Source organism: Nicotiana sylvestris, chromosome 10 (genome assembly GCF_000393655.2).
Source record: "Nicotiana sylvestris chromosome 10, ASM39365v2, whole genome shotgun sequence".
In the NCBI taxonomy this organism is placed as follows: Eukaryota; Viridiplantae; Streptophyta; class Magnoliopsida; order Solanales; family Solanaceae; genus Nicotiana; species Nicotiana sylvestris.
Window position 1 is genome coordinate 26,936,079 of NC_091066.1, and position 72,089 is coordinate 27,008,167.

At 38.7% G+C, this 72,089-nt stretch overlaps 1 protein-coding gene and 1 long non-coding RNA gene across 5 annotated transcripts; one reads left to right on the forward strand and one right to left on the reverse strand.

Moving 5' to 3' along the window:
• The first annotated feature begins 26,154 nt into the window (after positions 1-26,154).
• On the forward strand, positions 26,155-34,531 carry LOC104221684 (homeobox-leucine zipper protein ATHB-15-like). The gene is made up of 18 exons (XM_009772796.2): positions 26,155-27,337; positions 27,681-27,840; positions 27,956-28,056; positions 28,154-28,244; positions 28,732-28,827; positions 28,900-29,013; positions 29,105-29,188; positions 29,471-29,626; positions 29,717-29,791; positions 29,888-29,994; positions 30,074-30,266; positions 30,988-31,173; positions 31,303-31,383; positions 31,833-31,967; positions 32,065-32,390; positions 32,896-33,001; positions 33,256-33,405; positions 34,215-34,531. Exons 1-18 carry the CDS (start codon positions 27,132-27,134, stop codon positions 34,359-34,361), a joined length of 2,514 nt encoding a protein of 837 aa, XP_009771098.1. The 5' UTR covers positions 26,155-27,131; the 3' UTR covers positions 34,362-34,531.
• Positions 34,532-42,697: 8,166 nt separating this feature from the next.
• Positions 42,698-46,948, reverse strand: LOC104221683 (uncharacterized). Of its 4 annotated transcripts, none has more exons than XR_709788.2 (4): positions 46,188-46,948; positions 44,659-45,103; positions 44,226-44,315; positions 42,698-42,931 (listed from the first exon to the last, which is right to left on the reverse strand). It is a non-coding gene; the product is annotated as an uncharacterized lncRNA (long non-coding RNA). The 4 variants fall into 4 exon arrangements; XR_011403100.1 differs by having other exon boundaries at positions 44,226-44,440; positions 46,188-46,946; XR_709786.2 differs by having other exon boundaries at positions 44,659-45,071; positions 46,188-46,945.
• Positions 46,949-72,089: the final 25,141 nt, after the last annotated feature.

The window sequence follows — 72,089 nt, forward strand, 5'->3', positions numbered from 1 at the left end:
GGATGTATTGGTTCGATTGTATTAAGCTTATCAGTTTTCTGGGGTGATCTATGAGTTACTTTTCCATGTTGTGAGGCGTTATAAGTTGTTGGTTATAGGCACATATGGTGCGGTTCTATCGGGGTCTCATATTGGAATTCGAGCGGGAAGAGTAATGGGTATTGCTCGGTGGATGGCGTATCGGTTGTGTCCTTTCGTATTTGTGTGGTGTTATGTCATTGCTTCGCCGTGGTTGTGATGATTTGCTCTTGGTACTAGACTGATTGCGCGTGGTTGTGGATTTTGAGCATAGTGACTTGAGATTTTTCATGTGGACCAGTGTCTGGATAGGGTGAGGTGTGACCCTTCGGGTTAGATTCGTGTATTTTGTTTCTCTTATATTGTGTGTGGTAGTATTGGTGAGCTTGCGGTACAACTCTCACATTTGAGTCATTTTTTTCATGATTTGAGTACGTTCGGATTGTTGCTTATTGGTGCGCGGATTGCACGAGTTGTGGCTTTAGATTGCATTGAGGTGTCGTGTTAGTAGAGTAGTCGTGTTGGATGAGATGAGGTCATTGGACCTAGGGTGAATACTATCGAATTCGATTTCAACATGTTGGAAGGATAGTATCGGGTTTCGGCTTAGAAATTTACTATGGTCCTTGCCGGAGGAGAGGGAACTCCATAACTGGTTGATCTGAGGAATGGTTATGATTTCTATGTGTTTCATTTATCATTGGCAGTATACAGTAGTGCTGGAATGAGGCTTTATTTGATAAGAGGTTTATTATCGGTATTCGGTTATTTTGGGCAATTGCTGTGATTAAAAGTATTCGCTACGAGTGTCTAAGTTATGTGGTATATCATGTAATTACATCTTGGGTACGGATATGGCTGATACAGCTTGTTCGGACTTATTCATAGTATAGATGTGAGGTTCTGACCTTATAGATGATTTCGGAAGTGGAAATTTGGTTCTAAGGTTTATGGGTTAGGTTGGATTGTAAAATTTCAAGTTACATTGTGTTATCGGACCTATATGAGATAGGGTGTCGTGGGATTCAGCCCCGGGTATGTTCATGGTAAGGTTACACAGCGATTTGATGATTTTTGGAACAACTCTAGGCACGTTCGAGGACAAACGTATGTTTAAGTGGAGGAGGATGTAATGACCCGACCGGTCATTTTGAGCTGTTGCATTTCGCTCGATAGTTATCGGGCATGACTAGCCCCATGTGATGTATTATAACTTATGTAAATCGTCGGTTTTGGTTTTCACGGTAATCGGAATGGATTTGGAAGAACAGTTTTCAGTTTGAAGCTTTAAATTTGAAAGGTTTGACCAAGTTTTGACTTTTTAGTATTCGTTCTCGAAATTGGATTTTTATGATTTGGTTAGCTCCGTTAGGTGATTTTGGACTTTGGAGCGCGTCCGAAATGTATTTTGGAGGTCCGTGGTAGATTTAGGCTTGCATTGGCGAAATCGGAAATTTAGCATTTTTTGGTCGAAAGTGAAAATTTTGATATCGGGGTCGGAATGGAATTTCGGAAATTGGAGTAGGTCCGTTATGTCATTTGTGACGTGTGTGCAAAATTTCAGGTCATTTGGACAAGGTTTGATAGACTTTTTATCGAAATCGGAATTCGAAAGTTTTTGGAGTTCTTAGGCTTGAATCTGTGGTTGATTTGATGTTTTGATATTTTTTTGAGTGTTCCGATGGTTGGAACAAGTTTTATGATGATATGGGATATGTTGGCATGTTTGGTTGAGGTCTTGAGGGCTTCGGGTGAGTTTCGGGTGGTTAAGCGGATCAAATCCTTGTTTTGAAAGCTGCACATTTTCTTCAGTTCTGTTGGAGGCATTTTTGTTCTTCGCGATCGCGTAGGCTTAGTCGAGGAGGGGTGAGATTTATTCTACGCGATCGCAAAGGTAAGGGCGCGATCGCGATTTGCTGTGAAGTTGTTATTCGCGAACGCGGGGTCAGGCTCGTATTCGCATAATAGGAAAGGAGCTGGTGAGGAGTAGGCAGGTTGTTCTATGAGATCGCGTGGGAGAGGCCGCGATCGCGTGAGTTTGCGAAGCCAGTGCTTCGCGATCGCATAGAGGTGTTCGCAATCGTGTAGGGTTAAATGGGGTCAGTCATCATTTGTGCTTCGCAATCGCGAGGCTATTTTCGCGATCGCGGTTAAGGAATTAAATCGCTGGGCGGAATGCTTAAATAGTCATTTTTGCGATTTTTGGCCATAGTTCACCATTTTTGAGTCGGTTTTGGAATTTCTTGGGGGAGGCTGAAGAGGGAATTCAAGAGAACTTCTTTGAGGTAAGATTATTGAACCTAAAACTCGATCCTATGTGGATTCTTACTTGTTTAAACATGAAATTAGTGGGATTTAAAGCCTAAAATTGGGCCCGGGGGTCGGGTTTGGCCAATTTCGGGATTTTTGGTGAAAATTGGTTATTTTCGAGTGGGCTTTGTTCCCTTAGCATATTTTGATGGTATGAATCTGTTTTTGGTTAGATTCGGGGCATTCGGAGGCCGAGTCGAGAGGCAAAGGCATCCCGGGCTAGAGTTTGGACCGGATTGAGATAAGTAATGATTGTAAAGGTTGTCATGAGGGTATGAAACCCCGGATTTCACATAGTTATGCTACTTTGAGGTGACTCACACGCTAGATGACGAGCGTAGGGTCGTGCACCGTTGGGGTTTGTGACTTGGTCCGTCCCGTACGACTGTTAAGTCGCGTATTTGATTAAAACATGTTTGATATCATTGTGTTTTGGAAATTATTATTATGTTTTGGGTTGAATGCCATATTTAGGCCTCGTGCCAACTGTTTTGGACCCTTAGGGGCTTTTTACTACTATTCCTCATTGTTTTGACTTAATACATGTACTCAGTTATGTTGTATTCTACTGTTTTCATAACCCAGTCGTATTTACTCCGTTTTTGATATTTTAAATGATATTTTGAGCTGAGCAACATGTTTTACTATTGCTCGCTGACTGAGTGAGGCCGAGGGCCTGTGTTGTGAGGATATTATGGGATCGGGTTGCACGCCGCAGCGGGTTATTACTGATTCATGATATTGTGAGGCCGAGGGCCTGATTGATTTATGCCACGAGGTGGCTTGTTGTTATGAGGCTGAGGGCCTGATTTATTATACCACGAGATGGCTTGTTATAGCGCTTGGGCTGTAGGAGCCCCTCCGGAGTCTGAACACCCCTAGTGAGCACGGGTACCCAGTGTGAGTGATGTGATGTAGCCATACGGGCTGTTATTTTTTCATATTGTTGCCAGAGGGGCTGTTCATGATCCATGTTTTGCCCGAGGGGCAGTTCTTGATTCATGTTATGCTCGAGGGGCTGATTACGAGTGATTGTGAGGTAGCCCGAGGGACTGGTTCTGTTGATATTATGCCCCAGGGGCGGTTTATGGTACACGTTTTTTCTCGAGAGGTTGTTTACATTTTTATCATTTTTACTCACTGTTTTATCACTCGTTTGAAACTATTGGAAGATGTTTTGAAAAGGAAAGGGTTTTTACTGAAACTGAGTTTGATTTACGAAATAAATGATTTCTACATTGTTTTGGGAATGTACCGTATTAGTTGTAGCGTCATGACGTGGCTTACATGTTTTCTTACTGCTCAGCTTTCATTTATTTTTATTACTTACTGAGTTGGGTACTCACATTACTCCCTGCACCTTGTGTGTAGATTCAGGTATTTCTAAACCCAGTAGTGGGTGTTGATTGCTCAGTGGCAGAGTCATCGGAGTCAGCAAGGTAGCTGCCCGACGTTCGCAGCCCTGCTCTCTCCCTCTTATCTTCCTTAGCATGTTATAGTTTATTCTCAAACTCTTCATTGTATTCAGACCTTAGTAGATGCTCGTGACTTATGACACCCCGATGTCGGGCTTGTGTATTTGTTCTACACTGTTCATTTAGACTTACATTATGATATTATTGATTAATTAACGGCTTAAAAATGATTTTTATTTAATACTGGTTGAATTCGAAAATTGTGTCGGCTGGCCTAGTTTCACGATAGGCGCCATCACGACCGGGTCGATTTTAGGGTCGTGACAATATCTTAGGTTCTTGTGTATTTAATAAAAAGAATAATTTATTGCAAAAGGAGATATTATGTATCCTAGAAATAGGAAGAACATAATATATGCCTTGAGCTCATAGTATAATTATAAAGAGAATGGAAAGCAATATCATATTTACTTTAATTCATGAAACTGCTTAAAATGATTATTCTCCGAGTTTGGTTACATGATGGTGGTCATGAATTTGACGAACTCCGATTGACATGAAATTTGGTATCATCGAAAATAATCTAGTAAGAGAAACTCAATAATATGCAGTGAATCGTGCAGTTTTTCGGCATTTTGAGGTCGTTTAGATGGTTTTCAAGCAGTTTATTAAATTGAATTTGTTATAAATATGAAAAAATTATTCTTTATATATCGGCTATATTTGTGTTAAATCTGAAACATGATGATTTAACTTGATATTATATATAGCAAGAATGCAAATCACATGGATTTAATCCTAAATACGCCAAAAATAATTTATTCGAATTAGGTCAAGTTTTTGGCGATCGTGAATTTCACGATCTCCGAATGACCTGAAATTCAATAGGATCATCGGATACGATCAGTTAAGAATAACTCACTGCTATACAGTGAATCACATCGTATTTTGACGATTCGGTATCGTTTAGATGAGGTTTTTGGAGGTTTGGCGGATTAAATGTGATTTACATACGAAAAGTTATTCTTTCTATCATTTTATTTATGTCTAATCTGGAACATGATAACACGTGTTGATTTGACATGAATTTGTATATGATAAGAATGTAGGTCATATTTTACATTCTTAAAAAATGCTTAAAATGGTAATTTTTCAAATTTGGTCGCAATTTTTGGAGATTGTGATTTTGACGATCTCTGATTGATTTGAAATTTGGTAGGTTTATTAGAAATAGCCCTGTGAACAATACTCACTGTTGTGCAGTGAAAAACGTTAATTTTAGTGTTTTAAGACTATTTGAATGGTGTATTGAGCATTTTTTTAATTATGGAACTTAATCCTCGGAGAAAAGTTCGTGGTTGTGATAAAGTGGTGATAGGAATTAATCCCTATGGTCTCCATTTTTTTGATTTATAGTGAGATAATAAATTTATGCATTGACATTGGGTCTTTCTCCATATCGGATAAATTTATTATGAACTCACTGGATATAGCTACTAGTTATTGGTAACCTGTATTAACTCTCTATCTGAGTTTAAAGGGTTGAATCAATTTTGTAACTAAAATACAATCATGATTAAGTGGTGATAGAAATATATTTCTATGGTCTTCCACTATTAATTTCAAGTGAGTAATAAATTTACGCATTGACTTTAGGTCTTCCTCCATATCGGATAAATTTATTGTAAGGCACTAGGTGAAATACTAGTAATTGATATCGTGTACTTACAATCCATCTGAGTGTGACGACCCGGCCAGTCGTCTCATGAGATACCGCTCTGTTTCCCCCATTTCTACTTCTTATTGCTTTGTTTATCGGTTCTATGGCTGCTCGAGTTGGTTGGCTCGGGTTTGGAAAGGATTTGGTAATGTTTGAGACACTTAGTCTCTTTTGAGGAAGCTAAAGTTGGAAAAATCAACCGGATGTTGACTTATGTGTTAGAGGGCTTGGATGTGAATTCTGATGGTTCGGATAGCTTCGGGAGGTGATTTGCGACTTAGGAGCGTGATCGGAATGTGTTTTTGAGGTCCGGAGTAGATTAGGCTTGAATTGGTGAAATTGGACTTTTGGCGTTTTCCGGTTGATAGGTAATATTTTGATATAGGGGTCGGAATGGAATTCTGAGAGTTGTAGTAGTTCCATTGTGTCATTTGGGATGTGTGTGCAAAATTTCAGGTCATTTAGACGTGGTTTGGTTGGGTTTTTTATCAAAAGCGTAATTTAGAAGATTTTGGAATTCTTAGGCTTGAATCCAATGTGAATTTGGTATTTTGATGTTGTTTTGAGCGTTCCAAAGATTGGAAAAAGTTTGAATGATGTTATGAGATATGTTGACATGTTTGGTTGAGGTCCCGGGGGCCTCGGGTGAGTTTCGGGTGGTCAATCGGATCATTTCTAGATGTTGAGAGTTGCAAAAAATTGATGTTCAATGTTGCAGAGAAATGGCCTTCGCGTTCGCGAAGGGTTAGTTGAGGAGACTGAGGATTTAGCCTACGCGTTCGCGAGGAAGGCTCCGCATTCGCGAAAGGCTGGAATGACGTGCATCGCGTTCGCGAGGTGGAGCCGTGTTCGCGTAGAGGAAGTTGGGTTCAAGTGGAATTTATTCATCGCGTTCACGAGAGAGGGAGCACGTTCGCGAAGTATTGGGCTGAGGAACCATTGCGTTCGCGAGGGACTGGACGGGTTCGCGATGAAGGATTTTTGGTCAAAGTTAATTTGAGCTTCGCGAACGGGAGGTGTTGACCGTGTTCGCGAAGAAGGAATTGAGGCCTGGGCAAAATGTTTAAATAGTCATCTTGTCCGCGATTTTGGGGTTAACTTCCACCATTTTTGAGCTATTTGGAGCTTTTTGAAGAGGATTGAAGAGGGATTCAAGGGGAAACACTTGAAGGTAAGATTTATGGACTTAATACTCGATTCTAATGTGAATTCCACCTAATTAATCATGGAAATTAAGCCTAAAATTGAAGAACTAGGGCTTGTAATTGGAGACCTAGAATTTGGGATTTGAGGGGTCATTTGTGGTTGGATTTTGATGATTTTGGTATGAATGAACTCGGGGAGTGATAAGGAGTCCATTGATGCGATTTTTATTGGAATCCGAGATGTGGGCCTGGGGTCGGGTTTGGCCAATTTCGGGATTTGTGTTGTAATTTGATTTCTTTCGAGTGGGCTTTGTTCCCTTAGCATATTTTGATGGTTTTACACTAATTTTGGTTAGATTTGGAGCATCCGGAGGCCGATTCGAGGGGCAAAGGCATCGCGAGCTAGAGATTTGGATCGGGTAGAGGTGAGTAATGATTTTAAATGTTGTCATGAATGAAACCCCGGATTGCACATCGTGGTGCTATATTGAGGTGACGCACACGCTAGATGACGAGCGTGGGGTCGTGCACTATTTGGGATTGTGACTTAGTCCGTCTCGAATAACTACTTTATCGTGTATTTGACTGAAAACTATTTGTTATCATCATGTTTTGGGTTGAATGCCATATTTGGGCCTCGTGCCAACTATTTAAACACTTAGGGTATTTTTACTGATATTTCCTCACTGTTTTGACTTTATACTAGAACTCAGTCATGCCATATTCTACTGTCTTTCATAACTCAACCATGTTTACTCCGCTTTAACACTTAAATGATATTTTGGGTTGAGCACCATGTTTTACTGCTGCTCGAGTGGCTTGTGAAAATTTTGACTAAGTAAGGCCGAGGGCCTATGTTGTGAGGAAACACCTGATTATGGTTATGAGGCCGAGGGCCTGAGATTTGTACGCCATGAGGTGGCTTGTTGATATGAGGCCGAGAGCCTATGTGATTATGCCACGAGATAGCTTGATATTACGCTTGGGCCGTAAGGGGCCCCTCCAAGAGTCTGCACAGCCCCATTGAGCGCGGGTACCCATTGTGATGTGAGATATAGCCCGAGGGGCTTGTTATTGTTACATGTGTTGCCCGAGGGGCTAATTTTGTTGGTATTGTACCTGAGGGGCGTTTCTTTATGTGTTTACCTTTTCTAGTTGCCTGTCTTTTACTTGCTTAACTGTTTAAAAGGGGATTTTAAGAAGCTTAAACTGAACTAAAGTGACTTTGCATAATTTCACTGTTTCATCACTTTTTACTAGCTTTTACTGCTTCCTTATAGCCTGTGATGTGCCTTACATGATTTCTTATTTTTCAGTCTTTATTTATGATTATTATTCACTAAGTTGGAGTATTCACTTTACTCCCTGCACCCCGTGTGCAGATTCAGGCGTTGTTGATCCTGCTTGCGAGGGTTGAGAGCTCCCGGCAGATTTCGGAGTTCACGAGGTAGCTGCTCGGCGTTCGCAGCCCCGTGCTTCTCCCCTTTTATCTCATTTCCTTTCTCTTGTTAGTGATTCTATAATAAGCTTTGTAGACTCTTCAGACTTGTAGTATATTAATAGATGCTCATGACTGGTGACACCCCGGTATTGGGCTGTGTTGGTTTTAATTTCGCAAATTATACTGTCACTGCTTATTTTGGGATTTTACCATGTTTAAGACTTAATTGTATTATCTTAACTGCTTAAAAGGGAATTGAAAATGTGTCGGCTGGCCTTGTCTTCACGAGAGGCGCTATCACGACCAGGTCCAGCTTTAGGGTCATGAAAAGTTGGTATCAAAGCCTAGGTTACATAGGTCTCACGAGTCATGAATAGGTTTAGTAGAGTCTCGCGGATCGGTAAGGAGACGTTTGTATTTATCCTCGAGAGGCTGCAGAACCTTTAGGAAAAACTTCATATTCTTGAAATCCTTGTCGTGCTAATTTATTGATCCGAGTACTAAACTTTTGTTATTCTATTCTCTCATAGATGATGAGGACACGCGCTACCGGTCAGGATGGACAACCACCAGTACCACCAGATGTGGCCACTAGAGGCCGAGGATGCAGTCGTGGTCGCGGTAGGGGTAGGGGTGTGGCCCGCACAGCAGTTAGGGCAGCACCTGCAGATCCACCAGCCGCCCTAGTTCAGGATCAGGTCCCAGTTGTGAACGCTCCAGCAACACCAGCTCAGGCACCAGTTGTGCCCATTGTGATTCCGGGTCTTTAGGAGGCCTTGGCTCATATCCGAAGTTTGCACTGGCCTAGCTCAGGCGGTTTCAGTCACTACAGCTGCAGCTACTTCTCAGTCCAGGGGAGGCACTCAGACTCACGCCGCCCGCACACTTGAGCAGGTCGTGCAGGGACTTCAGACACCGGGGGCGCATCCAGCCCAGCCGGTTACAACTGCTTAGGACTATGTAGTTCCTGCCATGCCAGAGGACGAGCAGCATAGGTTGGAGAGGTTTGGTAGGCTTCAGCCTCCGACCTTCAGTGGTGCAGAGGGGGAGGATACCTAGGGTTTCTTGGATAAGTGTTAGAGGATACTTCGTACAGGGGTATTTTGGAGACCAGCGGGGTCGCTTTCACTACTTATTAGTTTTCTAGAGCTGCCTTCACTTGGTGGGAGGCTTTTGAGAGGCGTAGGCCTGTTGGTGCAGCACCCCTTACCTAGCAGCAGTTCTCCGTTCTCTTGTTGGAGAAGTATGTGCCGCAGTCTCGTAGAGAGGAGCTGCGAAGGCAGTTTGAGTGGTTGCGTTAAGGAGAGATGACTGTGATGCAGTATGAGATGAGGTTCTCCAAGTTAGCTCGTCCTGCCATTTAGTTGGTTCTGACATATAGAGAGAGGATTAGGAGGTTTGTAGATGGCCTCACTTATCAGCTTCGTATTCTCATGACCAGGGAGAGGGTGACTGGTGCTACTTTTGAGGAGGTTGTAGACATTGCACGTGAGATTGAGTTTGTTCGTCGCCAGGAGCGAGAAGAGAGGGAGGCCAAGAGGCCTCGAGGATCTGGTAGTTATAGTGGTGCTCCTTCGAGAGGTCAGTTTCAGCACGGCAGAGGCCATCCATTCAAGTGTGCCCAGCCAGGTCACCCAGGTTATCGTGGGGCACCGTCGGGTCATGGTTCTCACAGTTCTCACCAGGGCCAGTCATCACTTAATGCCCTTCCAGCTCAGAGTTCGTCCCGTGCTCTATCGGTTCAGGGCTCTTCTATGCCAAGTGCATCTTCTAGTCATTTCGGTGCTAGAGGTTCCCTTCAGTCCCCTTCTCCAGCACCCGGGAGTTGCTATGAGTGTGGAGAGATGGGTCATATGTGAAGGCAGTGTCCTCGTCATCTTACGGGTTCATCTCAGCAGAGTAGTCAGCCATCGGCTTCAGCGCCAGCTACTTCATCACCACCCACCCAGCCAGCTAAGGGTGGAGGTCAGTCAGCTAGGGGTCGCCCTAGAGGGGAGGTCGATCAGCTAGCGGTCAGGCTCGTTTCTATGCACTTCCAGCTAGACCCAATGTTATTGCTTTTGATGCTGTCATTACAGGTATTGTCTCAGTTTGCCACAGAGATGCCTCTGTATTATTTGATCCTGGTTCCACCTTTTCTTATGTGTCATCATACTTTGCTCGTTATTTGGATACGCCCCGGGAGTCTCTTGTTTCACCTGTTCATGTATCTATCCCGGTGGGCGATATTATTATTATGGATCGTGTGTACCAGTCATGTATGGTGACTATTGGGGGTCTGGAGACCTGAGTGGATCTTTTATTATTGTGTATGGTGGATTTCGATGTTATTTTGGGCATGGATTAGTTATCTCTGTATCATGCTATTCTGGACTGTCATGCTAAGACAGTTACATTGGCTATACCGGGTGTGCCACGGATTGGGTGGCGAGGTTTGACTGATTATGTTCTCAGTAAAGTAATCTCATTCTTGAAGGCTCAGCGTATGGTTGGGAAGGGTTGTCTTTCGTATCTAGCCTTTGTGAGAGATGTCGGTACAGAGACTCCTAGTATTGATTCTGTTCCAGTTGTGAGGGATTTTCCCGATGTGTTTCCTGCAGACCTGTCGGGCATGCCACCGAATAGGGATATTGATTTTGGTATTGACCTGGTGCCGGGCATTCAGCCCATTTCTATTTCGCCGTATCGTATGGCACCGGCGGAGTTGAAGGAGTTAAAGGATCAGCTTCAGGAACTCCTTGATAGGGGTTCATTCGGCCTAGTGTGTCACCTTGGGGTGCGTCGGTTCTATTTGTGAAGAAGAAGGATGGCACTATGAGAATGTACATTGATTATAGGCAATTGAACAAAGTAACAGTTAAGAACAAGTATCTTTTGCCTCGCATTGATGATTTATTCGACTAGCTTCAGGGAGCGAGAGTGTTCTCCAAGATTGATCTCCGTTCAGGTTATCACCAGTTGAAGATCAGGGAATCGAATATTCTTAAGACAGCTTTCAGGACCCGATAGGGTCATTATGAGTTCTTGGTGATGTCTTTTAGGCTGATCAATGCCCCAGCAGCGTTCATGCATTTGATGAACAGCGTGTTCCGACCTTATCTCGACTCATTTGTCATAGTCTTCATTGATGATATTCTGGTCTATTCGCGTAGTCAAGAGGAGCACGCGAGCATTTGAGAGTTGTGTTGCAGAGATTGAGGGAGGAGAAACTCTATGCAAAATTCTCCAAGTGTGAGTTTTGGCTCAATTCAGTGGCTTTCTTGGGGCACGTGGTATCCAGTGAGGGTATTCGGGTTGATCCGAAGAAGATAGAGGCAGTTCAGAGTTTGCCTAGATCGTTCTCAGCCACAGAGATTCGCAACTTTCTTGGTTTGGCAGGTTATTATCGCCGGTTTGTTCAGGGATTCTCATTTATTACATCGCCCTTGACCAAGTTGACTCAGAAGGGTGCTTCATTTGTATGGTCGGATGAGTGTGAGGAGAGCCTTCAGAAGACAGCCTTTGACCACGTATTGTAATGCTTCGAGAGTTAGAATTGGGTGTGTATTGATGCAGAAGGGTAGAGTCATTGCTTATGCTTCTCGTCAGTTGAAGCCCCATGAGAAGAACTACCTTGTTCATGATTTGGAGTTGGCTGCCATAGTTCACACATTGAAGATTTGGAGGCATTATTTGTATGGTATGTCTTGTGAGGTGTTTACTGATCATCGTAGCCTCCAGCACTTGTTCAAGCAGAAGGATCTTAATTTGAGGCAACAGAGGTGGTTGGAGTTGCTAAAGGATTATGATATTACTATATTGTACCATCCGGGGAAGGCTAATATGGTGGCCAATGCTTTGAGCCGAAGGGCGGTGAGGATGGGGAGTTTGGCATATATTCCAATTGGGGAGAGACCTCTTGCAGTTGATGTTTAGGCCTTGGCCAATCGGTTCGTGAGGTTGGATATTTCGGAGCCCAGTCGGGTATTGGCTTGTGTGGTTTCTTGATCTTCCTTATATGATCGCATCAGATAGCTCCAGTATGATGATCCGCATTTGCTTGTCCTTAAGGATAGAGTTCAGCATAATGATGCCAGAGATGTTACCATTGGTGATGATAGGGTGTTCAGGAATTCATGGCCGGATATGTGTGCCCAATGTAGATGGGCTTCGGGAGTTGATTCTGGAGGAGGCCCATAGCTCGCGGTATTCCATTCATTCGAGTGCAGCGAAGATGTATCAGGATCCGAGACAACATTATTGGTGGAGGAAAATGAAGAAAGACATTGTAGGATTTGTAGCTCGGTGCCTCAATTGTCAGCAAGTGAAATATGAGCATCAGAGACCGGATGGCTTGCTTCAGCGGATGGATATTCCAGAGTGGAAGTGGGAGCGGATCACCATAGACTTTGAAGTTGGGCTCCCACAGACTTTGAGGAAGTTCGATGCTATTTGGGTGATTGTGGATCGGTTGACCAAGTCCGCGCACTTCATTCTTGTGTGTACTACTTACTCTTCAGAGCGGTTGGCAGAGATCTATATCCATGAGATCATTCGTTTGCATGGTGTCCCAGTTTCCATCATTTCAGATAGGGGCACTCAGTTTACTTCGCAGTTTTGGAGGTCTGTGCAGCAAGAGTTGGGTACTCAGGTTGAGTTGAGCACAGTTTTTCACCCTCAGATGGATGGGCAGTCTGAGTGCACTATTCAAATATTGGAGAACATGTTGCGTGCTTGTGTCATTGATTTCGGAGGGTCATGGGATCAGTTTCTACTGCTTGCAGAGTTTGGTTATAACAACAGCTACCAGTCGAGTATTCAGATGGCTCCATATGAGGTTTTGTATGGGAGGCGGTGTAGATCTCCAATTGGTTGGTTCGAGCCGGGTGAGGCTAGGCTATTGGGGACAGACTTGGTGCAGGATGCTTTAGAAAAGGTGAAGGTAATTCAGGAGAGGCTTCGTACAGCGCAATCGAGGCAAAAGAATTATTCTGACAAGAAGGTTCGGTATGTGTCCTACATGGTTAGTGAGAAGGTTTTGTTGAAGGTTTCGCCCGTGAAGGGTGTTATGAGATTTGGGAAGAAAGGTAAGTTGAGTCCTCGGTTCATTGAGCCTTTTAAGGTGCTTCGGAGGATTGGGGAGGTGGCTTATGAGCTTGCTTTGCCACCCAGCTTATCGAGTGTGCATCGGTATTTCATGTCTCTATGCTCCGGAAGTATATTGGGGATCCGTCTCATGTTCTGGATTTCAGCACAATTCAGTTGGATGGTGATTTGACTTATGATGTGGAGCCAGCAGCTATTTTGGAGCATCAGGTTCGAAAGTTGAGATCAAAAGATATAGCTTCAGTGAAAGTGTAGTGGAGAGGTCGGCCCATGGAGGAGGCTACCTGGGAGACCGAGCGGGAGATGCGGAGCAGATATCCTCACTTGTTTGAGGCTTCAGGTATATTTCTTGACTCGTTCGAGGACGAACATTTGTTTAAGAGGGGGAGGATGACACGACCCAACCAGTCGTCTCATGAGGTACCACTCCATTTCGCCCATTTCTACTTCTTATTGCTTTATTTATCGGTTCTATGAGTGCTCGGCTTGGTTGGCTTGGGTTCGGAAAGGATTTGGTAAGGTTTGAGACACTTAGTCTCTTTTGAGGAAGCTAAAGTTAGAAAAGTCAACCGAATGTTGACTTATGTGTTAGAGAGCTCGGATGTGAATTTCGATGGTTTGGATAGCTTCGGGAGGTGATTTGGGACTTAAAAGCGTGATCAGAATATGTTTTGGAGGTCCGGAGTAGATTTAGGCTTGAATTGGCGAAATTGAACTTTTGGCGTTTTCCGATTGATAGGTGAGATTTTGATATAGGGGTCGGAATGGAATTTTGAAGTTGTAGTAGTTCTGTTGTGTCATTTTGGATGTGTGTGCAAAATTTTAGGTCATTCGGACGTGGTTTGGTTGGGTTTTGATCAAAAGCGTAATTTAAAAGATTTTGGAATTCTTAGGCTTGAATCCAATGCGAATTTGGTGTTTTAATGTTGTTTTGAGCGTTCTGAAGATTGGAACAAGTTTGAATGATGTTATGGGATATGTTGGCATGTTTAGTTGAGATCCCGGGGGCCTCAGGTGAGTTTCGGGTGGTCAATCGGATCATTTTTAGATGTTGAGAGTTGCAGAAAAATGGCCTTCGCGTTCGCGAAGGGTTAGTTGAGGAGGCTGAGGATTTAGCTTTCGCGTTCGCGAGGAAGGCTCCACGTTCGTGAAGGGCTGGAATGATGTGCATCGCATTCGCGAGGTGGAGCCGCGTTCGCGTAGAGGAAGTTGGGCAGTTGGGTTCAGGTGAAATTTATTCATCGCGTTCGCGAGAGAGGGAGCGCGTTCGCGAAGTATTGGGCTGAGGAACCATCGCGTTCGCGAGGGACTGGACCCGTTCGCGATGAAGGATTTTTGGTCAAAGTTAATTTGTGCTTCGTGAACGCAAGGCGCGTTCGCGAGGGACTGGACGCGTTCGTGATGAAGGATTTTTGGTCAAAGTTAATTTGTGCTTCGCGAATGCGAGGCGTTGACTGCGTTCGCGAAGAAGGAATTGAGGCCTGGGCAGAATGTTTAAATAGTCATCTTGTCCGCGATTTTGGGGTTAACTTCTACCATTTTTGAACGATTTTGGAGCTTTTTGAAGAGGATTGAAGAGGGATTCAAGGGGAAACACTTGGAGGTAAGATTTTATGGACTTAATACTCGATTCTAATGTGAATTCTACCTAATTAATCGTGAAGATTAAGCCTAAAATTGAAGAACTAGGGCTTGTAATTGGAGACTTAGAATTTGGGATTTGCGGGGTCATTTGTGGTTGAATTTTGATGCTTTTGTTATGAATGAAATTGGGGAGTGATAAGGAGTCCATTGATGCAATTTTTATAGGAATCCGAGACGTGGGCCCGAGGGTCGGGTTTGGCCAATTTTGGGATTTGTGTTGTAATTTGATTTTTTCGAGTAGGCTTTATTCCCTTAGTATATTTTGATGGTTTTGCACTGATTTTAGTTAGATTTGGAGCATCCGAAGGCCGATTCGAGGGGCAAAGGCATCGCGAGCTAGAGATTTGGACCGGGTAGAGGTGAGTAATGATTTTAAATGTTGTCCTGAGGGTATGAAACCCCAGATTGCCCATCGTGGTGCTATATTGAGGTGACACACACGCTAGATGACGAGCGTGGGGTCGTGCACTGTTGGGAATTGTGATTTAGTCCGTCCCGAATGACTACTTTACCGTGTATTTAATTGAAAACTATTTGCTATCATCATGTTTTGGGCTGAATGCCATATTTGGGCCTCGTGCCAATTATTTGAACCCTTAGGGGATTTTTACTGATATTTTCTCACTGTTTTGATTTTATACTTGAACTCAGTCATGCTATATTCTACTGTTTTTCATAACTCAGCCATGTTTACTCCGCTTTAACACTTAAATGATATTTTAAATGATATTTTGGGCTGAGCACCATGTTTTACTGTTGCCCTAGGGCTTGTGAGAATTTTGACTAAGTAAGGCCGAGGGCCTATGTTGTGAGGAAATACCTGATTATGGTTATGAGGCCGAGGGCTTGAGATTTGTACGCCACGAGGTGGCTTGTTGATATGAGGCCGAGAGTCTATGTGATTATGCCACAAAATGGCTTGATATTGTGCTTGGGCCGTAAGGGGCCCCTCCAGGAGTCTGCACGCCCCCAGTGAGCGCGGGTACTCATTGTGATATGAGATATAGCCCAAGGGGCTGGTTATTGCTCCATGTGTTGCCCGAGGGGCTGATTCTGTTGGTATTGTGCCTGAGGGGCGTTTCTTTATGTGTTTACCTTTTCTAGTTGCATGTCTTTTACTTGCTTAACTGTTTAAAAGGGGATTTTAAGAAGCCTAAACTGAACTAAAGTGACTTTGCATAATTTCATTGTTTCATGACTTTTTACTGGCTTTTACTGCTTCCTTATAGCTTGTGATGTACCTTACGTGATTTCTTATTTCTCAATCTTTATTTATGATTATTACTCACTGTGTTGGAGTACTCACTTTACTCCCTGCACCCCGTGTGCAGATTTAGGCGTTGTTGATCCTACTTGTGAGGGTTGAGAGCTCCCTGCAGATTTTAGAGTTCACGAGGTAGCTGCTCGGCGTTCGCAGCCCCGTGCTTCTCTCCCTTTATCTCATTTCCTTTCTCTTGTTAGTGATTCTGTAATAGCTTTGTTGACTCTTTAGACTTGTAGTATATTGATAGATGCTCATGACTGGTGACACCCCGGTATCGAGCCGTGTTGGTTTTAATTCCGCAAATTATACTGTCACTATTTATTCCGCAAATTAAGTTTAAGACTTAATTGTATTATCTTAACTGATTAAAAGGGAATTGGGAATATGTCGGTTGGCCTTGTCTTCACGAGAGGCACCATCATGACCGGGTCCGGGTTTAGGGTCGTGACACTGAGTATACATATTGGATCAATGGAACTAGAGCTATTAATTATGATGTTCACTTGACTTAAATTAACTGTATACTCTCCATCTGAGTTGGTTCTATTTATTTTTGGATTGTATAATTCTTGCATTATATAATATACTTTGCATGAAAGATTCTTTTCCCACCGAAATTTATTATTCGAGATGCATGTATGTATATAAATATTGAATGCAGTCTGAATTTTACTATTTAGTGTTTTGACTTATTATGATCTATTTATTATTTTTATCTCAACTCCACAATGGCTTTATGCAATTTGTCGTATTACTTGTTAATATTTTCTTTTAGTGATAAGCCATTAATTTAAAGGATGCAATATATATACTTTTTGTTAGAAGGAGTTTAATTCCGTTTTCTGGGCAAAATAAGAGATGGATATTTATTTTATTTTTCAAATAACTCTTGAGTTATTGAGCTTGATAAAGATTTTATCTCTTGTGGTATATGAATGCATGACTTTGTTATTGTATATTAATGTCTCTCCTGAACAGAACAATATTAGTCTACCTCACAAGAGAATATGTTCTTCAAAATTGAGTAAAACTTATCTGTGCACTTTTGTCTAAGTCATATTTAATCTGGATAGAATTTCAAGTTGGTCAAGGATGGACCTTAAGGTTCATTGAAAGTAGAGGCACTACCAACTTGTAGATCCTATTTTGAAGGAAATTTGACTAAAGGTTATTTCCCTTCAAAGGGAAATAAAGCTAGTGATAAGTTAGAATGAATCCCTTCTGATTTTTATGGTTAAATGAACATACTGGTAAGAGATAGTTATATTTTTGTGACGTTCATAAATAATTACTCAAAATATTAATATATTTATTTGATGCATCGTAAGTTTTACTGAATTAAGTAATTCAAGGTTTTGAAGACTTGAAACGGAGAAGCACCAAGGAAATATATTAAGTTACTGCAATTTGATTGTATTGGCGAGCACCTCTCTAAAGAGTTCTTTTGTTACTTATCAGAATAAGGGATTACATCTCAATTGACTACACCATAAACTGCATAATAGAGTGGTGTAGTAAAAAGAAGAATAAGTCTCTTTTGGACATGGATAGATTAATAACGTATTATTCAAATTTGCCTTATTTGTTTTTGGAATATTTCCTAGAAACTGCAAATTACATTCTGAATTTAGTTCCTTCTAAGTTAGTACCTGAGACATCTATAAAACTATGGACTGAATGTAAGCTCAGTCTGTGGCATGTTCAGATATATGATTGTCCCGCATATGTGTTGAAAGGAAAAGCGGATATGTAAGTTGGAACTAAGAATGGATAGGTGCATGTTTATCGAATATCTAAGAAAACGAATGGAGTTTTATTTTATTGTCCTAAAGAAAATAAGGCAATTGTTAAGACAAATGCATTTTTCTAGATAAGGACTGTTTAATAAAACATGTTCCTAGAAGTACACTATTTTACAGGAACTGGGCAAAGAAATAACTAGATGTTCAAGAACATCAAAACCCACATGTCGGAATTGACATTTCATTGCATTTAAGTAGTGGGAGAACGTTAATAGATATGATATGCCTTTATCGAGTGGGAGTGATGTTTGAACAGTGAACACTATAGTAAGAAGTCATTAATATTTCAATGACGTAAGGTAATGAAGGTAATATTAGTAGTACTTCGTCGTAGTGGGAGAATGCTAAAGAAAATCATAGTTCGGTGTACACTCTTGGGATAGTTTCGGTAACAGGACCCCTGAAGAGTTTAATACCAAACTAGATAGCAACGACAAAGCACTACTGAACAAATATTGCATCAGATATAACTTGGCAAGATTCTTTAACAAAATCTTATTTGGTGAAGACTTTTAATAGTCATGTAAAAGAATGCCTGAGAAAGTTGTAGATGTATGGTTATGAGTCTAAGTTGGAGATTGTTGAGATATATACTATTAACCATGCATTTGGATATAGTATATACTAATAATTGTCATGGTTAAAAGTCTAAGTGGGAGATTTGTTGGGATATATACTATTAACCATGGGTTTGGTTTAGATATAGTATTTATTATGGAATAATTATTTATTTAATTTTAATAAAGTTTTAAATAGATCATATAATAGTCTGTGTCATTTACTTATATAGTAGATGATTTAGTGTATAGAGTTTAGCTTATACACGAAAGATTAAATCATCGGTTCTTATAAGTATTGTGATGACCCAAACGGTCATCACAATTGTGATGACCCAAACATGTGATGACCCAAACGGTCATCACTTGTTTTAAAAACAAATTATGTGTTTTAAGGCCTTAAAAACCTCTTTCTGTCTCACCTCGATTTGCGTGCGCAGTCCGGGCACGTGGCCGGAAAACCATTATGTGAAAATCTATGAAAAATGATGAATTTTGCCTTTAAAATAAGTTTAAGTTGACTTCGGTCAATATTTTGGGTAAACGGACCCAGAGAAAATATGGGACTTGGGCGTATGCCCAAAATCGAATTCCGAGGTCCCAAGCCCGAGAAATGAATTTTTAAAGAAAATTATTTTCTGGAAAATTTATGAGTTTTTAGAAATGAAAAATATTTGGAAGTTGTTGGTATCGGGCCCGTATTTTGGTTCCGGAGCCCGGTACATGTCTTATATGTGGTTTAAGTCGAGCCTGTGAAATTTGGTAAGAAACGGAAGTCGTTTGATGTGATTCGGACCCGTAGTTGTAAAAATTGATACTTTGGAAGTTTTCAGTTTTTTCTTAAAATTCTATGCTAAATTCGTCGTTAAAGATGTTATTTTGGTGATGTGATCACACGGATAAGTTCATATGATGTTTTTGAGTTAGTTTGCATTTTTGGTTTGGAGCCTCGAAGGCTCGGGTGAGTTTCGGATAGGTTTCAGAAGGTTTTAAACTTAGAAAAAGTTGTAGGTTTTCAGTTTCTGGTGTTCTGGTGTGTTGTTTTTCCGTTCGCGGAAGGACTCTCGCGAAAGCGAAGGGTAAGTCAAGCTGAAGGAATTTTCTTTCTACGCGAACGCGAGACACAGGACGCGAACGCGAAGCTTTGGGAGTGTTTCCTTTCGCGAACGCGGACCTGCTATCGCGAACGCAAAGGTCTTTGGGCCTGGGCAGGGGAGAGGGGTTTTAGTCTACGCGAACGCGGCCTCCGGACCGCGAACGCGAAGGCTCTAGAGGATGAAGCTCCACGAATACGAGCCTGTTATCGCGAACGGGATGGCCAATTGGGCCTGACCCATCGCGAACGCGATGAAGGTCTGCCCAGTGATTTTAAAACAGAAGCAAAAACGGGCAGAACCCATTTACTTCATATTTTCGAATTTTGGGAGCATTGAGGCGATTTTCAAAGAGCAATCTCTTCCCCAAAATATTGGTAAATGATTCTAAACCTTTTTCTTTTGATTTCCCATTGCATTTCATAATTTTTCATCCTAAAATCTAGGGTTTTTATGGTAGAAATTAGGAATTTGGGTAGAGTTGGGGCTTTTTGATTAATTGAGACTTAGACCTCGTTTTGGGGTCGGATTTCGAAACTAATTGTATATTTGGGCTCGTGGGTGAATGGATGATCGGGTTTTGGTCCGAACCTCGTGTTTTAACCAAGCGGGCCCGGGATCGATTTTTGACTTTTTGGGAAAAATGATAGAAAACCTATAATTGAGCATTGGGTATGAATTCTTTAGCATTTATTGATGTTATTAAATCAATTTGGACTAGATACGAGTTGTTTAGAGGCGAATTCTAAAGGAAAAGCGGTGTTTGAGACTTGAATTGGCCGTGGAAGTTCGAGGTAAGTGTTTGGTCTAACCTTAGCATGAGGGATTAGGAGTTGTGTCCTATTTGCTACGTGTTACTTGTTGAGTATGACGTATAGGTGATAACAACTAGGTCGGGAATCCAAATTAGAGTAAGAATTTGAGAAGTAAATGCGGAAACAATAACAACAAGGAATTGAACAACTAGAATTAAAGAGATGAAAATAAAGGATATGGGACGAATTCAAGGAAAGAATTCCAAGAACTTCCAAGAACGTAAGTTCTATAGCCTTGACAAGATCAAAGTAACAACGTCTTGATTTATGGAAGAAATCAAACGCCTTTACTTAAAAAGCAAATCAAAACAATAGATTCGGATCTTGACCACTTTACGAGTAACTTGAGACAACAATTAATAACTAGTATTAATCGCCTTCTAAGAATACCACAAAGGAATCAAAGATATCATAAAAGAGAAGTAATCTTACTACCTTGAACTAAGAACTAGTAAAGGTTGAAAGATAAATCTCAAAGCACAAGTAACAAAGGTTCAAAAGAACTCTCAAAGTATGATATACTTAATCAATAAATGTTGTATCTTATGAATGAGAAGAACTCCTTATTTATAGGAGTTAAAAGCACTTAAAATCCTTAAAATTAGGTGAGGGCGGCCAAGACCCTTTGGGGCAGATTTGGGCCTTAAAACAACTAGTTTGGGCCATTGGTTTGGACTCCAATTGGGCTCCTTTTGAAACACCCCCTTTTGGACCTCTTTTAAACTTATTTTGAGCCCTTTTTGATGGACTTCAAGGGCTAATTTGGTGACCCAATCTTCCTCCTCTTGGACTTCAATTTGGACCACCATATAATTGTAAAATTTGGACAATTTATTTCCTTTGGTCTTGAGCTCTTCCTCTACAATTGAAAGCTTCTTTATTTGCCATTGAAGTCTAGCAACCTTAGTTTGCAACTCTTTAGCTTGAGATCTTGTATATGGCCTTGGAGCTTCCAAAACTCTATCCTTGTCCTTGATGCTATCACCTAGCCAATTCACATCCTTTATCCTTGAGCTCTTCCTCCCAATTAATAACTTCTTCATTTGCACTTGAAGTCTAATGATCTTGTTTTGTAATTCTTTAGCTTGAACTCTTATTAAAGGCCATCTTTGAGATTCAAAAGCTTCATCCATGTCCTTGAATAGAGTTGAGCTTCCTAGGATGCTATCAATAGGCATGGTGACGAGTATCTATACATTGGTGTCAAGCATGATCGTGAGTCTTAAATTGAAATTGTTGTGTTCTTAATAAGTACTACGAATGCCTAAGTTATTGATTCTCTGTGTTGAGCAAGGATTATGATTGTTCTCGTGGAAATTGCTTATGGTTGGGTATTGGTGCTAGTTGAGGTTTCTTTTGTGAAGTTAGATGTTGGAACAAGTTTGGTTATAGCTGATTTTCCCTTGCCGTGACGTATTTACTTATATCGTCGATTTTCTTGCCGGGATAGTGTTGTTTTCTTTATTGTTCCCTTGTCGGGACTCTCTTTGTGATTGGTGTTGAACCGTATATGTGTATCGGGTTGCACGCCGCAACCATATTATATATAGATCGGGTTGCACGCCGCAACAATATTATGTTTGGATCTGGTTGCATGCTGCAACAGTGATAAATGATATGGATCGGGTTGCACGCCGCAACAGTATTTTATGATTTGGATCGGGTTGCGCGCCGCAACAATAGATAATAAAAATGTTTATTGGTTGATAACGATTTCCTTATTCGTTGTTGTGAATTTTAAATTATTCTTAATGCTTTTCTCTTAAATTACTGTTGGTAAATGATATTTCCCGCAGCATATCCCCCTCATATCTTTAATTGTCTATTTCTGTTTATTTTCCGTTGTATATGATATAACTGTACAGGTTTATTTGGTAGTCTGGTCCTAGCGTTATCACTACTTCGTCGGGTTAGGCCAGACACTTACCAACACATGGGGTCGGTTGTACTGATACTACATTCTGCACTGTGTGTAGATCCCGGAGCGGCAGCTTTTGGACCGTAGCTTTGGGTGGCTGCCTTCAGTCCAGTCGGAGATTCCGAGGTAGTCCTGTAGGTGTCCGCAGGCCCCGGCGTCCTCCTCTATCTTTATTTTCTGTTTTCATTTACTTCAGAGATAGATTATATCTTTCTTTCCAGATAATTGTTTGTAGTATTCGTAGATGGTCCGTGATATTGTGACACCGGTTCTAGATAGAGATGTACTTGGCATTGTCGTACTTGTTTTTGGCTAAGTTATCAGATTACGTCTTCCGCATGTCTTTATTTATTGTTAATATTTCACTGTTGATCGTACGTTGCCTTAAACTGTTAAAAAGGGCTAAATAAAAGAGTTAGTGAATCTATAATACTCGGCTTGCCTAGCTTCCATGAGTATGCGCCATCACAACTCCCGAGGGTGGGAAATCTGGGTCGTGACAAGTATAAAGTTTGAGTTCACAATCTAATGATGGAATTGGATAAACCATCATGGATGATTGTAGCACAAGATTAAATATAATTTATCTTGATTATGTGAATGATTTAATTCCAACTTCTTGTGTTAGTACATTTTGTATGTATTGAACGGACCAAGTAGAGATAAGTATTTTACACTGACTTAATAAAATAAACTCCCTAGCCATTAAATGTATTTATACTCTTAATCTTGATATAATTATTATTAGCTGAGTACATTATTATTGTTTTGATTTATTAAAATGCGAGATTCTTTTGGGGGCCAATATGCCTGGTAAATTGGATAATAGTAATGTACATTGGCGAAGTAATAGTTAGTTGATGGAATCTATGTCTCGATTTAGAGATTGACGACACACCTTTATGAAAGCTTATAAGTTTTCATGTGTAAATCCGGCTGGTGGATTTTGTATCCAACACATGAAATAAGTTAAGCGAAAGTCTAAAGGAAATAATCAATAAATTAAATCGTCGGTAATTTAATTTAATTGATTAGTATCTAAATCTTAACATGGGAAGTTATAATGGATGAATTTCGAAATTGAATAAGGAGTGCAATTACGAATTTTTAGTGAAATAATTCGTAATTAATTATGGTAGATATTAGTTTCGAAAATTAAAAATTAATTCCATAATTGGAACCTTATTAATTAAATTCGGTGGTCCCTACTGTGCCTATATAATAGAAAATAAAGGAATCTTTTTTCTGGTGGAAAAGAAAACCCAACAGGTTTTGGAAAAAGGTTTTAACCCTTAAAACTTGTGTTATAAATACATAAGATTTTTCACCTAGAGGGAGTAGTCAATGTGGCCAAAATTTTCAGCCATGTTTTCCTAGAAATTTCGCCCACATGAAATTGCTATTTTCGGATATTATTTGGGTAACACAGTAGAAGACCATGGAAAGTTCGGAGATCGTGATCGTACGTGTGATGGAGATTTTATCGAATTGTTGTGGAATTGGAGGCTCACGCGATAGAGGAGCTTTGTCCATGCTTCAAGAAGTAACCCGTGAAATCCCGTTTATACTAGTTATCTAGATTACATGTGATTTTGATACTGGGATTGCTTTTGTTGCTTATTATAATCTATCACCAACATAATATGCTGGAGTTCAAATTTTTTACATATGAGCTTCCAACATAATGTGATAGAATTCCAACATAATATGTGAGGAAAAAGAAAAGTAAAAGGACACTGAGGCCTCATTTGTTTACACTTAATAGATGTTTGAATCTTAATCATTCAGATCTCAGATATTAAGTGCGTTTGTTTTTAAAGTCCGAATCTTAATTATTCAGATCTTAATCGCTAAGTGTATTTTTTTTACTTCACAATCGGGTCTGAATATATTTGTATGATTAAGATCTATAACAGAGACTTAATTTCATTAAGATGCTATCATCCATATTCATTATTGACTGCCGCCACCGACTACCATTATCAACTACCACCATGTCACCCACCACCACCATCACCACCCTCAATCATAGCCGCCACCATTGTCGACTACCACCACCCATCACTCCCATCACCATCATTCTCAACGACAACCAACACTCATCTACCTTAACTACCACAACAAACCACCCCATCACCATCAACAATTATAGCTGGCACTGCCCATCATTATAAAGTACCACTACATCCACCACCATCTTCCTCAATCACAACTACTACCACCACCACCCGCAATTATTAACTACCACCATCCACCACCATCATCATCGATCATAATAGCTACCACTACCAATCACCACTAGCTACTATCCTAAACTACCACCATCAACCAAATCTACCACCAACCACCACTTTTAGTCGGCATTTATAAGCACTACCGTTAGCCATCACCACTAGCAACTATCATATTTTTAAAAATTGTATATTTTATTGATGGAATATTATATTAATTAGTATTTTATTTTAATTTTATGTTTATTAATTTTCAAATAAAGGTAAATTTTATACATTCAGATGTTAAAAATCAAACAATCTTAATCATTTAGTATTCAGATCTTAATACACATCTTAACATTTAGATATATATTCAGATTTAGATGTCTTAATCTTAATACACATCTTGATATTCAGATGTGTATTCAGACGTGTATTCAGATTCAGACGTCTTAATCTAAAAAAACAAATGAGGCCTGAAACTACCACTACCATTAATTGTTGATAATGGTAGTGTCAGATTAGTGTTTGGGAGGGGTTAGTTCGAAAAACGGATAGATATGGGTGAGTCTTTCTAATAGGTTAGATGTTTTAATTTCGACCAATAAGAAGTTGCCACGTGGAATTTAAATAATTATTATTTTTAATTCAGCGTTGACCTAACGGTCAAAGAGTATAAGAGAATTAAAAAGGTGGATGGAGGAATATTTTTAGACCAATAGGTATCCCGAAGGATTTTTTTAAACCTTTTCTAATAGTTTTAGGGCATTTTTAACTCTTTTCCGTTTAACATATGTGTCAAAAGTTTCATTTGTCTTAAATTTCGTAGAAGCAATAAATTTTTTGCAAGAAAGTGCAAATAAACCAAGTGTATTCGGTAGTATGTATGACCAAGTAAGGAAATAACATACTCCCTCCGGTCTAACAAGTGACCATTTTATATTTTTATGGTGGTCCAAAATAAGTATTTATTTATCTAATCAAGAATGAATTAACTTTATTTTTCTAAAATTTTCCCTTATTTATATATTCTAATGTGTCAAGGTAACAATTAAGTTAATTTAGTGAATACATTTTTTTCTCTAAGAGTTCGTATTTCCTTAATGGATATGCCAGAAGTAAAAATAATTATTTATTGTGGACCGGAGGGAGTATTATTTAAGATCCACACTTTTTTTATACTCCCTTATTCAATTTTACTTGTATGCTATCATAATAAAAATATATTCTCACTTTTACTAGTCTATTATATTAAATTAAGAGAAAATATTTTTTTTCCTGTTTTACTCTTATTATTAACTACTTATTTTTTAAATTATTTTTCAAGATTTTTAAAAATATTATTATTATTACGAGTAAAATAGTAAAATATTCACTTTTCTTTAAAGAAGTGCAAAGTGAACAACTAAAATTGAACGGAGGGTGCGTATGGCATGTCAAGTATTGATATAGTCAAATTTTGGATGTTATAGAGAATGCTGTTATACAGAACATATATTATAACATAACATGAAAATTGGTAAATATTGTTATATAAAGATGTTGATATAGAGAGGTGTGACTGCGTATACATAATTTAAATTTAAACATACTAATGTTAAACCGTATACATGTTGTATAATTTGAATATGCTCCATCATTTCAAGGGCATATTGGTCGTAGCGACGTCTCTATCACAGATATTCCATATCTGGTGCAGCTCGGCAGTCAGCAAAAGAGTCACACTGTACTGTATGTATATGTAGTAGAGTAGTAGGGGTGATTCAATTGGCCTCAAAAGAGGAAAAGAAAAGGTAACGAACCACTGATCTGTGACAGCTCAAAACCACTTTCCCAATCCAAACAAAACCATACTCCCCCACCCCCCCACCATCACATTACCTCCCAAACACAGTACTTATCCCAAGTTTCAGTTACTTTTTCCTAACATATACCCCAAATCAGTTCATTTTCTTGATCCAAGATCTGTCCTTTTATAAATATCATACCTAAAAATCTTCCCTACTTCACTCAAAGATGAAGTTTGGAAAGAACTGAAAGTGGGAAAGTTCATAGCCATGAAAATTTGGTTTCTGGGTTATGCTCATTATGCTTTCAAAAGCTTAAAGTTTGGATCTTTTTGGTAAATACCAAAGTCTAAAGTTAGGTACTTTACTGTTTGGCATGTGGATGGAAGAGGAAATGAAGCTTGGAAATCTTTATAGTGAGTAAAAAAAGAACAAATCTTTATGAAATAATGGTGTATTTAATTGATATTGGTATTAGTGAAAAATGTATGTTTAGTTCTTGGGAGCTCTGGATTCGAAAGATATACTGTTTTCTAGTGCTTGATGCTGAGGATAGTGCCGTTTCGTTTTGGTAATTGGTTGTCTGCTTATTTGTTTCCACATCAAGATTCTTGATTTTTGGGACCATAGCTTTTAGTATTACCAAGAAAAAGAGATAAAGTTGTGGTTTTGATGCAAGTGTTTGAACTGTTGTGAAGAAGGGGGGAAGCTGTGAATCTTGCTTTGCTGATTACTCAATATTTTTGGACCATTGCTTTTTAGTATTAGTAAGAAAAAGTTGAGGTTAGATGCAAGTGCTTGTATTGTTCTGAAGAAGGGGGAAAACTGTGAATCTTGTTTTGTTGACTACTCATATTTTGGAGCTGTTGTGTAATAAGGGTCTTTGGATTATAAGAAAAAATAATGTCGATGTCCTGCAAGGATGGTAAGTCAGTTGATGATAATGGGAAGTATGTTCGGTATACACCTGAGCAGGTTGAAGCTCTTGAAAGGCTATATCATGAGTGTCCAAAACCCAGTTCAATGCGTCGCCAGCAGCTTATTCGTGAATGTCCTATTCTCTCTCACATTGAGCCTAGGCAAATCAAAGTTTGGTTTCAGAACAGAAGGTATTGCCTATTTAGTAAAAGTTTATATTTTTATTCTTTGGTTAGTCCAGTTAAAGGATTCATATAGCCGACCTCAACTTGTTTTAGACCGAGGCATCATAGTAATAGTAGTAGTATTAGTTTTTTTTTTTGGTTGTTGTTGTTGTATTTGTCCATTAGGTATTGCCTAATTGCCCAATGGATTAATGTGGTCAGTGAGGATAAATATAGCCGAGCCCAACTTGTTTGGGACTGAGGCATATTTATTCTTGTATTGGTCGGGATAAAGGATTCATATCTGGAATTAAGATGTATTTAGTTGATTGATTCTTTCCTTTTTCTTGTTTTGTTTTGAGGTATATAGATGCAGGGAAAAACAGAGGAAAGAGTCATCTAGACTTCAGGGTGTGAATAGGAAGCTGTCAGCAATGAACAAGCTATTAATGGAAGAAAATGATAGATTGCAGAAGCAAGTTTCTCAACTGGTATATGAAAATGGCTACTTCCGCAAGCAAACTCAAACTGTAAGTCTTTCCATTCCAACAAACAGCTATTGTTTTAAGGAATTATTATTATTAGCAGCTATTACTTAGTTAATTTTAGGTAGTTGAGGATTAAAGTGTGGTTCTTGATTTGTAGACAAAGATTGCTTCAAAAGACACCAGTTGTGAATCAGTGGTAACGAGTGGTCAACACCACTTGACACCTCAGCATCCGCCAAGAGATGCTAGTCCTGCAGGGTTAGTGGGATTATGGTTGTTGGGTCCTTTTCTTATCTTGTTTTTGATGTTTGCGGCTGGCTTGTGCCAATTTTCTTGCTTTTTGTGTTTTTCCCAGGCTTTTGTCCATTGCAGAAGAGACTTTAACAGAGTTTCTATCAAAGGCTACTGGAACTGCTGTTGAGTGGGTCCAAATGCCTGGAATGAAGGTATATCATAAATAAACTAATGGGTTAATTAATTTTGTAATTCTTTAAAGAGTCTTTTTCCCTACTATCACGTGATTGAAGAAGAATTCATGCAGCTAATCTGTTCCAGTCAATATTATGTAACTGAAATCAGCAAACCGTAATGTATAGCATCAAATGCAAGAAATCAGATGCTTCTTTCTCTTCAATAATAATTTCGATGAACTACCAAGCAATTGCCAATTCCCTTGGCTAACAATATCAAGGTCATAGTAGCTCCAATCATAATCTTTAACACAATAAAAGCTTGTGCTGTGTCAAAATCTTATGGTTTGAAATGTACAAATCCATGACTGAACCTTTCATGCGATTGGTATTCACCCTTGTCAACTTCTTGGCTTGTGAAGACCATATTAGTATCTTGAAACCTTTTCCCTGACTTTAATTGTGTTGCTGTATCACTAATAAGTTTGTCAATCTCTAATCATGCTCATGTTGATATGACTAGCCTGGTCCGGATTCCATTGGAATCATTGCTATTTCTCATGGTTGCACTGGCATGGCAGCAAGAGCTTGTGGCCTGGTTGGTTTAGATCCCACGAGGGTAAGTTGGTTATCTATTCTCAGGTCTTCCTTGGAATAATGAATCGAAATTGATCGGCTAAACTCCCTCTAGGTTGCTGAAATCCTTAAGGATCGCCCTTCATGGTATCGCGACTGCCGAGCTGTTGAAGTTCTAAATATGCTGCCAACTGCCAATGGTGGAACCATTGAACTTCTCTACATGCAGGTAGGTGACCATTACCTGTAATTTCTGCTACTATTTCCTTCAGTTCCTTAAAGCAATCTTGATGATCTTATGGAAGCTCCATACTGTTTAGCTTTATGCACCAACAACACTGGCACCTCCTCGTGACTTCTGGCTGTTACGCTACTCTACTGTTATGGATGATGGCAGCCTCGTGGTATGAGATTTCTTTTTCCTAGTAATTTTCTTGAATCAAGGAATTTGAAATTGCCTAGTTTCCATAGCATGTGCAGAATCACTTTCATGATGTTTATGAGTATCACACTATGTGCCAGCAGAAATGCTTATGTTTTCCTTAAAATGCTCAAGTATGTCTCCACTATAAGCCGAATAAAACTTCTGCTTGGTCAAAGATTTGTTGGATGTGTCTATACTTACAACTAGATTTATGTATTCCACATACATCATGAACCAATATCTCATCCAAAGAAATGCACAGGTTTGTGAAAGGTCACTGGGAAATACTCAAAATGGTCCAAGTATGCCACCAGTTCCGAATTTTGTGAGAGCAGAAATGCTGCCTAGTGGATACCTGATTCGGCCTTGTGAGGGTGGCGGCTCTATTGTCCATATTGTAGATCATATGGACTTGGAGGTAAAGGTGTCATCTATTATGTCTTAATTCATGTATCCTTCACAATTACTTGGTTATGCCATGTTATAATTTTGGTATTAACATTGCCAGGCATGGAGTGTGCCAGAGGTGTTGCGTCCACTATATGAGTCATCGGCAGTGCTTGCTCAGAAGACGTCAATGGCAGTAAGAACTTTAATTGATTCTGGTGCAACATGTCATGTTACTCTATTTGTACTCTGGACACTCAATGTCATTTTCTTCCTTCCCTTGTACTTCTAGGCACTACGCCAACTGAGGCAGATAACTCTGGAAGCTTCACAGCCTAATGTCACTAACTGGGGCAGAAGACCAGCAGCTCTACGGGCATTGAGCAAGAAGCTGAGCAGGTCTGAATATACTAGCTTCTGATGAGTTCTCTTTCTGCTTTGTTCGGGTTACTTACTATTATTTGAATTATTTTGGCAGAGGTTTCAATGAAGCTCTGAATGGTTTCTCCAGTGAGGGCTGGTCTATGCGGGATAATGATGGAATGGATGATGTTACCATCCTTGTTAACTCTTCTCCTGACAAGTTGATGGGTTTAAACCTTTCTTTTGCTGATGAATTTACATCTCTAAGCAATGCAGTTTTGTGTGCAAAAGCATCGATGCTTCTACAGGTCAGCTCAGTCAATTTTCATCTGGAAGCTAGACAATTGAATTACAGGCTTTCTTGTTTCTACAAATGGATGAATAACTGATAAGCCATGCTTCTCAAACTCACTTTATTCTCTAACTGGTCAAATGCATTGATTAAATTCTGGGAGTATTGGCTTTTTGTCCAAGATGATAAACAATACTGATGAGAATAGTCAAGTAAATTGGATCACTTGGTCTTTCTCTTCTCTTCTCTTCTCAATCTCTGTATTTGGGCTGCGGAAAGACTAATTTTCATGGCAGGGATATAACTTAGAGTCTTAGACAACCAAATTAAAAGAAAAGGCCATTTTGGTTATTTGATAGTGTATCTAGAATCTAGATTAGCTGGATTTATTAAAACTCTTTTAGTTGTTCTTCTATGCAATGTAGATAAATACATTTTGGTGCTTTTAACCCCTTAGAAAATTAAAATTGGTTTCGCAATGGCTTATGCTGATATGATCGTCTTGTATAGTGCAAGATAGACTGCCCAAATTGTAGATATTTAATTGCTTGAAAAACGTGAAATGGTTAAATGGAGGACTTGTTATCAGAGTTTTTACGATCTGCTATTACCAGTGATGTTGCTTTCATTTCCCAATCATTTTCTTGACACTTTTCCTCCTCCTCCTTATGTACTTTATCTTGACTTTACCATATTCTTATCTTGCTTTTTGACATCTTCCTGTTTCTGTTGTTCAGAGTGTGACTCCTGCAGTACTTCTCAGGTTTCTGCGTGAGCATCGATCAGAATGGGTAGACAACGATATTGATGCCTATGCAGCTGCAGCTGTTAAAGTTGGTCCTTGCAGCCTACCTGGGGCCCGAGTCTGTAATTTTGGGGGTCAAGTGATACTTCCACTGGCACACACCGCTGAACATGAAGAGGCAAGTGTTCTAGGTCTTATTTAAATCAATGTGGGCATGCCTAAAACTGTTCCTTTCTGTCTTTTTTGGATAATATGGGATGGATTCCTCATCATTAATGTTGATCACAACCTCTTTTACGCTCAGTAGTTGCTGGAGGTCATCAAGTTGGAAGGAGTTTGCCATTCTCCAGAAGATGTTATAATGCCAAGAGATATGTTCCTACTGCAAGTAAGTTCTATCTCTGCACATGGATTTTGTTCCTCTGTAGAGAAATTTAACTGGATCTAACAAAGCTCGTACCTCTATATAAGAGTCAGACTTATACTAGATTGAGAAGCTTAACTTAATGGTTTGAGAAGCTTCAGTTGTTACTCTGTCTCTGGACAACCGTCCAGTACCAAAAAGGAAATTTATTATAGATACCATATGCTCCTATGCTGTTCTCCTGACCGCTCAAAACATGAAAGTTACCATGCATGCATCATCTTTAGTATCTCCAGTCTGCTCATATCCAAGTGTTGAGCATATGGATTCTTGATATCTGTGTTATGATGCTGCAAGATTTGACTGAATTGATCTATTGGTCAAACTCGCATAGGATGCTGAGTATGCTGGGTTAAAATGACCGTTTTGACTCTAAACAGTTTTCATCTCCTCATCTTCTGTGCTTTTGGCAGATGTGCAGTGGAATGGATGAAAATGCTGTTGGCACCTGTGCCGAACTTATATTTGCTCCCATTGATGCCTCGTTTGCTGATGATGCACCGCTCCTTCCTTCTGGGTTTCGCATCATTCCTCTAGACTCTGCTAAGGTTAGAACATTCATCCCTTACATATTTTTTTTTGTTGCTGTTTCCTTCTTTATTTGTTATCCTCTCGAGTAGTTTGAGAATATGCAATTTCATGCAGGAAGCCTCCAGTCCAAATCGTACCCTTGATCTTACTTCTGCTCTTGAGATTGGGCCAGCAGAAAGTAAAGTTGCTAATGACTTCAAGTCTACTGGTGTCACATCAAAATCTATAATGACAGTTGCTTTTCAGTTTGCATTTGAAAGTCACATGCAAGAAAATGTTGCATCAATGGCTCGAAAGTATGTCCGAAGCTTTATTTCATCTGTTCAGAGGGTTGCATTAGCACTTTCTCCATCTCACTTCGGTTCCCTGGGAGGTCTTCGTCTGCATCTGGGGACTCCTGAAGCGCATACACTAGCTCGGTGGATCTGCCAAAGTTACAGGTGTGTGGCATATACTTGCACATTGCCTGAAATATTAGTTTGTGATTTTCTAAGCCCAATCCTAAGTGACACACATGGTTCGATGACAGCCTATGTTGGTTTAGATGTATAATGGTTATGTCAGTATACATCTTTTCTTCCAATTAATAAACAATACGAGCTGTTTCCATTCAATGTATCACATGGTTTGTTGGCAACCTATATTGGCTTAGTATAATTGTCATGTTGCTATATGTCTCGTCTTTCCACCGTCAATCAACCATTCGATCTATTCCTAGTCAATTGTACTTATTTTCTATTAATGTTGAAATGTGTTCGCTTGCCTCTAAAACAAGAGAAATTTGGGTGCTCTTTGTTTTAAGTTTGATTTCTTTTTCCTTTTTCTTATTTATGCAAGTGCTGATGTGCAAATGATGTTTGCTTGTTTCCAATTAAATATCTTCTTCTAATGCATCTTTGTCCTCCATTAATTAAGTGTTTAACTCTATTCCCTCTTTATTACAAGGCATTATTTGGGTGTGGAGCTTCTGAAAATGAGTGGCGAAGGAAGTGAATCTGTCCTTGAAAGCCTATGGCAGCACTCAGATGCTATTATCTGCTGCTCTGCAAAGGTTTGCTTTCTAAACCTTCTTCCGCTGCAGTCCTTTCTCATCCTTGTGTATTCAGAACCTTCATAACAAACCTCTAATAATTATTGCTAGTTCTTTAAATATTCTATATGTAGTACAATATACTTTCCTCAGCTAGAAGTGAGAAATCTAAATTGTGACTTGGGCTTTTAACACCAATAGTGCTATTTGTTTCACCTGCTAGCAATTTTTTGATCTTTCGGGCATATGGATGCTGAAATTAAATATTTATACAGGCTTTGCCAGTTTTCACATTTGCAAACCAGGCTGGTCTTGACATGCTCGAGACAACTTTGGTTGCACTTCAAGATATTTCTTTGGAGAAAATATTTGATGAACATGGAAGGAAAAACCTCTGCTCTGAGTTCCCACAGATTATGCAACAGGTTTGTTACCAACTCCTTTATAGAAAGTATATTGAATTAGTGAGGCAATTATTTGATGCTCTTGTAGCTACTGTCTGCTATTAGACACTTGATCCGCAGCACGGAATGAAATCTCAAGCTTAAAGTTACAAAAGTTCACTAGGTTAATTACAGAACAAAGTGATCTCCGTCTTCTCTGGGAGACCAGGCGTGTTCTAACAACGATAACTATGCCTTGGTCCCAAACAAGTTGGTCGGCTAATATGAATTCTCATTGACCATGTTTTTGCATTTGAACTTGTATGTGAATCATGACCATGATTCTCTATTTAAACTCACCTCAGGCAAATATTGAAGAAAATAAAAAGTACTAGAAGTTCTCTATATTTTGTAAAAGACTCTTGGAAAGTGCAGGACCTAAACTGAACATACTAACATGACTATAACATAGTCTTTATAGAACCATGAATTCTCAGGTTCAAATCCCAGTGGAGACAAAAAACACTAGGTGATTATTCCCACCTGTCCAAGTCTTGGTGGATGGAGTTACCTGGTACCTGTTGCTGGTGGGAGGTAGCAGGTATCCTGTGGAATTAGTCGAAATGTGTGCAAGTTGGCTCGGACACCACGGTTATTAAAAAAATGAATAAATCCTTTTCTTCCGTTGAGCCATTCTTTTCGCTTAGTTTGCATGGATTCTAAGAGATTGTAGGTCTTTCAAGACTACTTCCATATGATCGGGAGTTTTCCAAGTATGTTGAAAATTTTGCTTGCTAGAGTTACATGTACTCCACTATGTTACTCACCATGCTGCGTACATCGGCTGACAGGGTTTTGCATGTCTCCGAGGTGGAATCTGTTTGTCGAGCATGGGTAGGCCTGTTTCTTATGAGAAAGCTGTGGCTTGGAAGGTTCTGAATGAAGAAGATAATGCTCACTGTATCAGCTTTATGTTCGTGAATTGGTCGTTTGTCTAAATTTGTTATGGAGGTATAAGTAAACTTAAAACAACAATCTCTGTCTCTCTGTAGGAAAGGAACAAACCATTTTGAACTAGTTCTGGCCAACCTGCTGTTATGCTTTTGTTGCTACTCAGAAAATTTGGGCCGCTATTTTTATGCAATCCGTGACTTGAAATCGTATGAAATATGATATTGCAAGATGGAGAATGGGAGAACAGAAGGGATTATTAGGAAAGAATACTCGTTTGACATAAGGTCAATCTTGCTAACAAGAAAATTAGACTTTGGTCTTTTGGGCTATAATAATCCTAAGCCTTGGTGGGCAGAGCTCGTTTGATGTCGACGAAATTTAGCTGAACTTGACAGTAATTCTACTGATAGAAGGACCATGAAAGAGGCGATTAGAATGTCACTTCTCTTATATTAATAGGAATAAGCTTGCATAATGACATTGCATGTGTCTTTTACAACTTAGCTTTGATTGAGGATGGATAGTTAACCAAAATAGTGTTCAATGTTTGGCTGTGGCTTAAATTTGACGGCCAATTACACAAACACCAACTATCCTCAAATGATTGATGTCGACTAAATGTTGGTGATGTTCCCTTGATGTATTCCATAAATTATGGAGTAATCCTCACTTCTAACTTCAAACTAAAATAATCTCCTCCAATAATTGTTCTATTTTCTTCCAAAACGGATGTTTGCCCTCATAACATGGGCAAAGGTCACTTTTAGCCTGCCACGGAAACTATTTGCGTTCGATAGCCTCAAGATACAGAAATGTATATATATACAAAAGATATACAAAAGTTATATATTTTTCGGCTTTTATTTTTAGAGTGATTATACAGTGTCATTTTCCTTCGTAAAAACAAAGCATTCCAAATCTATACTGCTTGACAAACAAATAATAAATAAAAACAGTTTCTTTTATTTTGCTTAATAAAAAGTTAGTAATATAAAAAATATTGCTAGTTTGTTCAAAACGGCTTTTCAATTGGAGGAACACGTGAAATTTACCCTAAACTTCATCAATCAAGCCAATGCCAAAACTGCAAATCTTTTTCCTTTTCAACCAATATGGCCTAAACAATGGCTACCCTATTCGCCTATATATCACTTTAAAAAGCTTCAAAAGGCGTTTTCTTAGCTTGAAAAAGTGCAAAGGAAAATCATGAGAAGGTACTCGTCAAGTTAAAATAAGCAATACTTAACCTTTTTTGCTTTTTAACGTTTTTGTTCTAATTATTATTAGTTGTAAACAGCTGTGTTTGGAAATTGAAACTTGGGAAAAGTTACATAACTTGGGAAAACTTTGGGAGCCGAATGAATCAAAGAGAGTACTACTCCTGTCCTGTGTAGGGCACTGCGGTCCTTATATTACTATTCTTAGTATTCTTTATGGAAAAACTTCAGAAATAAAAATAAAGGTTAAAATAGTTGAGTGGTGCAATCTATAGGAGTTCAATAATTGAGTACTTCTCTGTACCACAGCCTACCCCGCCCCCATTTATCTTCTTTTTGAAGCTTTTGGGATTACATGTTCTATTACGGCTGTTTTATATGTGTTTCACAATTTGTTAGTCAAAACCAAGTTCCTAAACAAAAACTTAGCACGCTACCATCTTACACACACATATATTTACGTGACAAAATAATCATAAATAAAGCTGCCTAATATATCACTACAAAAGCTTCATACGAAGTACGTATGTTCATGCATTATTTTTTATAAAAAATTAGCTCGACCAAAGAGTTTGGGCAAAGCAAGAAAGAGGGCGAGAGCTACTGTAGTTAATTTTCGCTTCTCCAAAACAACAAAATATCCCATTAAATGTAACAGAATGACTGGAATGTCGTGCTAGATTTAGGCATTGCAAGATAGTAAACAGAGCCAAGATTTTCATCAAAGAGATTCAAAAACTAAAAATAGTAGGCGTACGAAGAAGATAAGAAGATTCATAATCTATTATATATGTATAGGTCAAAATCTGCCCTAGAATATTTAGGACAAGATAACACTAAAGAAAGAATTCTCGAACCATCGTTAGTCGAGGTGGACCAGGAAGCAGCGAGACTCATAGTCGAAGAGTCGACGAGAGCTGAGGTCGAGTAGAGGTCGAGCATCGTTGGTGAAGCTTTAACGGCTAGTTTTCTAAATAGGATATTAAAGTGAATATTCTATGCACTTGTACTATTAATGTTTACTAGGAATGTGTCTCATATAAATAGAAAAGGAGGAAAAGGAGACAATGATATAAGGCATGTGATATTCATTTTGTAAGAACAGACTTGACAAAAGATTCTCTCTCTCCTTTGCTAAGATACAAACACTACTTTTTCACAAAGATTTTTGTCTACATTATTCCAAACTTTTCCATCAGATCCGAGAATAATTCAAACATTCAAAGATTATTTGTCTGTCACTCATCATTGTTAGGAGGAACAACCATCTAGTTCATCCTTTGTTGGGTGAATCACTCATCCTATTTACTTAAATGTCATTTATTGTTATTTATTGCTATTAAATGCTACATTATCGCTCATGCTCTTTGGAATAGCTATTTCATACTATTATCACTTTTCTACTAGATCTAGTTAATGCTTATCACGAGAAGTCACATCTAAAAATATTATTATTAACTAGGTTTAACCCTAGACAAAAGGGGTTGCTCTGATGGTAAGCAACCTCCACTTCCAACCAAGAGGTTGTGAGTTCGAGCCTCCCCAAAAGCAAGATGGGAAGTTCTTGGAGGGAAGGATGCCGAAGGTCTATTTGGAAACAGCCTCTCTACCCCAGGGTAGGGGTAAGGTCTGCGTACACACTACCCTCCCCAGACCCCACTAAGTATAATTATACTAGGCTGTTGTTGTTGTTGAACTGGGTTTAACCCATAATTATATATATTTAATGATTTGAACCAAAAGTTATATTTTTTGATCAAACAATATATACATAAAATAATTAACTATACATACACTATAATTTCCGGCAAAGGGCATTTCAAACGAATCCCTTCTGCAGTTTTGCTCCTAGCTCTGCCTATGGGGGCATTTGCATCTATATCCGCTTTTTGTGTCACGTTTTAACTTGTGCCCGCTTTGCAAAAAAATTTGCAAGCGTACCCGCTTTTTTGCATAACTTCAGCATACGTGGCTGAAGTAGCAAAGGCAATCACGCAACACTTCAGCATTCTAGTAGCCGGGCCTGAAGTTCAGCTCTAAAGCTGAAGTTTTTGTTTTGTAACTGGCGAACTTCAGCTCTAGAGCTGAAATTTTTGTTTTGTAACACGCAAATTTCAGCTCTAGAGTTGAATTTTTTTGTTTTTGTATTTTTGTTTTGTAACTGGCGAACTTCAGCTCTAAAGCTGAAGTTTTTGTTTTTAACTGGCGAACTTCAACTCTAAGAGCTGAAGTTTTTGTTTTTGTGTTTTTGTTTTGTAACTGGCGAACTTCAGTTCTAGAGCTGAAGTTTTTGTTTTGTAACTGTGGAACTTCAGCTCTAGAGCTGAAGTTTTTGTTCTATATTTGATTAACTTCAGCATGTTGTAGGCCTTTTCGGCTTATTAGTCTCTGCAGCCTTGCTTTTCTCAACCTTGGATTCATTACCTCCTTTTGATCGTTTGGAACGACGCAAAGGAGTGGAGAAATAGTCAATTTTGTTATGTTTTTTCTTCTCTGTTTGTGGTTTACCAGTGATATTTCGAAGCTCTGCTATGGTTTTTGAAAGTCCAACACTGGCTAATCGAGCCTGTAATCAAATAAAATCAGCTATATGAATTTAAAATTGACAGAAAAGAGGTACTCAAAATGGAGAGAAGAAGAATCATTCAAAAGCAACCCAAGTGGGAGACAGTGAAATTTCAAAGAACTTTTATTGTCTCTTGATTTGGGATTTTTAATATTATAATAATTCAAGTGGAAGTCCTCAGTATATTTGCTTTAGTTTCATTAATCAAAGAGAGCAATGTTGAAGTCATCGTACATTGTAGAAGAAGAAAGAAGAAAATGAAGGAGGAGAAGGAGGAGGAGAAAGGTGGCTGAAGTTGTTTAAAAAGTGGGTACAAGTTAAAAGTTTAAAAAAAAATAGGTATAGGTGAAATGGGGGCGACCAAATAGGGCGCCCCGTACAATTTTTACATGTCTATGTTGCAAGGTTAACAATAAATTATCATCAAGTTCATGTAACGGCCCAAGTGATGCCTAGCTCTAATGATGTGTGCTACATAATGTTGCTTGGTGGGCTGGGCCTGAATCGGATCGGGCCGGGCCCACGGTCCTAACGGGTGGGCCGGTCTTGGTGGGCCTGAGAAGCCTGTGACGAGCCGGTCTTCATAGATTAGCCCACGAGCCCGGGACCGTTTAGCCCGGGACCGTCAGCCGGTCCTGGCGGGCCTGGTGGGCCTAACGGGCCCAACAGATTTTTTTTTTGTATACACATAACATACAAAATATATAAGGTAATATATACACCTAACATACAATATATACTACAAGAAAATATATAAGTAATAAGTTATAATATATATACATAAGATAAAATATATATACTACAAGAAAATATATAAGAGAATATATATACATAACATACAATATATACTACAAGACAATATATAAGAGGATATATATATACATAACATACAATACTACAAGAAAATATATAAGAGAATATATATACATAACATACAATATATACTACAAGACAATATATAAGAGGATATATATATACATAACATACAATATATACTACAAGACAATATATAAGAGAATATATATACATAACATACAATATATACTACAACAACATATATAAGAAGATATATATATATACATAACATACAATATATACTACAAGAAAATATACAAGAGAATATATATACATAACATACAATACTACAAGACAATATATAAGAGAATATATATACATAACATACAATATATACTACAAGATAATATATATACATAACATACAATATATACTACAAAACAATATATAAGAGAATATATATATACATAACATACAATATATACTACAACAACATATATAAGAGGATATATATATATACATAACATACAATATATACTACAAGAAAATATACAAGAGAATATATATACATAACATACAATATATACTACAAGACAATATATAAGAGAATATATATACATAACATACAATATATACAACAACAACATATACAAGAGAATATATATACATAACATACAATATATACTACAACAACATATATAAGAGGATATATATATACATAACATACAATATATACTACAAGACAATATATAAGAGAATATATATACATAACATACAATATATACTACAAGACAATATACAAGAGAATATATGTACATAACATACAATATATACTACAACAACATATATAAGAGGATATATATATACATAACATACTACAAGACAATATACAAGAGAATATATATACATAAGATACAATATATATACTACAAGAAAATATATAAGAGAATATATATACATAACATACAATATATACTACAAGATAATATACAAGAGAATATATATACATAACATACAATATATACTACAAGACAATATATAAGAGAATATATATACATAACATACAATATATACTACAACAACATATATAAGAGGATATATATATACATAACATACAATATATACTACAAGAAAATATACAAGAGAATATATATACATAACATACAATATATACTACAAGACAATATATAAGAGAATATATATACATAACATACAATATATACAACAACAACATATACAAGAGAATATATATACATAACATACAATATATACTACAACAACATATATAAGAGGATATATATACATAACATATAATATATACTACAAGACAATATATAAGAGAATATATATAACATACAATATATACTACAAGACAATATACAAGAGAATATATGTACATAACATACAATATATACTACAACAACATATATAAGAGGATATATATATACATAACATACTACAAGACAATATACAAGAGAATATATATACATAAGATACAATATATATACTACAAGAAAATATATAAGAGAATATATATACATAACATACAATATATACTACAAGATAATATACAAGAGAATATATATACATAACATACAATATATAAACAATATATAAGAGAATATATATACATAACATACAATATATACTACAAGACAATATACAAGAGAATATATATACATAACATACAATATATACTACAAGAAAATATACAATGAAATATATATACATAACATTCTATACTAGTATACTATATATATATATATTAATATGCTTCATGTTGTACTTTGTTATTAATTTATTATGCATGACAATTTAGTGTTTTACTATTGTTTTGTTATTTTTCTTTTTCATCAAGCATTTTAATAATTAGATTTCTACATATATACTACATATATATTTTTAATATAGCCATGATACTACAATAAATTGCCTTACAAAAAAAAAAAAAACCCGCTAGGCCCGCGAAGCCCACGAGCCCGGTCCGTTTAGCCCGGGACCACATGGGTTTAGGCCCGTCACGGGCCGGTTCCACCAGGTGAGCCCACGAAGCCCGAGACAGCCAGGCCCGGGACCGCCAGAGCCCAGGCCCACGAAGACCGGCCCGTTTGGCCCATGAAGGCCCGGGCCCGACCCAGAATACAGTGTTAGTGCTACACAAGTGAAGTTCTAAGGCATCAGAAACCATGTTTCCGCGCGCTTTTTTATATTTTGAAAAAGTTACTAATCGCTCCAAAATATAATAGCCGGTAAAATATAGTGTATATTTTATATATTAATTAATGTATAATATACATATTTAATATTTTTTTTTTGTATATTAACTAATGTATAATACACATATTTTATACAGTTTTTTGTATACTAATTAATGTATAATATACATCATTTATACATATTTTTATTATATTTAGCTAGCGCGTATAATTATTTTCGACTAATTCACTAAATGTGTACTTGTCATATTATTTTCGGGAAAAAATAAAAAATAGCTAGATTTACAACTGGTAATTTAAAAGTAGCCACAATTTCAAAAGTAATTGAAATTTAGCCACTTTTTCATGTAAAGATAAAATCTGAATAAAAACATCCTTAAACCATATTCCAGCATAATATGCTGGAGTTCGAATTTTTTACATATGAGCTTCTAGCATTATGTGCTGGAGTTCCCACATAATATACGAGAAGTTTATATGCAAGAGCTTCATAATCCCGCGTATTATACTGAAACTTTTTGTGTGCTGGAGTTCCAACATAATATGCTGGAAGTTTATATGCAGGAGCTCCATAATCCCGCATATTATGCTGGAAATTCCGTATTTCAACAAAACAGAGGCTATTTTTAAATAATTTTGCAAACACTGACTAGTCCCATGTTATTTTCACATTATTTTGTCGGTCTTGGCATTGTAGCAACAAATGGCGAAGCTATGTTAATTAAATGTTTTAAATGCAATATCAAAGACTGATATTAATAAAAAAATATTTCGATCCATTAAATGCGCTGGACCACATTTGTTACATAAGTTAATTTATAGAACTTGTTCCAGAAAACAGTTCATAAACTTTTCACTAGTGGAAAGTAGTTTGTGATATAAAACTACCATCCTTTTTCTGAAAACTTTTAATCAAACAAATTGTAAATGAGATCTATGATTCTCTTTCATTCCTTTTCACTTGTTAGGCAAAAAGAGTTTCTAGAAACCAAATACTTTGACTCAGAATAATAACTACTGTTAGAAGACTTTGTATTACCACTTCAAGGGTATGAGAATTGTACATAACCCAAATTTTACACTTTATATAGCTTTTGGTTTAAGCCTAAATTTGCCAAGTGTCAAAATCGAATCAATGGTATGTGGTCTTAGCTTTGTTTGTAACAATGACCATATGTACTTCAAGCAGGGTAAAATTCTATTTGCACTTGGTGTCACTTTATTAATTAAGTGATTTAACTCCAAAGGAATTAGTTAACAAAAATAATGCAACACTGAATGAAATTTTTTGGTAAAATCTTACAAAAAATAAGATAGAAATTAGACTAGTTATAGTCTACAAGTAAATGCAAGATTTAATAATGTAATTAAGTAGTTTATTCCTGAGTAATAAAGAAAGTATAAGTAGCACGCGCATAGATGATAAAATGAGACGTCTCTTTGAGAGGGGTTAGTCATGTTGTTCATTGACTTACAAATTGTCACGACCCAAAAATCCAATTAATCTGTGATGGCACATCACCCAACCCACTAGGTAAGCCGATTAACAACTAATTAATTCCAATAAAATTTATAAGACAATTAAATACAAGAAAATATCTAAAACTGATACATTCCCCAAGGACTAGTAGTACAAATCATGAGCTTCTAAGATTAGAGTTTACAAAGCTAGTATAAAATAAATACATCAATTGTTCGAAATGTACATAAACAAATTTTTATACATCTAATGCTATCATGAAAAAGAGGTAGCTACATCCGGAATGCAAGTACGTCTTCAATTTTCAGCTCCCGTCGATCACAACATCATCATCCAACATCTGCACGCAAGATACAGAAGTGTAGTATGAGTACAACCGACCTCATGTACTCAATAAATAACAAACCTAACCTTAGGTTGAAAGTAGTGACGAGCCGGGACAAGGGTCGGAGTCCAACACCAATAGCCAACAACAGTTCATAACAACATAATGAAAGTAATGAAAGAAGTAACTCAGGGATAAAATGTTCAGCTCTTTCACAGTTCCAGAAAGTATATCAGTGACAAACCCAAATCTTTTACCGAAATCGCCGAAAAATATGAGTAAGTTTGAAAACCGTAATTTTTCTCAAAAATCTTTCCACAGGAAAATATTTTCATTTTCAAATGGCATGAGGAAAATACATCTCTATATCTATAGGTCAATGTGTGTGAGAAGATATGAATGACGTGATATCGTATAACATGTACATGTCAATGCAATGTATCTCAGAGATGAACTAATGTACTCACACTCTCAGAGTACTCAATCTCATTGTCTCACACTTTACATTCATCATGCTCAACCACTCGACATGCTCAGTCACTTAGTAATGATGGCCAATCCGACCCAGGGAAGATCTATTCCGAATATATATACAACAACTGATAGTCAGTCACTCAGTACTGTACAAGGCCAATGTTGCCCGGGAATATCCATCCCTCAATATAAATTAACCGGGTTCACTAGGGGTGTGTGCAATCTCCGGAGAGGCTCCTTCAACCCAAGCGCTATATCAAGCCAATCATGGTATGTTAATGAAACATGATGTGGCTTGCAACCCGATCCCATAAATATATATAGCCATAAGGCTCGTTGCGGCGTGCAACTCGATCCATATTTATACATATATCACTCACAGCTCAGGCCCTCGGCCTCACTCAGTCATCAATCTCCCAAGTCTCTCGGGCTCACAATGCCATGAAATTAGCCCAAAATGATGATATGATGTATCAATAAATAACAACAGAGACTGAGATATGATATGAAATGAATGAACATGACCGAGTATGAAATTACAATTTAAACAAATAATTCAACAAAAATATGATCTTGGTGGGTCCCAACAGAATAAGCATGTAGTCTTGACATGTTTTCTAACATGGATCACAACTCAATAGATTTAGTACGTAGAGATTTCATGGTTACAAGTAAGATCAGGTAACTACACAGTACTATAGAATACTGAGTCATGATTCATACGGTGCACACCCACGCACCCGTCACCTAGCATGTGTGTCACCTCAACACCAAATACATAACACGTAATTCGGGGTTTCATACATTCAATACCAAGTTTAGAAGTGTTACTTACCTCAAACAAGCCAGATCCAACACTCGAAACTAGCCAACCGATGCTCCAAAAATACCATCTCGCGGGTACCGACCTCCGAACGACTCGAAACTAGCCAAAAGCAACTTAAATACATCAAATAAATCCCAAGGAAACAATTCCAAATAAAAAAGTTCGAATCCTTAATCAAAACCCAAAACCAGTCGAAAGTCACATTCGGGCGCATACCTCGGAACCTGAAAAAATTTACAAAATCGGAGAACTCATTCAATTACGAGTCCAACCATACTAGTTTCACTCAAATACGACTCCAAATCGATGTGCAAAACTTAAAAATTCACATTATGAAACTTTAGGTTAAAACCCTAATTTCCTCTTTAAAATTCATCAACCAATTGCGAAAAGTGAAGATAGATTCACGAAAAATAGTCAAAACCAAGTAGAGAACACTTACCCAGATCCCTGTAATGAAAATTGCTTCAAAAGTCGCCTCAATCCTAGTCTCACATCTCAAAATATGAAGAAAGAACCAAAACCCTCGATTTATAGCTTCTGCCAAGTATTTTCGCGCCTGCGGCACATTAGCCTCTTCTGCAGCGTCGCTTTTGCGACCAAAATCACGCTTCTGCGACCACGACTAACCAACCAACCCCTTACACTTGCGGAACAATTTCCACTTCTGCGACATCGCAGGTGCGAGCTCCTCTTCACTCCTGCGCAAGACCCCGCTCTTCCGCCCAATGATTCGCTTCTGCGCACACGCAGGTGCGCCTCTTCCTCTGCATTTACGATCATCGTCAGCCAAGCTTGTTTGCGCTCCTGTGACCAACTGTCTGCATCTGCGGACTCCCATCTGCATCCATTCCTCTGCAGATGCGGAAGCACAAGAACCAGCATACCTTCAGCAATGCAACATGAAATGAAAATGATCTGAACCTCGTCCGAAACTCACTCGGGCGACTCCGGACCCCGTCTATGTCACACCCCTTTTTTAACCTCATTAACCCTTTTTAAAAAAAATAAAAGATTTTCGACGCTCGAAAGATTTTTCATTTAGAAAGTGACAAAAGATGGTGATTCGAAGGATTTTTCGGAATCGCCACCTGACATTTGATTTCAGTGTGTCAGGTCACCGTTTTCAAAATAACAATTTTCCTTCAAAACACATTTGACTCTTAAACTAGTTTGCACCAAAGAATCTAGATAAGGGGGTTCATTTGACTCGGGGAGAAGGTGTTAGGCATTCCCCGAGTCCCGTAACTAGTACGATTGTATACTCGATATAGTTGGCTTTTAAAATATTCAAATTAAGGTAAAAATAAACACAGAAAAGAAAAATAAACACACAAGAGGTTCGAGGTTGTCCCTGCCTAATAAAATAAAAATAAAAAATGAAAATAAAAATAAAAATACTAAGAGTTCTACTTTCGGCCTCCGAATACAAATATTTCGGGGCATACCCCGGATAAAAATATATACAAACCTTGCAGGGCATTCCCCGGATAAATCAATTAACTAATGGGGCAACCTCTCACCTCAAAAAGAAATAAGTAATACCTAATCATTTGCCTACCCATGTGTTGACGGCCTAAACATGCTCCTAGCGGTTAAATTAGTAAAATAAAATAGTAAATGTGTACTATTCAAATCTCAATTCTGTTTCTTTTTAATTCCAACACCACGTCCCAAATCCATTTCACTAATCTTGCCAAAATTTCCTTTCCAAGGTTTTTCGATCCACGGCCCATTTTAAGTAGGAGCTTTCAATGCGCTATCTAACTAGTCTTTCTCTTAATTAAGCTTACTAATAGTCTAATGATTCAGTAATAATCCTTAAAACTAATCAAAGTGCACTGGGAAACAATAAGAATTCCAAACAAACAAATGTACGTGTAATGTCAAACACATATGCATCAGATGGTTTCTATTCATCAAAACAATTGTAAAGGCACACATAATTGAAGAGAGGAGTAAGAAATGAACCTTAATTTAGCTGGAAATTAATTGTCTCACTGCTTTAAACTCAAAAATGTAACGAACAGCGGACAGAACTCGAATCGGCACCAAAAAGCTGAAAACCGGACGGAGTCTCGAATCGGCGCCAGAAAACTCAACCAAACACGGACTCAGACCCACATTTTAACCAGAGTCCATTCTTGAATAAAAATCTAGAATTGAAAAGTGAAGAAGCAGAAATATGTATTATTTTGTTGTGTGTTTTTCGAGTTTCCAAGAAAAGGTGAAGATCTGCCAAAAATAGATCCCTCAAGCCTCGCCTCTATTCTTTTAAATTTTGCCCAAAGCCATAGATTCCTCCCACCTCACTGTTCGTGACCTCTCTATCCTCAATTCACTCTAAAAACGTGTTTTATCATATGTTTTGACTAGAAGTCTTCAAATATAGGGAAGTACACATATGGAGACATGGAAATAAGGGAAGGAGTGAATTACGTGAAGTAGGGTGGATAGTTGAAATTGCCGGTTCATGAGCACTGCATTTAACTAAACCTAATTCGTGTTTTCTTTTGATGGCATGCGGCAGTGATCTTTCGAGAATGAGAGATGATAGAGCCAAGAGAGGAGGAATCAGAGAAAACTTTTTCAGAGGAGGGCGTGTCCGAGCTTCTGCTTTAGAGATGGTGGTGAGGACGTGGCTATGGAGGAATTGAGGGGTTAAGGGACGGTGATGAAGGCTTGGTGGGGGGGGGGGGGGGAATTGCGGTTGTGTTCAACGATGGAGCAGGGTGATGAACGGCTCTTCGAGTCTTTTTTTTTAGGGTTAGTGGAATTAGGTCTCTTTTTAGGGAAGTGGGGGTATGGGTTAAGGGCTTAATTCCAAAAATGGGCTTAAAAATGGATCGTTTTAGCCCAAATTTGATTTTTTCTCATTGAACAAGACTAAAAATACTATCCACATATACTAATTAATCCTACTTAAGTAAAAATAAGTATTAAAATAAAACTAACTGTTAAAACAACCTATTTTTGGTATTTTTCAAATATCGTACTAAAAAAATAAAAATTGAATTAGATTAAAATCATCGTAAAATTAAAATAATATTCCTACAAAAATACTAATATTCTTGAAAATAAAGTAGAACTATTTTTGTATTTTCGAATTTTATGTAAGGTAGATAAACTAAAAGTAACTAGATAAAATATCAATTAGCTAAATAAAAGAAAATATTTTTATAATTTTTATTTTTGTGATAAAATAAAGTAAAAGAGTCAAAACTAGTTAAAATAGCGATATTAGACCTAACTAAATATTCAAATGCTAAAAATGTGTAAAATCTCGGGGAGAGTCAAAAATTGCATGTCTACTGTCCAAATTAGCAACAAGTCTCATAACATAACACGGACCTACTCAAGGCCTCAAATTACACATAACAACATCGAAACGACGAATCGCACCTCAATTCGAACTTGAATGAACTTTCAACTTTCAACTTCTAAAACTCGTGCCGAAACATATCAAATCAACTCGGAATGAACCCAAATTTTGCACACAAGTTCCGAATAACATAATGAAGCTATTCCAATTCCCAGAACTACAATCGGAATCCAATATCCTCAAAGTCAACTTCCAGTCAAACTTATGAACTTTCCAAACCTTCAAATTTCCAACTTTCGCCAATTTGTGTCGAAACATTCTTGAAACACCCAAATGCAAATCCGGGCATACACCCGAGTCTAAAATTACCATCCGGACCTAACAGAACCATCAAAACTCAGCTCCGGGGGTCAAATTCACAAAAAGTCAAACTTGGTCAACTCTTCCAACTTAAAGCTTCAACAATGAAATTCATTCTTCAAATCGATTCCGAATAACCTGAAAAACTAAAACCGACAATTCACGTAAAGTCATAATATATCATACGATGCTGCTCAAGGTTTCAAATAGCTGAACGGAATGCAAATGCACGACCGGTCGGGTTGTTACACAAATGCATTGGGTATAGGTATGAAATTATGGTGAATGAAGATGTTAAAAGAAGACGGTGTTAACTTAAAATCACATCGAAGTAAACTGTCCAGAAGGACATATAAATTGTTTGACTCAATGCGAACTTAGCTAAAAATAGGAAAGAATAAAAGAAAAAGATCTATATGTATGGGTAATATATCTACTAGTTGGGAATAAATTTTAGACTTGCCAGAGAAGTTCTATTATTATTGTTGTTATTATTATTATTATTATTATTATTATTATTATTATTATTATTATTATTATAAAACTTATTTTTTGCTTTTATTTTATTTTGTATGATGTTAACATTAGTTGAGCTAATGGAGAATTGAGAATTCATTTAGTCGAACCCAACATTTTTGGAACTGAGTCATAGTTATTGTATTTTAATTTAACAATACCTGCAAAATATATTTTAATTAATTATGATTAAGTGATGCAATATAAAAGAAAGTGATACATGTCGAAGAAATGATCTCCTATCTATGACCAATTACAATTTAAATAAGAAAAAATTCATACATAAATTTCATGTCTATTTTATTACTGATTTTGTTAAATTTTATCGATTTCTAATAAAAAATTATATTACTAAAATAACATTATTTATAATAGATGACAAAACTCTATCTCCTATCTTATGGCATAGTAATGCAACTACTCCATATAAGTTTTTTTTCTTCCCCAACCTAGCTTTTTCATTTTTTCTTAATTTTTTTTGTAAATGGGATTTGTCGTCTTTGCTTTTACTTTTCTCTTCTTTTCTTGTAGGAGTGGAGAATTGCAAAAATATTCAAAAGGCCACTTGACTTTTGGGAGCCAAAGAATTCAAAGGGAGCACCATAGGCCTTTTTTTTTTTTTGTTGAGAAATTTAATAACAAGAAACAAAAGAAATGTAAGGCAGATCTAGAAATAGATATGTTGATTAGTGCAGTATATAGGAACTTAATGGAGAAAAAATTGAGCACTTCTCTTGCCCACATCCATGGGAAAAAGGAAGGAAAAGGAAATAATAAAAAGGGCACTACTCTGGCCTACATCCTCTTTCCAAAAATATTTATTTTTGTAGACTCATTTTTTCCAATTTTGTTTCTTTCTGGGAGTTGCTTTGCTTTTGGAGTTACAATGTCTTAACACAATCTAAAGAAGTCTGGCATTTTGTAATTATTCAAAACCTAATTCCTCAAGAAAAATTTGTTGGCCACAATACACACAGCTGCACTAAATAACTATAAATAAAGCTGCCATCACGACAATCGATTTAATTTATTCTTTTACTCGTCTTTTCTACTAAACGTAAGTAACACAATGATTGCAATTTCGTGCTAACTTTAAGTATTTAAGGTTAAAAAATAACAATTCCGGTTAGCTAATTCAACATGATAGAATAAGGAGTAGAGTTATCCAATGTAAATTTAAATTAATCGAGCAATCAAATTTTTATCACGATCTAGATTTTCTACCCTCGGGAGTCGTGATGACACCTACTCGTGAAAGCTAGGCAAGCCACGCATTATAGATTCACTAAACCTTTTATTTAACCCTTTTTAACAATTTAAATGAACATGCGATCAACAGTAAAAAATTAACGATAAATAAATAACATGTGGAAGACGTAATCTCATGACTTAGCCAAAAACAAGTACGACAATACCAACATACACCTCTACCTGGAACCGGTATCACAATATCACGAACCTTCTACGAATACTACATACAAATGTCTCGAAAGAAAGGCACAATCTATCTCTGAAGTAGATGAAAACAGAATATAAAGATAGAAGAGAACGCCGGGTCTGCGGACGCCTGCAGGACTACCTCGGGATCTCTGACTGGACTGAAGTCAGCCACCCAAAGCTATGGTCCAAAAGTTGCCGCTCCGGAATCTGCACACAGTGCAGAGTATAGTATCAGCATAACCGACCCCATGTGCTGGTAAGTGCCTGGCCTAACCCCGGCGGAGTAGTGACGACGCTAGGACCAGACTACCAAATAAACCTGTGCAGTTATGTAATATACAACGGAAAGTAAAATAGAAATAAGCAAGTAAAGATGGGAAGGGAACATGTTGCGGGGGAATATCATTTACCAACAGTAATTTAAGTGGAAACGTAAAGAACAATTTAAAATTTACAGCAAAACAATAAGGAGCTCGTAACCAATCTATAAGCACTTCGTATTATCTATTGTTGCGGCGCGCAACCCAATCCAAATCGTAATAACACTGTTGTGATGTGCAACCCGATCCATATCATTTATCACTGTTGCGGCGTGCAACCTAATCCAAACATAATATTGTTGCGGCGTGCAACCCGGTCCAATTATATCATTGTTGTGGCGTGCAACCCGATCCAAACATAATATTGTTGCGGCGTGCAACTTGATCCAAATATATATTGTTGTGGTGCGCAACCCAATCCACATATACAGTTCAACACCAATCACAACGAGAGTCCCAGCAAGGGATCAATAAAGAAACAATACTATCCCGACAAGGGTATCGACAATATAAGTAAATACGTCTCGGCAAGGGAAAATCAGCTATAACCAAACTTGTTCCAACATCTAACTACTTCAACTAGCACCCATACTTAATCATAAGTAATTTCCACGAGAATAATCATAATCCTTGCTCAACACAGAGAATCAACAACTTAGGCAATCGTAGGATTTATTAAGAACATAACAATTTCAATTTAAGACTCACGGTCATGCTTGACACCAACGTCTAGATACTCGTCACCATGCCTATATGTCATACTCGACAAGTAACATGTAGCAAATTGGATACAACTCCTAATCCCTCAAGCAAAGGTAAGACCAAACACTTCCCTCTAACTTCCACGGCCAACTCAAGCCTCAAACGCCGCTTTTCCTTTTGAATTTGGCTCCAAATCAATTGTATCTAGACATAATCGACTTAATAACAACAATAAACGCTAAACAATCCAATTCCAATGCTTAATTATAGATTTCCTATCATTCTTTCCAAAAAGTCAAAAATCGACCTCGGGCCCGCATGGTCAAAATACAAGGTTCGAACCAAAATTGGATCACCCATTCACCCACGAGCCCGAATATGCAATTAGTTCCAAAATCCAACCGCAAAACGAGGTCTAAATCCCAATTATGCAAAAAGCCCTAACTCTTAATGTTGTATTCTGGGCCGGGCCCGGGCCTAAATGGGCCTGGGCTCTGGCGGTCCCGGGCCTCACGATCCCGGGCTTCGTGGGCTCAACGGGTGGAACCAGCCCGTGACGGACCTAAGCTTAATGTTGTATTCTGGGCCGGGCCTGGGCCTAAATGGGCCAAACGGGCCGGGCCTAACAGGCATGGGCTTAGCGGGCCTGGGCTCTGGCGGTGCCGGGCCTCACGGTCCCGGTCTTCGTGGGCTCAATGGGTGGAACCAGCCCGTGACGGGCCTAAGCCCATATGGTCCTCGGCTAAACGGGCCAGGCTCGTGGACTTAGCGGGCCTAACAGGCTTTTTTATTTCCGGGCTTTTTTTAAATTTTTTTTTGTTTAAGGCAAATTCTTGTAAACCATATCATGACTATATAAATAATATATGTGTAATATATATGTAGAAATCTAATTATTAAAGTGTTTGACGAAAAAGTAAAATAACAAAACAATAGTAAAACTAAATTGCCATGCATAATAAATTAATAAGAAAGTACAACATGAAGCATAAATACGTCTAATAATTTTAAAATAACACAAATTGTTGAAATATCTTAAAGACGAATTTGCGGATAAATACCATCAACACAATACGTTATATGCCTCCTTAAAATGCCTGTGGTACACCCTGAACGAAAATTTAAGACTCTTCCACAGTTCTTGCATTTTAATATTTGGCCTTCTTCATTTTCTTCAAGCACTTCATAGTAGTGCGAAACAAATAAGCGCACTCTTTCCGACAGCCGGTCCCGGGCTTAGCGGTCCCGGGCTCGTGGGCTTTTTTACCATACCCGGCCCGCCATGGGCTTTTTGCACCATTAGGGACCGGCCCACCAGGACCGGCCCGTTTAGCCCGTTAGGACCGCGGGCCCGGTCCGTTCCCGGTCCCAGCCCGGCCCACCGTACAACATTATTAACTCTACCCAAACCCCTAATTTTATACCCTTAAGAACATGATTTAGGCCTAGAAATATAATGGGTGTTAATGGAAATTGAAGAAAATGAGTCTAAGATTACATACCTATGAATTTGTGGTGAAGTTCTCTTTCAAAAATCGCCCAATTTGGAGTTTAGAAGAAGAAGAAGTTATGAAATTTTGGTGAAATCCTGTTTTTGCTTCTGTTTTAAAATCACTGGACAGACCTTCATCGCCTTCGCGATGGATCAGACCCAATTAATCATCGCGTTAGCGATCATAGGCTCGCGTTCACGGAGCTTTAACTCCTCGAGCTTTCGTGTTCGGGGGCCAGTGGCCGCGTTTGCGTAGAACAAAATCTCCTTCCCCCTGCCCAGGCCCAAAGGCCTTCGCGTTCGCGATAGCAGGTCCGCGTTCGCGAAGGGAAACACCCCCAAGGCTTCGCGTTCGCGTCCTGTTTCTCGCGTTCGCGTAGAAGAAAAATTCCTTCAGCCTGACTTACCCTTCATGTTCGCGAGAGTCCTTCCGTGAACACTCTCACGAACGCGAAGAACAACACACCAGAACACCAGAAACTGAAAACCTGCAACTTTTTTCTAAGTTCAAAACCTTCCGAAACCCATTCGAAACTCACTCGAGCCCTCGGGGCTCTAAACCAAACATGCAACTACCTCAAAAACATCATATAAACTTCTATGTGCGATCAAATCGCTAAAATAACCTCTTAAACAACGAATTTAGCATAGAAATCTGAGAAAAATCTCAAAACTTTCGAAGTATCAAATCATGGGTCCGGGTTCGTTTACCCAAAATGTTGACCAAAGTCAACTTAAATCTATTTTAAAGTCAAAATTCATCATTTTTCACAGATTTTCACATAATGGCTTTCCGTCTACGCACCCGGACTGCGCACACAAATCAAGTTGATGTGAAAAGAGGTTTTAAGGCCTCGAAGTGCAAAATTTATTTCTAAAACAAGTGATGACCTTTTGGGTCATCACATTTCCACCTCTAAAACAACCGTTTGTCTTCGAACGGACATAAGAAGGAAGTACCTGAGTCGGGGAAAATATGGGGATAATGGCTCCGCATGTCGGACTCTGACTCCCAGGTCGATGCCTCCACAGGCTGACCTCTCCACTGAACACGAACAGAAGGGAAACTCTTCAACCTCAACTGGCGAACCTGCCGGTCTAGAATAGCTACCGGCTCCTCCTTGTTGGACAAGTCCTTGTCCAACTGGATAGTGCTGTAATCTAATACGTGGGATGGATCGCCGTGATACTTCCAAAGCATGGATACATGAAACACTGGATGCACATCTGATAAGCTCGGTGGCAATGCAAGTCTGTAAGCCACCTCTCCTACTCGATCAAGAATCTCAAACGGGCCAATGAACCTAGGGCTAAGCTTGCACTTCTTCCCAAATCTCATCGCGCCCTTCATAGGCGACACTCGAAGCAATACCCGCTCACCGACCATGAAAGCCAAATCACGAACCTTATGGTCGACATAACTCTTTTGCCTGGACTAAGTCGTACGAAGCCTGTCCTGAATAATCATGACCTTGTCCAAGGCATCCTACACTAGATGTGTACCCAACAATCGAGCCTCCCCCGACTAAAACTATCCAACCGGTGACCGACACCGCCTACCATACAAAGCCTCATAAGGAGCCATCTGGATACTCGACTGGTAGTTGTTGTTGTGGGCAAACTCTGCTAAAGGCAAAAACTGATCCCACGAGCCTCCAAAGTCAATGACACAAGCTCGGAGCATATCTTCCAAAATCTGAATAGCCCGCTCGGACTGCCCGTCCGTCTGAGGATGAAACACTGTGCTCAACTCAACCCGTGTGCCCAACTTTCACTGAACTGCTCTCTAGAAATGTGAGGTAAACTGCGTACCTCGATCCGAAATGATAGACACAGACACACCATGAAGACGAAAAATCTCCCAAATATATATCTCAGCTAACCTTTCGGAAGAATAGGAGACTGCCACAGGAATGAAATGTGCTGACTTGGTCAGCCTATCAACAATAACCTACACTGCGTTGAACTTCCTCTGAGTCCATGGGAGTCCAACAACAAAGTCCATAGTAATACGCTCCCACTTCCACTCAGCAATCTCAATCTTCTGGAACAACCCACCGGGCCTCTGATGCTCGTACTTAACTTGTTGACAATTCAAACACCGAGCCACATGAACAACAATGTCCTTCTTCATTCTCCGCCACCAATAATGCTGCCGCAAATCCTGATACATCTTCGCGGTGCCCGGATGAATAGAGTACCGGGAACTATGGGTCTCATCTAAAATCAACTCTCGAAGTCCATCCACATTAGGCACACAAACTCGACCCTACAATCTCATAACTCCATCATCTCCTAAGGTAACCTGCTTGGCACCTCCGTGCTGCACCGTGTCTCTAAGGACACACAAATAGGGATCATCATACTGTCGATCTTGGATACACTCCAATAAAGAAGAACGAGCGACTGTGGAAGCTAACACACGGCTGGGCTCATAAACATCCAACCTCACGAACTGATTGGCCAAAGCCTGAACATCCAAAGCAAGCGGCCTCTCACCTACCGGAATATAAGCAAGACTACCCATACTGGCTGACTTCCTACTCAAAGCATCGGCCACCACATTGGCCTTTCCCGGATGATATAAGATGGTGATATCATAGTCCTTTAACAGCTCCAACCACCTTCTCTACCTCAAATTCAACTCCTTCTTCTTGAACAAGTACTGCAGACTCTTATGATCCGTGAACACCTCACACGCCACGCCATACAGATAATGCCTCCAAATCTTCAACGCGTGAACAATGGCTGCTAACTCCAAATCGTGAATCGGATAGTTCTTCTCATGAATCTTCAACTGCTGCGAAGCATAGGCAATGACCTTGCCATCCTACATCAACACCGCACCAAGTCCAATACGAGATGCATCACAATAAACTGTATATGGCCCTGAACCTGTGGGCAAAACCAACACCGGTGTCGTAGTCAAAGTTGTCTTGAGCTTCTAAAAGCTCGCCTTACACTCGTCTGGCCACCTGAACAGGGCACCCTTTTGGGTCAACCTGGTCATCGGGGCTGCAATAGATGAAAACCCCTCCATAAACCGATGATAATAGCCTGCCAACCCCAAGAAACTTCGGATCTCTGTAGCTGATGTTGGTCTAGGCCAGTTCTTGACTGCCTCAATCTTCTTCAGATCAACCTGAATACCCTCTGCTGATACCACATGACCCAGGAATGCAACTGAACTCAACCAGAACTCACATTTCGAAAACTTGGCATACAACTGACTATCCCTCATTCTGAAAAACCACTCTAAAATGCTACTCGTGCTCTTCCGAGCTGCAGGAATAGATCAAAATATCATCAATGAAGACTATCACGAATGAATCCAAGTAAGGCCTGAACACTCAGTTCATCAAATCCATAAAAGCTGCTGGGGCATTTGTCAACCCGAATGACGTCACCAAGAACTCATAATGCCCATACCGAGTGCGAAAAGCTATCCTAGGGACATCGGATGCCCTAATCCTCAATTGATGGTAGCCAGATCTTAAGTCAATCTTTGAAAATACCTTGGCACCCTGAAGCTGATCAAACAAATCATCAATCCTCGGCAACAGATACTTATTCTTGATCATAATCTTGTTCAACTGCCAGTAATCAATACACATTCTTATCGATCTGTCCTTCTTCTTAACAATTAACACTGGCGCACCCCAAGGCGAAACACTAGGTCTAATGAAATCTTTTTCAAGCAAGTCTTACAACTACTCCTTCAACTCTTTCAACTCAGGCGGGGCCATACGAAACGACAGGATAGAAATGGGCTGAGTGCCGGGAGCCAAATCAATGCTGAAGTCAATATCCCTATAGGGTGGCATATCTGGCAGGTCTGAAGGAAATACCTCAGGGAACTCACAAACAACAGGCACAGAATCAATAGAAGGAACCTCGACACTAGAATCACGAACATATACCAAATAGGCCAAACACCCCTTCTCGACCATACGCTGAGCCTTCACATAAGAGATAACACTACGGGTAGAATGACCAGGAGTCCCTCTCTATTCTAAATGAGGTAAACCCGGCAAGGCTAAGGTCACAGTCTTGGAATGACAGTCCAAGATAGAGTGGTAAGGTGATAACCAGTCCATCCCCAGTATGACATCAAAATCAACCATGTCCAGAAGTAACAAATCTACACGAGCCTCAAGACCCCCAATCACAACTATACAAGAACGATGGACTCGATCTACCACAATAGAATCACCCACCAGTGTAGATACATATACATGGGCACTCAAGGAATCACTAGGCATGACCAGATACGATGCAAAATAAGATGACACATAGGAGTATGTAGACCCTAGATCGAATAAAACTGAAGCATCTTTGCTACAAACCAGAACAATACCTGTGATAACTGCATCGGAAGACTCAGCCTCAGGCCTGGATGGTAGAGCATAACATCAGGGCTGAGCCCCACCACCCTGAACTACATATCTGGGATGGCCTGTTGCTGGCTGGCCTCCACCTCTAGCTGTCTGACCTCCACCTCTAATACTTCTACCTCCACCTCTAGCACATCTACCCCCACCCTAGCTGGCGGAGGGGGTAGTGGAACACCTGGTGCCTGAACCATAGCACGGGAACCCTGCTGCTGCGACTAAGTACTCACCAATCTTGGACAAGCCCTCCGGATATGACCATACTCACCACACTCAAAGCATCCACTTGAGTGCTGCGGTTGAGGAAACTGAGACTGACCCTGGCGACCTGAATGACCACCCCGAAAACTCTAGAACGGTGGTGCATTGATAGGAGCTGGTGGTGCACTGTAGGGCTGCTAATCAGAATACTACATATGAGAACCACGACCACCTGAAGCGCCGTGAGAAACCTGAAGTGCTAATTGAAAAGGCCTAGGAGGATGGCCTCTACCATATGAATCCCTACCTCCAGACGAGGAACAACTGAATCTGCCTGAATGACGAGGCCTCTTGTTAGACCCCTGACCACCTCCCTGCGACAGAACTATCTCCAATCTCCTGGCCACATTGGCCGCCTACTGAAAAAGAAATATCACTCCTTGTCTCCTTAGCCATCTGAAGGCGAATCGGCTGAATAAGTCCCTCAATGAACCTCCTCACCCTCTCTCTCTCTCTCTTTCGGTAGGAAGTATGATAAGAGCATGACGGGATAAGTCGATGAATCTGGTCTTGTACTGAGTAACGGTCATAGAACCCTGCTGGAGACGCTCAAACTGCCTCCGATAGGCCTCTCTATAAGTGATGGGGAGAAACTTCTCCAGAAATAGCTGAGTAAACTGCTCCCAAGTCAAAGCTGGTGATCCGGCTGGTCTAGCCAAATAATAATCTCTCCACCAAGTCTTGGTGGATCCAGACAAGCAAAAAGTAGCAAAGTCGACCCCATTGGTCTCCACTATCCCCATGTTCCTGAGAACCTCATGACAACTGTCTAGATATTCATGGGGATCCTTAGAAGATGCACCGCTCAAGGTAGTAGTGAAGAGCTTGGTGAACCTGTCCAATCTCCACAAAGCATCGGCAGACATAGCTGCTCCATCACCGGTCTGAGCTACCACACCCGGCTGAACTGCTCCAACTGGCTGAGCTACTGGAGTCTAGAACTGGGGAGTCATCTGCTCTAGAGTGCGAGTGGCAGGAGTTTGGGCTCCTCCTCCCGCCTGAGAGACGGCTGGTGCTACAGGAAGTAAGCATGACCGGATGACACTCTCCATAAGGCCCACCAGACGGACCAGAGCATTCTGGAGTACTGGGGTAGCAATAAACCCTTCTAGGACCTGAGTTGGGCCCATCGAAACTGTCTAGGCCGGAACCTCATCATCAAAGTCAATCTGAGGCTCCGTCGCTGGTGCTACTGCTCTGGGCTGCGCACTACCCCTACCTCGGCCTCTAGCACGGCCTCGGCCTCTAGCACGGCCTCGGCCTCACCCTCTGTCCCTCATGGGAGATGCTGCTGGGGGCTCGGGATCCTGATCGGTGGATGAGAAAGCGCGTGTTCTCGCCATTTGCGGAAGAACATAGTAGAAATTCAATTAGCATTGAGAAACCAAACCGCACGACAGGAAAGAATAAATGTGAAGTTTTTCCTAACTATATAGCCTCTGGGGGATAAATACAGATGTCTCTGTACCGATCCCTCAGACTCTACTAAGCTTGTCCATGAATTGTGAGACTTGTGTAACCTAGAGCTCTGATACCAACTTGTCACGACCCGGATTTCCCATCCTCAGGAGTTGTGATGGCTCCTACTCGTAAAAGCTAGGCAAGTCGCGCATTATAAATTCACTAACTCTTTTATTTAGCCCTTTTTAACAATTTAAATCAACATGCGATCAACAGTGAAAAATTAACGATAAATAAATACATGTGGAAGACGTAATCTGATGACTTAGCCAAAAATAAGTACGACAATACCAACATACACCTCTACCCGGAACCAGTGTCACAATATCACGAACCTTCTCCGACTACTACATACAAATGTCTCGAAAGAAAGGTACAATCTGTCTCTAAAGTTGATGAAAACAGAATATAAAGATAGAAGAGAACGCCGAGCACGGACGCCTGCAGGACTACCTCAAGATCTCTGACTAGACTAAAGGCAGCCACCCAAAGGTATGGTCCAAAAGTTGCCGCTCCGGGATCTGCACAGTGCAGAGTGTAGTATCAGCACAATCGACCCCATGTGATGGTAAGTGCCTGGCCTAACTCTGACAAAGTAGTGACGAGGCTGGGACCAGACTACCAAATAAACATGTGCAGTTATGTAATATACAGCGGAAAGTAAAACAGAAATAAGCAAGTAAAGATGAGAGGGAAACATGCTGCGGGGGAATATCACTTACCAATAATAATTTAAGAGAAAACGTAAAGAACAATTTAGAATTTACAGCAAAACAATAATGAACTCATAACCAATCTATAAGCACTTCGTATTATCTATTGTTGCGGCGCGCAACCCGATCCAAATCATAATAACACTGTTGTGATGTGCAACCCGATCCATATTATTTATCACTGTTGCGGCGTGCAACCCGATCCAAACATAATATTATTGCGGCGTGCAACCCGATCCAATTATATCATTGTTGCGGCGTGCAACCCGATCCAAACATAATATTATTACGGCGTGCAACCCGATCCAAATATAATATTGTTGCGGCGCGCAACCCAATCCACATATACAGTTCAACACCAATCACAACGAGAGTCCCGGTAAGGGATCAATAAAGAAACAACACTATCCCGGCAAGGGCATCGACAGTATAAGTAAATACGTCCCGGCAAGGGAAAATCAGCTACAACCAAACTTGTTCCAACATCTAACTACTTCAACTAGCACCCATACTCAATCATAAGTAATTTCCACTAGAATAATCATAATCCTTTCTCAACACAAAGAATCAATAATTTAGGCAATCATAGGATTTATTAAAAACACAACAATTTCAATTTAAGACTCACGGTCATGCTTGCCACTAACGTATAGATACTCGTCACCATGCCTATACGTCGTACTCGACAAGTAACATGTAGCAAATAGGACACAACTCCTAATCCCTCAAGCTAAGGTTAGACCAAACACTTACCTCGAACTTCCACGGCCATCTCAAGCCTCAAACACCGCTTTTCCTTTTGAATTTGGCTCCAAATCAATTGTATCTAGACATAATCGACTTAATAACATCAATAAACGCTAAACAATCCAATTCTAATGCTTAATTATAGATTTCCTATCATTTTTCCCAAAAAGTCAAAAATCGACCCCGGGCCTGCATGGTCAAAACACGAGGTTCGGGCCAAAATCCGATCACCTATTCACCCACGAGCCCGAATATGCAATTAGTTCCAAAATCCGACCCCAAAATGAGGTCTAAATCCCAATTATGCAAAAATCCCAACTCTACCCAAATCCCTAATTTTCTACCCTTAAGAACATGATTAGGCTTAGAAATCTAATGGGTGTTAATGAAAATTGAAGAAATTGAGTCTAAGATTACATACCTATGAATTTGAGGTGAAGTTCTCTTTCAAAAATCGATCAATTTGGAGTTTGGAAGAAGAAGTTATGAAATTTTGGTAAAATCCCGTTTTTGCTTCTGTTTTAAAATCATTGGGCAGACTTTCATCGTGTTCGCGATGGGTCTGTCGCGTTCGCGATCACAAGCTCGCGTTCGCGGAGCTTTGACTCCTCGAGCCTTCGCGTTTGCGGGACAGTGGCTGCGTTCGCATAGAACAAAATCTCCTTCCCCCTGCCCAGGCCCAAAGGCCTTCGCATTCGCGATAGCAGGTCCAAGTTCGCGAAGGCAAACACCCCCAAGGCTTCGCGTTCACATTCTGTTTCTCGCGTTCGCGTAGAAGGAAAATTCCTTCAGCCTGACTTACCCTTCGCGTTCGCTAGAGTCCTTCCACGAACACTCTCGCGAACGCGAAGAACAACACACCAGAACACCAGAAACTGAAAACCTGCAACTTTTTTCTAAGTTCAATACCTTCCGAAATCCATCCGAAACTCACTCGAGCCCTCGGAGCTCCAAACCAAACATGCATACTAACTCAAAAACATCATATGAACTTATCCGTGCGATCAAATCACCAAAATAACCTCTTAAACAACGAATTTAGCATAGAAATCTAAGAAAAATCTCAAAACTTTCAAAGTTTCAATTTTCACAACTACGGGTCCGAATCACCTCAAACGACTTCCGTTTCTTACCAAATTTCACAGACTCATCTTAAATCACATATAAGACCTATACCGGGCTCCGGAATCAAAATACGGGCCCGATACCATAATGTTTTAAATACGTGTCATTTCCAAAACTCATAAATAAATCCAGAAAACAATTTTCTTTAAAATTCATTTCTCGGGCTTGGGACCTCGGAATTCGATTCCCGGCATACACTCAAGTCCCATATTTTTCTACGGACCCTCCGGGACTGCAAATCACGGGTCCGGATCCGTTTACCCAAAATATTGACCGAAGTCAACTTAAATTCATTTTAAAGTCAAAATTCATCATTTTCACAGATTTTCACATAATGGCTTTCCGGCTATGCACCCAGACTGCGCACGCAAATCGAGCTGATGTAGAAAGAGGTTTTTAAGGCCTCAAAATGCAGAATTTATTTCTAAAACAAGGAAAAAAGAAGAAGAAGAAATAAGAAATAAGGCCTCAAAAAGAGGCCTTGGTGTATTTAGACCAAAAGCTGATATAGATGTTATGGGTAGAATTTTCTTTCCGAATATTGTTCACATCTTATAAATATAAATTAACTCATCTCCTTAAAGGGGCCTAATGAAACCAAAGTTTTATGTTCGATTTTGAATTAGAAACGTTAAAGATGATGAATCAACGTCGACTATAATCCTTAAGCTTCCAAGCTAACGATGCGAGTTTGATTTCCGCTACCCGCTCTATATTTATTTATTTTGAATCTATTCATCAAATTGAATTAACCTTTTAAACGGCTCTAGTGATGTTTCAGCTTTATTGATTTGCTTAGCTCTTTGCCAAGATAGCAACAAATGGCGAAACTATGTCAAAATGGTTTGAGATGCAACATAAATGGTGTTTGGATTACCTTACTTTTTAAATTGGATTTTTTTTCCGGAATTCAAAACCTAATTATAACTTGTTTGGTTTTCAAAAAGCTTTTACTTTTGGAAAATTAGTTTTGTTTTTGGAAAATTTAGAAATATTAAAAACATCTTCATTTTTTGCCTCAAAGACTTTTTCTACAGCAAAGTCAAAGCTTAATTCAAGGTAGGCCTCTAAAAATGCATTACTTAGTTGTGATTAAATAATAAAATACTTTCCTACGTGAATTAGTGTAACTACATTTAGTTTCCTTTTCTTTTCTTTTTTTGTTTTCGCAGGTGGAACTTATAGGTTTTGCTTTATTTTTCTCTTCTTTCTTGTCTGAGTAGAGGAGTGGCGGAATATATTCAAAAGGTCACTTGAATTTTGGAAGCCAAATGAATTAAGAAAGTATACTATAATAAAGTACTTTCTTCATTGTAATTTATACGACGATGTTAGAATTTTGAGAGCCAAATAAATTATTTTTTAATTGTAATTTTTTCATATATCTTTTAAATATTTATGAATACTTTTTATAGTTTCCAAAAATATATATTTTATTTTGAAAAAACTATTGTTCTATATTTAAATATATAATCAAAATTAAGAAGTTTTGAATCTTAAAAAATAAAAAAAATATTATATAAATCGAAACGGAAGGAGACTGTTGTATTTTTGTTGAACAACTTCAGAAGAAAATAAGAAAAAAACAAAAGAGAGCTATTTTATAGTGCAAATCTATAGGAGTGCAATAATTGAGCACTTCCCTGTACCACATCTTCCTAAACCCAAGGCCTGCAAACTTTTTTTTCCCTTCTTGTAGAGAGTCGCTTTCACTTTTTAATTTTTATAAGTTTTTCTTTTTGGGGAGAAGTCTTACATATTGTTATTCAAAACCTAATTCCCCAAGAAAAACTTTGTGGGCCAATACAATGAACACACCTGTAATTACATGGGGAAATAATCATAAATAAAGTAAGTTGGCGTCATTTACATTAATTTTATTCTTCTAGTCACATTCTCCCTAATTAAGCCTAAATGTTTTTGCCTATAAGAATGTCTAAATTAAAAAAGATTAATCGAATTGTTTCAAGCACAACATGAAATTTACAAACTAATATATAATTGGATTGGATATTAATGGTGTACTTCACTCCTCTAATATTTCCTATAATAAGATCTGCAAAATTAGCTTAATAGAAATCTTATCGGGGAAATAAAGCTTCCGATAAGATTTAGTACTTATTTGATCTGAGTGATAGACTATGAGGATTTTTTTAATGAACACATAGCTCCAAACCATGAGGATTAATTATATATTCCTTATGATAACAAAAATATGAACTAACAAAAGAAAAAAGAAAAAGGAAATCCTAGTGCCAAAGCTGCATTACCAACTTTGCCATTATAAAAAGTACTATATGGATCATCGTTCATTTTCAAACTATATATGATATACGTGGTATTAAATTTTATTGAGTTCAATAAGATCCTTGCACGAGTACGAAGAGACATAAAATCTAGTTAAGTGTACTGTATGCATTTTCTATATGAACAAAGGATAACTTATTATAAATTTATATAACGAATATATCCTGAATATCTTTGTGAATTATTTTGCATAGAGCACATCATTTGCCTGGGGACTCTGCGGGATATATAACTTAGCCTATAAGAAATCATCAAAAATTTTCTGAAGCCTCTGTTTTTTTTTTTTTTTGGGGGGGGGGGGGGGGCATGATTTTCAGAAAATTCCAAGTATTAAAGACAAGAAATGTAAAAAGTCTTGAAGGAGTAAGCGAAGCGTATTAATATATATAGTATAGCAAACTTTACTTTAGGAAAAGGACATAACACGATGAATTTATTGAACTTGAACAAAACAATGGACCGGTTCGACGTGGCCTCATATTAGCTTCAGAAAATCTAATTCACCTTTAGTTTTACATGTCAATCAGTAAGAATGGGGCCAATGATTAGATCCCCTCTGCTCAATCATATCCAATATTGAGGTGTTATTTTTAATTTCTGACTTTATCCCATTTTTATCTGGTATTTATCTAATCTTAATTTCTTTTGACTGCTTCTTAATTAAATATATATAAAGTAAGTATTAAGTTTTTTTTGATTGGAAAGATAAATTGTATTAAACATAAATAAAGTTGCTACAGAGAGGATGATGATGTCGCATCTAAGTTATAGTTTATGTTTGGTTGATCATTAGAGGGACTACGGCTATCAAAACTAACATTGCGATCCATCATGGTATCGCGAGAAGGAGCATCCATTTGTCGTTGATTGTCCCATTGTAGTTGTTGTGTCCATGTTGTCTTCCTTAGGCGAGTGGCCCCTGCTCGATCCCTTTGCAAAAAGATTTTGACAAAATCCGGTGATTGTTCAAAAATGGTTGCAGTTGTAGTAGAGTCCATGCTGCACCCCGCTTTTGCTAAGCCATCAGCCACCTCGTTCCCCTCCCTGTAGGTGTGCATAATAGTAGGACTATGCAGCTTGTCCACGAGGTGCCTGCAGTCATGAATTATATTAGTATAAAGGAGGTTATCTTGTTCTAACATCGTGATTACCTCTGTTGCATCGATGTTGATTTTCAGGGGAACCAAATGATATGTGTTTGCCAGTTCTAGTCCATAGAATAGAGCTTTTAGTTCTGCTTGAACAATATTGGCACTGTCCAAATTTCCTGCAAAACCTACGATCCAATCGCCATTGGAGTCACGTATTGCTCCTCTTATTCCTGCTTTCTGAGTTAATGTTACTACAGCCCCATCTGTATTTAATTTATAGTAGTTTGGTTTAGGAGGTATCCATTTAATGGGATGCATTAATGTTTGTTTTTTTATGGTTACTCTCGCAGCGAGATAGGTGAATTCAAGAACATGACTAGTAACCTGTGTAATAGATAAGTATTGTCGTGTATTATTGAAGTTGTTATAGTTACGGTTAAACCAAATGTCCCATAAAGTATATGAGATGAATGTTTTCCTATTTATAAGATAAGGCATCTTGCCATACTTAGTGTTCATTATTTTGATTAGCCATTCTGATGGGTGTGGGGATTGATTTAATTGATTGATAATATTGGTTATTCCTAATCCATTACAGATATGAGTTACATGTTGACAATGAAGAAAGATATTGTTGATTGTTTCCGGTGCTGCATGGCAAAGTTGACAGTGGCCGTCTAGTGTGATGCCTATATGGTGTAGATGAGATTTTGTTGGTAATCTATTATGCATGAGGAGCCATATGAAGGTTTTTATCTTAGGAGGTATTTGTATTTTCCAGATTCAATTATAAGCAGTTGGTTGTTCCTGCATTTGTAAGTCTTTTTGTAGCAAATGTGAGTACATCGACTGAACAGTAAATTTGCCATTGTTGGTGATTCTCCAGGAGAGTGTCCACTTTGTCTGTGTATATGGGTATATTAATCCTATTTAATTTTGTTTTAAAATCGTTTGTCACATTAAAGGAAATTTCTGCCCAATTCCAAACGTTATGCTGTCTGTAAGTAGTAATATTCCTTTTAATATATTCCAAAGGTATAGGCCCAGGGAGTAATGATCTTATTGTGGTGTTGGGAGCAATCCATGGCTCCGTCCAGAAATTTTTGTTTGAATGTTTCCCTATTTGCCATTGAATGCCAACTTGGCATTTCTCCATCCTGACATAATGTTCTTCCAAATGTGCGATGAGTTTTTGGTTGCGCGTCTGTCCTTGTATTTATGTATGAGAGTGGAAGCCCATAAAGTATTTGGATAGTGAAAAAGGCGCCATGCTAAACTGGCCAGTAGTGCCTCATATTTTTTAATTGAAGTCTTTGTATAGCTGAACCTCCTACGTTTTTGGGCATTGTAACTGTTTTCCAATTAACCAAATGAATTTTCCTTTTTTGTTGTGTACTTCCCCAAAGAAAATTGCGCATGTATTGTTCCATTTTTTTAATAATTGATTGAGGAATTGCAATGTATTGCATTATATGGGTCGATAAGCTTGATAGGGTAGATTTGATTAGAGTGATTCTCCCCGGAAGAGAAAGAAAATTTGTTTTCCAGCCTGCCAATGTAGCCTTGAAGTTATCTAAGAGATATTGGAAGTCTGATTGTTGAGGACGTTTTTGGAACATTGGGAATCCTAAATATTTCCCAAAATATTGCCCTTCATGTATATTAAAGTTGGCAAGTATGTTAGATTTGGCTTAAGGGTCGCAATTATTTGAGAAGAAAATTCTTGATTTATTGAAGTTCAGCGTGTCCAGAAAGCTTAGTAAAGTTGTTGATTGTATCAATGATGGTGTTGCAACTCTTATCTTGTACTGTAGATAGTAATATAATGTCGTTTGCGAAGAAGAGATATGATAGTTGTGGTCCATTTTTAGAAAGTTGAATAGGTTTCCATCTTAGGTAATCTACTGATTGGAATATATTCCTAGATAGGCGTTCTAAGCACATTATAAATATAAAGGGTGATAAGGGGTATCCTTGACGTATTCCCCTAGTGGGGTGAAAGAAGTTAGTAGGTGATCTGTTTATCAGGATAGATATAGAAGATGTTGTCACACATGACATGATAAGAGATATTAGATTTTTTGGCAAATTGAAATAGTGAAGTATGCTGTGGATGAAGGACCATTCAAGCTTATCAAAAGCCTTTTCCAAATCTAATTTTAACAACATGTGACCTATTCGTTCGTTTTTCTTCTTTTTTAAATGTTGAAGTATTTCTTGCACAATGATAGCGTTATCTGAGGCTCTTTTCCCCTGTTGGAAACTGTATTGCGTGGGTCCAATTAATTTTGGTAATAGAGGTTTTATCCTATTAACAATAATTTTTATAATTATTTTGTAAGTTGTGTTACATAAGCTTATGGGTCGATATTGAGTGATTGCTGCAGCGTTTTTTACTTTTGGAATTAGGCACAAATAAGTTTTGTTAATTTCTTCTGGTATTTTTTTGCTTTCCTTGAAAGCATTATGACAACATTGAATAAGTGATTGACTCACTTGTTGCCAATGTGTTTGAAAAAAATATGGATGAAGGCCATCCGGGCTAGGTGCTTTAAAGGGTTGGAAAGAGAAGATTGCTTATTTTATTTCAAGTAGATTCACTAGTTTAGCCAAATATTGTTGATTATCGCAGTTTAATGAATTGATTATTGGGTAATTTTTCGTGATATGCTTAGTGAAACAATGTTGTGTTGTGAAAAGGTCAGTGTAGTATTGAATTATGGAGTTTTGTATTTCCGTTGGATTAAAAGTCCAATTCTCTACACTATCTTGTAAAGCATTTATGCAATTACGTCTACGTCTCTGTAAAGTAGACATGTGAAAAAATTCGGTGTTTGCATCACCGTCATTTAACCAATGAATTCTAGATTTCAATTTCCAAAAGTCTTCTTCTTGCCTAAGTAAATCACTAAATTCGTGAGTTAGTTGTATTTCTAGGGTCTGGAGGAAATGGTTAGTAGGATACTGAATTGATTTTGTATGCCATTAATTCTATTTAATAATTTCCTTTTTTTCGTGAAAATGTTCCCAAAAGTATGCTTGTTCCAATAAGTTACATTCTCCTTAAAATTTATCATGGCTTCTACTAAAGATGAGCTATGTTGCCATGAATGTTGTATTACATTAATAAGGAAAGGATTTGTAGTCCAAATTTTTTCAAAACGGAATATGTTATTTCTAGGGACCCTATTTTGTTGAAGTGTGACCAAAATAGGACAATGGTCAGAGTATGTGCGTGGAAGGTGTTGTACTACTGTTTCAGGGTAAATTGGAGCCAATCAGAGTTAGCTAGTATTTTATCCAATCTCTCTAGAATAGTATTCCCATTCCTACGTTTGTTTGTCCATGTATACCGACTACCCTTAAACCCTAGGTCTAGTAAGTTACAATAATTTAGACGTTGAGCAAAAGCATCCACCCTTGTGTTGTTAATAGGATTGCCTCCAAATTTTTCATTCTGTCTAATGACCTCATTAAAATCCCCTCCAACTAGCCAGGGACCCTTATAAGAATCATGTACACATTTTAAATTATGCCAGAGTAAGCGACGTGATTGAATAGCATTATTTGCATAAATTGAGGAAAGCAACCACTTAGTAGTGTTAGGCAAAACCTGGACCATACAGTGCACCTCCTGTGTAGTCATTGTTAGTTCATCCACAATTACCAAATCTGCATTCCATAGTAAAGTTATACCACCTGACATTCCTTGTGCCTCAACTTGTGCCATGTGTGAGAAGTTAAAATTAGTTTCTAAAACTGTGTGATCATGCATGCGTGTCTCCAGTAGTGCAACTAAGACAGGTTTGTAGTTGTCCAATAGTGATCTAAACTGTCGTCTACATTCTACATTATTTGAGCCTCTACAATTCCAAACAATTAAATTCATAATAGGTTGTGGGTTGTGTGGTTCATCTAGGTCAGCTACTTCAGTTGTCCCTCCCAGTGATGCTTGAGAGTTCTGCTGTGTTGGAGTAGTCATTCTCAGAGATGGTATTATCACTATCGAGTATTTTCCCTCCTGTTGGTTTTGATTTACCCTGAAGTTTACACTGCATGTTGTTAGTTCTGAAGGGCATTTCAGTATGAATTTTTTTGCGTACTGTTCTTTGAGGCTGTAGATGTACCCCTTTAGCCATATGAACTCTGTGTGTGTTTCTCTCATTTCCTCCATTATTTGTGCTAATTCCAACCTTGTTTGCTCTCCTAGTTCGTTGGGCAATGGAGGTGGAGTCATTAGAGGACTGGACAAAGGTGACAGTGGTTCCTGAATGCTCGTTGGTGACAGAATCATTTCTGGTGGGGAGAAGGTATTCATGTGTTGAAACTAGGGTGCATAGATCATCCCTGTGTGATGTTGGGGGTAAAAAGGGAGAGCCCCCAGAACTTGATGGAAGCTGTGAAGTGGTGGAGTTATGGGACGTGCCCATGGGGACGAGGTTGATGGTGAGGCCCTCGTCTGGTCCAACAATAGTGGTGTATGAATGTTTGACCATTGTGTTTGAGCTACTACCTCCATCCCTAGCCTCATCCCCTCTGTGACAATCTCCGCTAGATGGGTAGGGTTTTGAACTAGTAGAATGATCTTTTGGTTGTTGAGTTCCAGCGTGAAGATTAGAGAGTAACCCTGAAGTCCCATCTCGATCCATGACTGTAGAGGGTACTCCAATGGTGGTGTTTGGGAGGTGTATATCAGTGGTGTGGTGGGATTGGGATGAGGTGAACCGCTCATGATCAAACGTGGGAAGTGAAAGTGTTGGTGGTTGAGTTGGTGGTTTTTCCTGAATGTTGTGTACCAAGGTCTTTGCATGGTGTTCAGAGGTGGTAGTGTTAGTTATATTGTGTTCTGGAAGAGTGTGTTAGTTTGGTTTCAATAGGGGGTGACTGAGTTAGTGTGTGTATTAGGCGTAGGGTTTAGGGTAGATAGTTGCTGATCACATTGAGAGTTATGATTATGTGGCAGTGGAGGTGGAGAAGAGTGTATCTTAGGCGAGAAAGGTAACACTGGGATTGGGCTGTTGTGGTGGCATGCAGAGAGATAGATCGTAAGTGGTCGGAGATAGATTTGGTGTATATTTTGTCGGTGGTTGTGGTTGAGGTGTCGTGTGTAGGAGTAGTAGTAGATTTCGGCATTCCAGCTGTATTAGCTAGCGTGGGGTAGGGAGGGAGATATGAGTGTCCATAGATCTTCTATAGGTTGATCCTTACCCGTAATATTAGTAGTATTGTAATTATTATTACTTAGTGGTGTAGGATTGGTATTACCTGGATCCTTAATGGTGTTGTTAGTTGTTACATAGTGATTATGGGAAACATAATCCTTAATTGGTGCTAGTTGGTCTGGGTCCATTAGGACATCGTCTAATGTATTTGGGCTAGTTGGGTTAGTGCATGGTTTTGGTGTAGGCCCAGGCCCTTGATGTCCAGTGTCCGCTGTAGAGTCCAAGTTTTTTAGTTTAGCAAAAATGTTAGTAGTTAACTCTGGATTAGGGTTTATAGGCATACCTGAGTGTACCTGAGCGAGTTGTGTGGCCACTGCCTTACCTTTGCTCATATGGTCAGTCTGTTGTTGATTATGGCGTCCATCTGTGTGGCTATGTTGGTGGTATTTGTTGTGTCTAGCATTTGTTCGTTTTGGAAAACTAACAATTTTCCACTCTGATTCCTTTGTCGAAAGGATGTGGGATGGAGGGTGTATATTGGAAGGTATTGATAGGTGTAGGTGGTATTAAGTCTAGGGGTGGTGTTTGGGAAAATTGATAACTCCAACTTGCATGGCCAAATCTGCCACACCTAGTACAGAGTAGGTTGAGTCCTTCATAGAGTAAAACTTGTTTGTGAGTGCCCAGATGAACATGTGTTTTAAGAGGTTTTTCCAATGGCACCTCAATACATATTCGTGCATACCTGCCTCGTGTAGTGGAAGTGGTGCAAGTATTAACTTTTAGTAGCTTCCCTATCTTGTTCCCAACTTTTTGCAGAATTTGAAAATCATAAAACTCAGTGGGCAGTACTGGTAAACGTACCCATAGAGCAGCATATGTTAGTTGGACTGCTGAAGCAACAAACTTGGGTTCCCAGCGACGAACGGATAGGAAATGATTTAATATAAACCAAGGCCCCTCGTGCAAAGCCTTATAAATATTTTCCTCATATCGAAATTTAATAAGGAAAAAATTACATCCCAAATCTATGAGATGAATTTCCTCGGTTGGTTGCCAACTATTCATTAGTTTTACCTTTAGCAGCTGGTGTCCAACTGTTCTACCAAAGACCTTGACAATAATGGAATTTTGCCAAGTAGTGTATAGGCGAGCTTTGTCTTCAGCGGTTAAAGGTATAAAATCGTCGGAGTCATCCTCATTTGAAGTTTCGTCAGTTAAGTCAACTGTAGTGTTGATGGATTGTGTATTTGAAATGTAAGTCGGTAGGTTTGAGTTTGATGTTAGTATTTGTAAAAAAGATTTGGTTTGTGGTTGAGTGCCTGCTGTGTCAATTTGCATTAACATTTTACGAAACATAATCACTTAACTAATAAAAATGATGTACCATACAAACTATTAACACGAGTATATATTAATTTCCAATAGAATTACATGCCCATACCGTCTAGTTTTTGTGATGCCTTGTTAATTGCAACTGATCGTTCATTATTTTGAATAGATTAATTGCTAATTATATTAAAAACCATTTGAATTTATTTCTAATTGGTAGTATTATAATAAAAATCAGTTCAAGTGTTTCTTCTTTGGAATGGAAAAAAAACAAAGGAAAGATTAAAATTAAGTCTTGCTTCTCTAAACTGTAGAATACTAGTTAAATGAATAGACTACTGTTCAATTCTCTATGCCATGCATGAATTCTTTAGACCATATGACAACTTTTTGAACGTTAAATATGAAGCCCTTATATTACAGGTTGGCGAATTATAAACTCATGCCCATTTCTTACAACTTTCAATAAAATCTAATCATTAAAACCCACAACATCACCAAAAACTAAATTTTTTTGTTTGGAAGTCGGAACCAGAGAGTTGTGAAATTTATAAATATAATTGTATACGGTCGAAATCAGGTATGCCCGATTTCGTAGTCTCAGGGAGTTGCTTCGAGAATAAGCTCAAAACGGACCTGGCTCGAGCCCGATGGCGTAATATAGAACATGAGGATCGAAGTGCTCGATGAAGACCAAGGCCGAGTATGACCAACCTCGAGATAATACCGTTATGGTTTAGTAACAGAAAGAGCGAGATTCCCGCAACGGCCCGAAGATCACGATGTAAATTCCGGAACGGATTTGTCCTTGGCGGTTAGAGAACTGTCCAATAAGATTCCCTACTATAATTAGAAGTGTACCTTATTTAGGACTCCCCTATTATATAAAGGGGAGCCCATTCATTTGTAACACACGATTCATTGACAAGAGAATATACATTCATTACTTTCTTGCTTACTATTTATCAGAGTTGCCTTATAATTTAATGTTCTTACTAACCCACCTCGAGACTGTCATAGCTCGAGATCGAGACTTGGCTTGTACACTGGTTTGACTTATTTTATTCTTCAATTTATTTATTTAATTCCTTGTTTATCAATTGGTATTGACTAAATCGCATATCTTTAAAA

Bases quoted from the DNA above. Each gene is read 5' to 3' on its own strand.
- LOC104221684 (XM_009772796.2), top strand. From the start codon at position 27,132: ATGTCGATGTCCTGCAAGGATGGTAAGTCAGTTGATGATAATGGGAAG. The intron at 29,014-29,104 runs GTAGGTGACCAT...CATACTGTTTAG, and splicing joins TTGAACTTCTCTACATGCAG to CTTTATGCACCAACAACACT. The intron at 29,627-29,716 runs GTAAAGGTGTCA...TAACATTGCCAG, and splicing joins TAGATCATATGGACTTGGAG to GCATGGAGTGTGCCAGAGGT.